The following is a 72,089-nucleotide window of genomic DNA, read 5'->3' as shown; positions in this document are numbered from 1 at the left end:
ATAATCCCCTCACAAGGATTGAATTTAATAAAGGAATTTTATTATATTTTTTCATCATTTGAGGCTAAGTGTAACATCTAACAACAAAGAGGTTGCATATTAGAATATAAAAAGTATTAAGTATTTATTGTTTGTGTTTCTATCTCACAGGGCAGGACTCCTCTTTGTGTTTTTGCCATGTGAATGTGGACCACCACCTGATGATCACAAAAGTGTGATTTACCCTGAAACTGAAGTTACCTACTGTAACCCCAGTTTCTATGAATAAATGGCGTAGCCCTCTATCCCCCAGTTTCCACCGGGTCCGTCTGCGCCGCGGCGGTCGTAAAGATCGCGGCCACTCTAGTCAATGGGTGCTATTCCACCACACGCGTCGCGTTACGGCTCAGACGCGTCCCAGAAGCGGCTCGGCGCAGCGGCTCGGCGCAGCGCTTCTCTAAAATTAGGATGAATCCTATTTTTGCCGCGGCGCAGCCGTAACGTAAGGTCGGGCAGGCAGCCCCCCCTCGCAGGAAGTGGAAAGGTGAGCATCCAGGCCAGGCCCATCCCCCACATATACTAATTTAGCAGACCCCCCTCCTTCATCACAACACCTCCACTATGATACGCACAATGGACGACAAGGTTTTCATCATGAAAGTGGAAAAACACACTATTTTATATGATGTAACCAATGGTTACTACAAGAACAATATCAGAAAGGACAAGGCCTGGTTTTAGTCGCTGCAGTTTGTGGAGTGGAAGGTAACAACTACATATTAGGACATTTATAACAACAATAAACACAATTTAAACAGACACAAAAATAAAACATTTAACTACGTAGCCTACTTACTTTCTTGTAGAAGTATAAATGTCCAGGATGCCCGAATCAATAACAAAACTGCGAGCCTGCACGCACCACGCTACGCTTCTGAAACGCTTCTGGGACGGGTCCGGTGGGTTATGGCGCTAGAGGAGGTCGGACCAAAACGACCCAGTGGAAACTGGGGGTAAGGCTATCACTATTAGGTAACCTCAGTTCTATTTCGTATATGGCTTCGCCCTCTAAGGCTATCGCTATTGGGTTAAGGGCGAAGCATGATGTAGTCTGCGCCCCACAGGGTCCGCCCGGCACTAGAAGCACAGACACACCTGCTCAATAACACCCCCTGCCTTATATCACCGTCCCTGGAACATAGAAAAACATGCCTATCTTCCCGACGGGGTGAAGGCTGGGAACAATACATACCGGCCGCTGTGAGAAAGTAGAGACGAAGGTCCCACCTTGCCCAGCGATCATAGAGGGGGAACAGCAGCTCTCTGCGTGTCAGACAGATAGGAGAGCGCCCAGCTGGATCCCTGACGTCACTCACTCTGACCAGGCACTCCGTACAAAGTGTGTCAGAGGAAAAAGGAACCTCCCTCCTATAAGAAGGGAAAAGGGCCGCTCTCTGCATGCCGAGAGGCAGGAGAGAGGCGCACAGCTGGCTCCCTGACGTCACTCACTCTGACAGGACACCCAGTACAGGGTGTGTCAGAGAGGAAAGGGAGACATCCCTCAAATACAATTGAATAAATGAACAGGGGGAAGACCAAGATGCAGCCGTGCAAATATCTTCCACTGACATTCCTCCGTGCAAAGCCGTGGAGGAGGACATTCCTCTGGTGGAGTGCATTGATATTCTCCGGGGGCTCCACCCCAGAGGAGACATATGCCTGTGACACAGCCTCACACAGCCAGTGTGACAGCCGTTGTGCAGACACAACCCTGTCTGCTAAAAATTACGTTCCCACAGAACTAAACTGCATTCTCAATTACGTATAGCTAGAAACGTATTTTCTCCCACGTTACGTTCGTTATGAACGTATCTCAAATACGTTTATTTTCTATTATCTTCTAGAAGCATATTTTCTCCCACGTTACGTTTCTTATGAACGTATCTTAAATACGTTTATTTTCTACATATCTTTGCCATTTATTGTCTTGCTTATAATAATGATAATAGTCATTTATAAATATCATTTTAGAGCACACCTTTGAAATCAGTAGGCGAGGCTGTAATTTCGCCAGCTGTTGCTCTCATGAGCGAGGCAGAAAATAATAGTTTTAACATGCCAAAAAGCTGCTGTGTCGTTTATTGCACCTCAAACATTAAAAAAAATCCAGAGTTACGTGTTTCTGTACTTCCTCTAAGAAGAGAGGACAGTAACAGAAGATCTCGGTGGCTTCAGGCTTGATCGCCGTTCAAATGTTTCCCCAAAAGTGGGCGGGGCTGTAAAGTGACGTAGATTTTACTCTCATCTATTATTCAAAACCATTCTATTTATTCTAACGTAAATTACATGCCAGTGTTTTATGTTTTTATTTTAAATCGTATAATGTTGGACTTTTTTGCCGTCTGTGAGGAAAAGAAATGGTCCTTAGAGCCTCAAAATATTGAAATCTGTATTTTTGAAAATCTTTTTTATTATTTATTATTCTTTTCTAAATAACACACTGTTATTTACTCACCAATAACACACAATTATCCTTGTTTTTATTTATTCGTTTAATTCTATAATCTTGGGCTTTTTAGCCGTAAATAAAGTCACCGGAAACAGACGTAGGCCTATAAGGGACATTTCGAGGATACACACCACAAACCCATTGAACAGATTACCCAAGATCCTCAGCTTGAAGCTCGTTGATTGGATATTTTAGCCACAATGCATGTTGGGATATGATGTTAATAATGCAATATCCGAAAACATTTTTTAAAAATAAAATAATACTTTATTCCGAGTGTTCTTGCTTTTCTCTTTGGAAGTCATCACATAACGGCATTGTAATACACGGTTCGGCTGCATTAAATATTACACATATGCTGTAGTTCTTTATTTATAGAGCCCTGATGAGAAGACTTCTAGACAAACTTGAAGAACTGCCGCCAAAACTGAATATGTGACGTGGATCATAAATATATCAACAATTAAACAACATCTTGCATTTCTTTTCACAAAATACGTCTCCTTGCAGTATCAATAGTAATTCGGCTGACTTTTATATTTGATCCAATTAGTAGATAGGCTATATTTACACCATAACGGTGCACAGCTGATAGAAAAGGACTGTAGTTTTTAAAGATATTACTGATTTTCTTTGAATATAAGAATGTAAATACTGAGTTGAGGGAATAGTCAGGGGATTTGGGTGATGGGAGACACATCTATGGAATCACAATTTCAATACCTTACCATTAAATTACGGATATGCCTTTCTGTCTGTGATGTTTTACAAATCAGATATTAATGTGTAGAAGTAAAACATGAGAAATAGTATAGCAATATCCTGTAAAATTATGAATAAAACTACACATCTTCAGATGTTATACACACATAAGTGTCCTACACTAATAATACAAAGTTATTATTAGTATGCTGTGTGTACCTTGTGTGCACCGCCTAGTGGTTAAAGCACGTTAATGAATTATTTTTGTTGAATAATGTTATTTTTGTTGAATAATGTTATTTGATGAAAAAAATATTAAGAGTACATACTTTCATAGGGGGAAAGTAGAAGGTCAAGAAGATACTGTAAGTGATCTCTACATAAAACAGTTTAGTGCTGGATGTACAAAGATATTAATATGAGGATGTGAAAAACAGACAAACTAATTAACCTTACACATTAAATAATACTTTAGGTTAAGATCTTCTTTCAAATAAGAAAAAAGCTATCTACAGATAAATATTAAGCCTGACAAAGTACTTAACGTCTAATGTATTAGACCATCGCTGCGAAGGGGACCCAAGTTCCCATCAGAAAAAACACGTGGGTTTGCTATCCTGGCTCCAAAATGGTGGAATGAGCTCCCCATTGACATCAGGACAGCAGATAGCTTACACACCTTCCGGCGCAGACTGAAAACTCATCTCTTCGAGCGATAGAACTATTAACAAAGCACTTATATACTAATAAAGGGCTGGCTTATCTAAAGCCAGTTGAGTAGCACTTGAAATGTTTTTACTCTATGAAGCCTGATGTATGATTCTGTTTTCTTCAAGTTTGTATTTTGTTGGTCGAACGCACTTATTGTAAGTCGCTTTGGATAAAAGCGTCACCTAATGCAATGTAATGTAATGTAATGTATTGCTTTCCTGCAATGTTAACTATGTTGAAGCACTTATTTTAACTGATATTATACACATTAATTATACTCTTATGTATGTAGATAGAATAAGAAATGTGCAGAATATGACAGTTTAATGGTGGAGGTACACACATATTGATAAATGTCTTGTAATGCACTGTTGAGGAACCTGTGACCCAAGTGTTTCATTCATTGCATAACTACACCGTAGTTGTGTATATGACATGTCAATAAACCTTAGAAAATCTTGAAATCTTGAAAGGGATGTGCAAAATAGCCATTATACAGTCTTTAATTAACTATTAGTAGAGAATAATGATTAATTAATATACTTTATAGAGATCTGCAGATAAATGTTTAGCCTTCTCAAGCAACCAACTATCAAATATCTCTCCTGATTGTTGGCACTTGACAATCACCTTCCCTGAATTTTACTCAGGTGTAACTAAAGTCTGATTTAAGGGTTGTTTATATTTCACATCATTAATCAGAATCTGAAAAGTAACTAAAATAAATATAGTGGAGAAAAAATACCAGGTTAACCTCTGAATTGTAGTGGAGTAGAATTACAAAGTAACAATGAGCTGTCATGTGGGTATATATTAATGCTGCGCATTATGGACACAAGCGATTTTCACCCATTTAGTATTTACATGTTTTAAATGTGTACACACCAATTTGTTTCCTATCCCTTAAACCTCCAGGGCTGTACACAGTTTAATACTGTCAACTTCAAATTTTTGGAAAAACGAAAACGTCTTGCCATAGAGAACATGTTGCGAAACACAATAGCCAGCATGTGTAGTTCTGGGGGGGCGTTCGAGTCCAGTTTTGAATGGTCTGCCGTGGTTTCGTTCCATTTCAAAGAGCTTGACGCTCGGCGTAACCTTGGCGTGCTCACTGCCACTACAACATCCAATCCCAGAGCTTGAAGATTAATCACGGGGTTTGTCAACAGGACTGTAGTCCCAAACGATAGCTGGGGATTATGGGTAATGTAGTCTTCGGCCATCCTAAACTGAATTTTTTTTCGGATATCATATTGCATTAACAACACCACATCTGTTGTCACAGAGATCTTCTGTTACTGTCCTCTCTTCTTAGAGGAAGTACAGAAACACGTAACTCTGGATTTGTTTTAATGTTTGAGGTGCAATAAACGACACAGCAGCTTTTTGGCATGTTAAAAACTATTATGTTCTGCCGCTCATGAGAGTAACAGCTGGCGAAATTACAGCCTTGCCTACTGATTTCAAATGTGTGCTCGAAAATGATATTTATGAATGACTATTATCATTATTATAAGCAAGACAATAAATGGCAAAGATATGTAGAAAATAAACGTATTTAAGATACGTTCATAAGAAACGTAACGTGGGAGAAAATATGCTTCTAGAAGATAATAGAAAATAAACGTATTTGAGATACGTTCATAACGAACGTAACGTGGGAGAAAATAAGTTTCTAGCTAAACGTAATTGAGAATGCAGTTTAGTTCTGTGGGAACGTAATTTTTAGGAGACAGGGTTGGCAGACAGAGGTTGCCCGATCGAGCGCTCTATATAATGCACAAACAGGCACTGAGAACGGCGCCAGGCCGCCGTGCACGCCACATAGCAAGACAGCACGCGCACCGGACAGAGGAGATGAGATGTGGCTTCTTCCTCCGATTTGTGAGGAGGCGGAAAAAACCCATCCAGGGTGATCACTCTTGACCTGAAGGAGCTTGTGATGACCTTTGGCATAAAGGCTGGGTTAGGGCGTAGCACAGCCAAACTGCCATCTCCTTGGATCTGGAGGCATGACGGAGCCACAGAGAGAGCAGACAAATCACTCAGCCTTTTCGCTGATGTTAGAGCCAAAAGCAGTACTACTTTGTACCTCCTGGTACCTCCTAATGGCGGGGAAGCGCGGCCAGACCGGCTCACTCCTGCCCGTCTGAACCCGGGACAAAACTCCGGCCATCTCATCCAGTGCCACCCTCTCCCGACCTAGGGGAACGGGGAAACCTCTGCAGGCTGCCGCCTTGCCGATGATCTTCGGCAGCTCCACCATTATGCCACCCAACGCCGGCAGCGCCATGGCAACGGAGAAGGGGACCGCGTGCTCGGCCGCCACACCCGCACCCCGCTCTGACTCCGTCTCCCCCGTCCGGGGGAGAGGGGGGAGGGGAGAGCCGCATGGTGAGCCATGGAGGGAGACGGGGTAGGAGTCGTCCGACTCCTGCCCAGTACTCGGCTCCAGGGACATGCTTCCGTCCCTGTGCTCCTGGACGGGCCAATCGTCCTCCTCGGCCACAGCAGCTAGAGCGTCCGCTCTTCGCTTCCTGACGGCTGATGGGAGACGGGCACAATGTGAGCAAGCGACCTGCTGGCTGAGAGCCGCGTCCGCGTGCTCTGGCCCCAGGCAGGATTCGCACATTGCGTGCTGGTCATAGCTCATGATATATCCCATGGGACAATCACGGACGCAGTTGTTGCTCATGATGATTCTCAATTGCTGTGCTTCAGTAACTGTGCTGGTTTGCTGAAGAAAAGAGGGAGCAGATTGTCGGGCCTCCTTCCTATTTATACCGGAAGGAAGCCCGAGGGTGGGGCCCACCTTGCGGGTGGGCGTGGACTACAAGTGTTTCAGTGCTGCGCGGGGGCGCAGGGGGATTACCCAATAGCGATAGCCTTAGAGGGCGAAGTCATATACGAAATAGAACCGTTTACGTGCCTGCTTCATTAAAGCCAAACCGCGCGGAAATCCCTCACATCGACAACAACAACAATGGCCGATTGTATTGAAGCGCTGTTCGCTTTGGTTATGCTCTTACGAAACTAAATGGAAGGCATGGGACGACTTTACAAGGAACGACTTTACAAACATCACATACGAAATTCAAGACTTCTTTGCAGTCTTCAGGAGGTTGATCCCGCCCATGCCCCTGCCCCCGCCTCGACGTAACCCCTAGATTCCATCGGGTCCGTCTGCGGCGCGCTACGGCCGCGTTGCAGCTGTGTTGCAGCTGTGTTGCAGCTGTGTTGCAGCTGTGTTGCGGCTGCGCTGCGGCTGCGTTGCGGCTGCGCCACGGCGTCCGCAAGGATCGCGGCCACTCTAGTCAATGGGTGCTATTCCACCAGACGCGCCGCGTTACGGCTCAGAAGCGTCCCAGAAATGTCTCGCCTCTGGGCTCCGCTCGAAATAGGATTGAAGTCTATTTTTCGACGCGACGCAGCCGTAAGGTAATGTCGGGCAGGCAGGAAGTGGACCGTTCAGAGCATATATATATTGCAGAGTATTATCATCTGATATTTAAGAAGTGTGTTACATTTGAAATGGCAGAAAGTCTTGTTGCAATTTCCAGATATTAAAAGAGGTCCCTTGAGTTTCTCTGGTAATTATCAATAGTAGCAATTAAGTGAATACTGTTCAAACAATACCTGTGTTTGTGTTTTATATTGATTTCTCTGTTTTATCCTTTCATAAATGTGAGGACTAAAATGGCTATAAACAAAGGGCTAGTTGCAGTAAACAGGGTTTTATTGCTCTATGGGGGAGGTGTAGGTATGCAGGACAGGGTGCTAAGTGGATGAGAGTATATTCTGCTTAAGATCTCTAGCATGTCATGTTTCAGGGAAGTCTACCTATCTTGAATAGTATATGTGTGGGTTTAATTACTTTGTATTAATAATAAGCAGTGTGTGTAACCATAAGTTGGAGATATGAGAGATGAAATCGTTGTGTTATCTTTGTGAGCAAGACCCCACTGTGGTCTCTGGAATGTGGGGGGATGTGTGTGTGTGGAGGCTGCAGAAATAGGAGACAGTGAATGCCAGAGGTGTTTGTTTGAGATGACTGGAAAAGACGACCAGTTAAACTCCACCCCTTCCTGTTTCTGTTGGTATTTGAGAGCCATGCATCCTTTGGTTCTGTCTCTCTTCTCGCGCGGCCCGGACCGGAGGGTCGGGGCAGCGCGTGAACAAGGCCAGGAGTAGGCGTATTCCTGACATTACGCATATGATATGATATGGCTTTGTTTGGTAATGTATTGATTGTATTGCATTGTCATATTACCATTAAAGTAGATTATTGTTTAACGGTTACTTGTATGCTCTGGATTCCTTCCTGTATGATAACCAGCTTGTTAGGGACGCGCGGAGATTTGGAAAGCGGACTAGTAATCCCTCAAAATCTCTATCAATATATACACACACACAAACTAATTTTGCAGACCCTATCCCTCCGTAGTCTTTCAAGTAGGAGGAGAAATGCCAGCGTTCTCCTCCGGTTTACAGGCACTGTGTAAATTATATATATAGAACAATTATGATGATGAATGCTTTTTTTTACCACTAAAATACAGCAACACATCTTTTATTCATGTCGTTTATAACTGTGATATTACAATTATTATTAACTTTGTCTGTACAAAGTAGCCTGTCCAGGAAATATGCCTGCTTTGTTATAGTTATATACAGAGATATGTTCTGTATATAACTGACAGTGGCTTTTTTATATGTACAAAAGTGGTGGGGCACAAAAAACTTAGATGTTTATATATAAGCTTCTGCAGTGACGTGCAGTGAGGTTCATGGCTGGTGAGGCACTGGCACTGACTCTTCAGCAGGGGCGTCGCCTGGACCTGAACACTTTCAGTGGCGCTACAGTGGAATGTTCTACTGCAACACTCCCCACACTCACACACACCCGCGACTGTTACAATGAAGGCTCGATAATCAGCTTACGGCATATAGGCAGGGCTAAAGTGCTATTTTGTATGAGTGGGGGGCGGACCTCACCTCCTCTAGGGGGGTCCGGGGGGATGCTTCCCCGGGAAGATTTTTTTTTTTAAATATTGAAGTTAAAAGCATCAATCTGGTGCACTTTGACAGCAACATGGAGAGATCTATGGATTAGGGATGTTAAGATTCACCGATTCACATCGGTGCACCGGCATAAACATTCAAGATGCAACTGCACCGGTTGAAAGAGTGCACATCGGCTACAGTTTGGGTTGAACTCGCGATGCAGTGATTGTAGCGTCCTTGCATCGGTAAAAAAACGATTCATTTATATAATATCCTGTCAGCACTCCGCAGAGACGATCTTTGATCTTTGCTTCGCACTACGGAGGCCGAGAGTCTCAGTTATCAACACACATGGAAGTCGAGGAGAAAGAGAAAGACAGCGCAAAATACCTACAAATCAAACGTTTGGCAACACTTTTTCAAGAAAGACGGTCAACTTGAAAAATCGCTCCCAAATTGTAAACGATGCCGTGCCGCTTTAAAGTACACAAGTAGTACGAGGAACTTAGCGACGCACATAAAGAGGCGACATGGGGTCTGCGGCTGAAAAGAGAAACCTGAAAGTTAGACATATGAGTTAAATCACTCAGTGAGGTGTTCTGTCAGAGAGAGTGGTGTTTAGTTTACAGCAGCCTGTGACTGCCAATAATAGTTTAAATGTCTTCCTTACTGTAAGCAGTTATGAAATACCTGTTTGTGAAAGGTTAATTGTATTCTTTATTGTTCCTATAGAAACCACTGCTTTCTGCTCACTGGTGAGTTAGCCTATGAATGAGTGTCAAGCACATCAGGCTGGCAGTTGTATAGGCATTGCACTATGGTAGTTGTTATTAATCATAGGCAATGCATCCTTACATTTTTTAACTGTGAGGTGTTATACAATTGTACTGTACTCTGGAGAGTTTTTTAAGGTAAAAAAGGTAAAAAAAGAAACAGCATGATGGGATGTGCAGTACTAGTAGAGAGAACCAAAACACTTTTTTGTTAATTTATGACTTGCTGCATTTAAGGAATAAAACAAAATCCTCTGTCGTACCATATTGAATTGTATCATTATTTTGCATTGTTGAATCGCATCGTATCGCCCCGTATCGCATAATGTTGAATCAAATCGTATCGAACTGTATCGCAACAGGGGTGAATCGTATCATAACGTATCACCTGGTGTTTCAAATGTATCGTTAATGTATTGTATTGTGGCAACGTATCGAGATGCGCATCGCATCGGCCTCAGTGATGGAGATGCACATCCCTACTATGGATACATCTCTCAACACATTACATTACATTTCATTTTAGCTGATGCTTTTATCCAAAGCGACTTACAATTACCAATTACAGGGACATTCTCCATGGAATAACTAAGGGCTAAGTGCCTTACTCAAGGGCACACTAGTGGTGGTGTTCCAGGCGGGAACACCCATATGAAACATAACTGTAAACAGATTTTATTTTTCTTTATGGATATTTTACAAATCACTCCCCTTTCAAACTCTATTCTTGTTTTACTGCCATATAGTAGATTTCATAACTGTTTTTCCTTTATTCTCTTATTTTTTTTATAACTATAATGATCATATGAAGGTGTGCCGCGGAGATAATCTTTTGAATAATTTGTGATCAAACCGTTTGAGACCCAATTAGATAACTTAGACTAAAACTAAACACGCAGAGAGTCCTTAGCTCACTTGAGTCTCTCAGTCTGAGAGGAGAGGACCCTCCTCCAGCTTGTTGTGGAACAAACATCTCCTTATGTCCGTTAGTGCAGCTAACCAGATGCTAACGACACGGTCCCTGCTGGCACCGGTCCCCCTCTCTCCCTCTCTCCCCCTCTCCCTCCCTCCCTCCCTCCCTCCCTCCCTCTCTCTCTCTCTCTCTCTCTCTATCACACTAAATGCGCTATCGCCACACACACACAGAGCCGAGCTTGAATGACACAAGCACACGTTTATTTCCATGCAACTCTCTGATTGGTCTGGTGTCTTGCCTCTGTTGCATTCACTGAACACGGGATATTACAGTTCTGCCGTCCTCTCTTGTGTCATGATGAGGTTCACGTAAAGCACGGTTAATGTGTTATATTATTGAGGGAAAATTGTCCGGGGCTACAGAAAAAACATTCGGGGCTCAGGCCAGGCGACACCACTGCTCTTCAGGTTTACAAATATTATATTTTGACCTAAATCCAAATATTCAATTATTTTCAAAAGCTTTTTTAGTCTGATACTTTGATTAATTTTAAATAGACAGTTATTTAAAACAACAACAACAAAAGGATACCCAAAAAATGTAATTTTATCATTTAAATATTGGATTGTTCTTTCTTAGTAAGTTCCCATTTTCAATCAAATTGTGGTCTTACCTTGACTTGAAGATGAAGTCCATTTGCCTATCCTTCTGGACAAAAATCTCTATTACTTTTTTGTAAAAGTCCTCCTTATCTTCCTAGTTTCAAAAGTCGAATCATAAATCTAATCGATAGATTTATGATTCGAAATTATAAAAGTAGTGTATGGATATTATCCGGCTGAACAAAACGTGCATTTATCTAACAGGTTCGTTTTCCACAGACCTTATTTCGAGCTATTTTCTAAAATCCTATGGAGAAATCTCATCGCTTTTTTGTCGAGGGAACCAAGCCCCCAGGAAGTGCGGCCAAACGGCGGTACTACACTTCCGTTTGGTTGCCAGGCCCGGAAACACTTTTTCCCATTGACTTACATGGGGAAAGAGTGGTCTGTAAATCGTTGGATAATTGTTTTTAAACTAAATAAACAACCCAGTATGAATACTTGTATAGCCCTTATCAAAAACATTCGTTCCTCAAGTTGTAAAAATGTGCTAATAACGTTATTCTGAGAGTTATTTCCCTCTGCATTATGAACGTGCATCCAACCCACGGGACCGCGCCGCCCGGCACGTTCATGTTACGTGTTCAGCACTACATGAGTTGTACCTTTACCCATGGATGCACAATAAGAACAGACCCACATCGCCTTACTGCCATCCCACCGAGCTGTAATAGGCAAGGCAAGGCAAGGCAAGGCAAGGCAAGGCAAGGCAAGGCAAGGCAAGAAAAACAAAAAATGAAAGACATTAAGAAAAAGGCATTTAAAATCAGTCATTAACCCTCTGGAGTCGGTGGACGCGCCGGCGTGTCCAGGTGCGCATCATTTTACGTAATTAATCATATATTTTCGATTATAAGGAGTAGAAACATGATTCAGATATCCGCAGAATCGCTGGAAGGGTAGCTTTCCAGCGGTATCTCCTGTGAGACTGTAATCAGGGCACAGCAGCCAATATGGCCGCTCAAAGCAGCTTGACTTTACACTGTGTGGGATTGGTGGATTCGTGCGTCTGTCAAGGAAATCTCGGCCGGCAGCCATCATGGTCTGAAATGACCAATGGACATCGAGAAATCACTAAGGACCTACCACCAAGTAAAAAAAACATAAACCACGTCTCTCCCATCAGTTTACGTCTGTGTGGAGAGAGAGAGAGAGACAAAGAAAATGGCTAAAAAAAACTTTACAGTTGCCGACTTCGCTAGAGATTTTTTTCGCAAGCAGCAGTGAAGATTGAGCCTCAGAACCTGAAGTCTTCGACTCTTCTGAAGAAAAAAGAACACAAAGACAACAACAAGGATCTATTTGGACATGGGTAAGTGTAAATATTACAGTAATAGTGTACTGGCAATGTGTGGGGAATACCGCGAAAATGAACAATAGGTTTATTGATATATATTTTTTATTTTTATGTGTAGATGATTAAATTAATCATTTATTCGTCCCACAACGGAGACATTTACAGTGACATGTTTTTGCCATCAATTATTTTATCATACTGTTCTGTACAGATGAGACTTTGTCATAGATTTATTTATGTGTGCCTGTTATTATTTTACCGTCCTGTACAGATGAGACTTTGTAATCAGATGTAGCCTATGTATATGTGTGTCTGTGATTGTATACTGAAGTAAAGTAACTGGAAGTGTGTGTGTGTGTGTGTGTGTGTGTGTGTGTGTGTGTGTGTGTGTGTGTGTGTGTGTGTGTGTGTGTGTGTGTGTGTGTGTGTGTGTGTGTGTGTGTGTGTGTGTGTGTGTGTGTGTGTGTGTGTGTGTGTGTGTGTGTGTGTGTGTGTGAGATTGAGAGAGACTCATTCTGCAACCTCCCAAACTTTATTTTTATGTGTGCATTGTTATTTGTGCTTGATCAACATTTTACTTGAACTTTATTTCAATGAAATTAGTTGTAATTATTGTTCTACATTTGTATTTGTTTTACAGAGATGTTTCACAGCTGTCTGGGCCTAGTGGCCCACAGGCGGCGTTTATCCAGCAGCCACAACATCCATCTGTGCCGGCCCCCAGGTCAAGATCTACTGTTGCTCAAGGGCCTTCACCAAAGCCATCACCACCAAGGACCAGCAGACCAGCATCACTACAGCAGCCTCCACCTCCATCTGCGGCTGCCACCAGGTCAAGATACACCTCAGCACAAAGGCTCCACCACAGCCATCACCTTCAACCCAGCCAGCAAGGAGGTCTCGTGGAGTTCTCGTATAGCACTTGTACACCCCACCTACACAGCAGCCCATGCACCATCACCCCCACCTACACAGCAGCCAGACCCACTGTCTTGGAAGACAGACAAAGACCTTGACACTGTCTTGACATTTATAATGAATAGTTGGTTGAAAGTTCTGATGTTCAATTTTGTAAATAGTGAGATTTTCCAGTTTCTTATATTTATATAAATAGTTGGTTGAAAAAAACATATTTATAATAAATTGTTGGTTGAAAAAAAAAGGTTGAATGCTCAATTTGTATTTGTACACATCACATGAACCTTGGTATGTAATATGAAGTCATTATTCAGTCCTAATGTATCGCAGTCCCTGCTGTGGTGAGAGTAGAGTGATAAACACCTGTTTTACTCAAAATTCAAATACATTTTTTTTCATTTTAGACATGAATTACACATTTATATACAGTGTAATTCAAATATTTCACTGCTTTTGTGATCCTAAGACTTTGGTAACCAAATCTAAAACACCAAAACAATTCGATCACATTCGATTTCGATTCGATTTTCCGAAAATCGGATGTAACATTTTAAGCTTTTGAGCTACTTATCTCATCAAACAGTGCTCTAAGGTGAGTAATTTGCATATATAGCAATACCAGAGATTGTCCTGAACATTTTTGATATTCAACACATGGGGTGCCATGTTAGAAGAAATACATTTAAAAGGGGATTTAAGAAAACATCAACAATTCGAGAAAATACCCTTAGACTCCAGAGGGTTAAAAAGACAATTTAAATGTTGGGGGGGGGGGTGACGGGCGGTGGAGACTCCTCCGTGTGTCTCATATGTCTCCCATAATCAGAACATTCCTCAGGCGGGTGCAGTGATAATTCTTCAGGGTTTTCTGAGCGATGTGTTGTGTCTTTCTCCTGTTTTGATTCCTCTTGCCGCTTGTCCTTGGCAGAGGGAACAGATTGATGACGCAGGCAGTTGAATATGTTAGAGATAAACAATTTCACTACTGACTTGTTCAGGCAAACTCCATTTGCCTTGAAAAGATGTCTGCGGTCCCAGAAAAAGTTAAAAAAAAAAATTGGTCAATAAAATGGACAGAATGGTCAGTACAGACAGTTGAAAGCCACGTGTTCAGTGCAAACAATCTTCTGAATCTCTCCACTCCTCTTCTGACTGGCGGTAGAGGGCCACTGATGAATACATCTGCATTTAGATAACTGGCAGTTTCCAACAAACATTGAAAGTCTTCTTTCAGCACTTCTGACTCTTGTTTCACAACATCATCTGTTCCAATGTGCAGTACCACATTCTTCACAGTCGGATGTTCAGCCCCAATATGCAGGATCTTCTCAGCCAAGTCAGAGACCACATCCTTGGGAAAACAGAGTACTTTGGTGTTGTTCTTATTACACAGACCTTTTACATCTCTTACAGCAGAGTCACCCACAATCAGAGTTTCAGGCCCAGCCGTTAGCTTTCCCTCTAGCCTTTTACTTTTGGTGTAGCTATTGGTCCTTACCCTGCTGTGTGAAGAGGACGGGTTATCCAGGTCATCAGAAAGAGATCTCCGGCTCTCGGTCAGCGGAGCGTATCTGTTCTGGATTGGCACACTTGGTGGTTTAGGAGGATTGTTTGTAATTCTCCCTTTAGCAGTTGTCCACGGCTGTTTAGGGGTTTAAGAGGCGCTCTTCCTGGGTGATAACAGTGCAGGCCAGCCGGTCGCATCACAGATTTCAGAGCGCTGGGCTCTGCCTGTTATCCGTCCTCCCAAATCCCATGAAAATGATTTACTCTTAGGCTTTGCACCCAGAGAGTTCCAGGGAGGACTACCACTTGTAGATGTATTACCCAGTACACAGCCCTCATGTTCCTTGGAATCCTTGTAGCTGCTAACTAGCTGTGAGTTAGCATACCCTTTTTCATTATTTTGCAACACTGGTAAAGTGGTGTCATTCCCACGACATAGTCCATTCACTTCCACGTGAACTTCCAACCGTTGCATTTTCATTTCCAACACAGCCATCTTCTGTAGAAGTTTGTGGATGTCATCTGTGGAGAACGGAGGCATTTTGCTACCAACTAGCTTAATAGCATGCAGTACCCTACCAGGCTTTAGCTGTTGCTAGGCCACGCTACTGTAAGACTGAGGTCGTCGTAAAAATGTTGAAATATGGCTGAAATCCTCCGTCTATTTACGAAGATGAACTGTCCCAGTGATAAGTTCATGTCCAGGAACCGCTGCTCGAAGTTTTCAGAGAATAAGAATAGGAAAATCAGCATAAAAAGTAAGCAGAGGGAAGAGCAAGCAGAAAAGCGTCTGCACTGTATCAGCAAGAGATAAAAGTAATAATGGATATATTGCACATATTTGCTGTAATTCATCATTTGTAAAATATTATACTACATGGGCTGAATGATTAAATCTTGTACCGTAAATGTTGTATTAAATAAAGTTAATATTACCGACGTTAGATTAACGTCCTTGTAGCTTATTATTGCACTAAGAAGCTTATTGCACTGTGTATATATATATATATATATATTAGGGCTGTCAAGTTAACGCGTTAATAACGCGTTAACGCAAAACAAAATTAACGCCACTAATTATTTTAACGAGATTAACGCATGTGTATTTTTTGTCCTCGGCCGCCCCGTAGTTTCAGAGCGCATCGAGTTTAAAATACCATCTACAAGGTGATGCTGATCCTGCCGTCTACTTGCGGCAGACCACCACACTTCCACGCTCACCGGCAGGCACCAACTGGCCATCGGGAGGACCGGGAGGGTGTGTGTGTGGCGCGAGCGAGAACGCGCACACGTGTTGTTGTTGTTGTTAGCATCTGTTGCTAGCTAGCTGCGCTAACGGATATAAGGAGCTGTTTAAATGAAAACAGAGGAGCGACATTTCGCCGACAACTGCGCCGAGCACTTGACTTTATGCAGGAAGCCAGACAGTGGGACATTGTACGAAATGTCAGCACACTCAGCACGGATAGTGCAACTGCAACATGATTGCAGGCAGCTCCTGTTCGAGCATATGCCTTGAGTTGCACATAGCTCCAACGATCCATCACACACACACGTGCACACACACACACACACACACACACACACACACACACACACACACACACACACGCACGCACGCACGCACGCACACACACAGTATGTACAGTATGAGAGGTTCCAGGTTGAATTGAGGCGAATATTTGTAATGTTCAGAGGTTGTTGTGTTTAATATTCATGAGAATATTTCTCATTGTTCAAATGATCATAAACATTTGCATAAAGCATATTTGTCCACTCATATGTTGATAAGAGTATTAAAAACTTGAAAAATATTCCTCTAAGGTACATTTAGAATAGATAAAAAATGTGCGATTAATTTGTGATTAATCGCGATTAACTATGGACAATCATGCGATTAATCGCGATTAAATATTGTAATCGACTGACAGCCCTAATTTGCACACTTTTAATATAGTGGCCTATGTCCATATGTTTCTGTTTTGGTGGTCGTGCCACAACCGTGCAAGTCATAGGTGCGCTATAAAATAGCACTACACCCCTGCAATGTGTGTGAAAGACAATAGACTTTACAGCATGTTTTGAAATTGAAGTTGCATTGGTGTTTGTGTGTTGGTTGTTGACGGCAGTGTGTGCCCCTCCCCCCCACCGTGGTAAATGATTTCCCCCCCATTCGATTTGTTCTAGAGCCGGCCCTGTCTACAGTGTGTGCTTGTTGCTTATTGAGCTGTGTTGAGCCATGTGGGCTCAAAACTACACTGCACATTCTATGCTCAGAGTCTTTTTCTATTCAATGGATGGCTTCTCAATTCTCTAATTTCCCCTCCTCGACTCCTATCCTCGTGTCTTAGTCCCGCCCACAGGAGATGCGAGCGGAGGAGCCGAGGAGGGGAAGCAGCAGGCGTTTATAGAAATGAGAAATCCTCTCCTCTGAGCGGTCATTTTAAAGAGACGTCCATTAATGATGACAGGAGGCACAGCAGCCTCTGTCTGATGGACAGATGTGTTCATGACCACTTATATATTTACTTTTAATTCATTGACAGTGCGGTATAATGAGACATTAACAGGCTACAGATGCGGACATATACACACATATATATTTATTATTTAGTATCCTATCCATGTGAACATGTTTTAGGTGGAGGGGGGGGCCTCGTTCTAGTGGAACGCGGTTCCAGGGCCGGTTCGGAGCTGGAGCTTGAAAAGCACCGGTTTTTCCTGTTCACACTGCAGCAGAGCCGCCTCTAAGCTCTGGAATCCGGTTAGTTTCAAGCACCAAAAAGTTGTTGGTCTAGAAAGCAAGCACTGCATACGTCACGCTTACGTCGGAGGCGGGGGCAGGGGCAGGGGCATCTGTTGTAATGTTATACCATAGTAATTAATGCTGCAAAGCTGGGTATTTTGAGCTTGGTGCATGCAGAGGCTAACAACAGCTAGCTCTAACCTCATCGAATAGGACGTATATTTACCTTCTTTCTCCTACGAAATCGTCGTTGAAGTTGATGATGATGATTGTAAAGAACTCTTGAATGTAGCATGTAACGACTGTAAAGTTGTTAGTAAAGTAGTCCCATGTCTTCCATTTCGTTTAGACAGAGCAAAACCAAAACGAGTAGCGCTTCAATACAATCGGTAATTGTAGTTGTTGTCGATGTGAGGGGTTTCCGCGCTGTTTGGTTTTATGAAGCAGGCGCGCAAACGGTTACGTCATGATGCAAACAATGACGCAATGACACAGCACCAGTCGGGCTCTGAGCGGTGTGAACAGAGCGGGAGCTGAACCGAATAACCGGTTCCGAACCAGAAAAGCTCTAGCACAGAGCTAAAATGGGAAAAGCCTTGGTGTGAAAGGGGCATTAGGGGGTCCGGGGGCATGCTCCTCTCCACCGTAGTCCCAATCCTGATTGTATTTGTGTAGTCTCTAACAATAACACATTTTATAAACTAGTGGTCTTTCTATAAGATTAGTCTCAACCACAGAAGAGAGATACAGGATATTTCATAAAGCAAGCAGCAGCCACACACACAGCACACACTTTGTGTCTGATGTCACATGTGTTATAGTTGTGGTGTCTAATACCAAAACCCCCTCCTCTTCCACAAGAACAGTCATTTTGTATCTTTATTTATAGTGTTGGAAAGTAACTAAGTACATACAGTATACTGTGGTGGAACATTACGGGACATAATTCACTGTGTTATACAGAGTGTGTTGCCCCACAGACCTATTAGGTAGCGCACCTGCATGTGGTTTGTTATCATTCTAGCTTGAGTAGCATGTAATGAAGTTGTTCTGAGTTGGTATACGGTCAGCCGCTGAGGGTTCCAGGGGATATCCCCTGGTCGGCGGCGGCGCAGCGGGCTTTCCTGCAGGACGCCGCTAAGGCCTTTGCTCCGATCCCCACTACTCAGCACGGAACTCAGGTGTCCCGGGTTCCCGTGGAGCTTCGCTCGGCAGAGCACGTGTTCATCCGGCACAACGCTCACAGAGGCCCCCTGCAGCCCCCTTACGATGGGCCTTTCCGGGTCTTGGAACACAGGGGCAAGCACTTGGTGGTCGACCTGGGTGGCAAGGCCGAGCAAGTCTCGGTGAACCGGGTTGAGGCCACTCACCTGGACTTGGACCAGCCAGTGGTGCTGGCACAGCCTCCGCGTCAGGGCCGCCCCCCAGCCTTGACCCCGATCACCGATTTGGGGCCTGCGGTTCCGGCCCCACCTCTTCCAGCGGCCGCCCCTGCAGGGGTCGCCTCCCCGGCTCCAGTTATCCGGAGTCATGGTGGTCGGCCTGTCGTTCCTCCCCACCACACGGACTTTGTGTATGGGTGAATTCTGGGGGGGCTTGTGTGGTGGAACATTACGGGACATAATTCACTGTGTTACAGAGAGTGTGTTGCGCCACTGACCTGTTAGGTAGCGCACCTGTGGTTTGTTATCATTCTAGCTTGAGTAGCATGTAATGAAGTTGTTCCTACCTTTCTGTAAACTAATGGAAAATAAAGTGTGGAGTTCCATGCTCAACACGGCGCCTCCGATTCCCATTCATCGGCTCTACAATACTCAAGTTTTTTTACTCAAGTACTTTTTGGGCATATTTGTACTTTACTTGATTATTTGCATATAATTCTACTTTATATGTCTACATTTCAGTGGCAAATATTGTCATTTTACTCAACTTCATTTATTTAACACACAGTTACAAGTTACTCTCTACATATGCTGATATGGCTAAATGCAGTACTGTACAGTAGCCTACTAATCCTCATAATATCTAAGTATTGCAATGTGTTCTACATGGAGAAACTACAATACTGAAATCCTCTTACTTGATGAAAAACAGGATAATAAAATAACTAAAATAAAACGAAAATATAATACTGTGAGAAGACTTTTGAGACTTGAACTACATTTAGCTGATAACGAGCCATTGTGCATGATGAGCAGTTTTACTTTTAAAGTCTATTTTGATGCTAATACTTTTGTACCTAAGTAAAGTTCAAATGTTGACTTTTGCTTTTACTGGAGTATGTTACGACCACAGTGTTTGTACTTTTACTCAAGAAAAGGATCTGAGTACTTCTTCCAACAATGGGTGTTTCTCCAATAGAGTCTGTCTGCAGACCGCAGCAAGGAGGCGTTTCCTATAGGGGCGTTTCCTATAGGGGCGTTTCCTATAGGGGCGGCGTTTCCTATAGGGGCGTTTCCTATAGTGAACGACGGGAGCCGGCTCTCGCCCGCGAACGAGACGTTTTTTGTTTTGTTTTTGCGGAGGGATCTAGATCGGCATGAAGGCACATTATGCAATGTGCAATGTGGACATTATCCCGCTTATTACACACGGCCACATTCTCAACAAAGTAACGACATGACTCCCAATAATAATTGAAATGCTTTTATGGATTTAGAAAAAGATTTTATTGATTTAAAAAATAGTTTTTTGTATTGATTTAAATTGACATGCATCCGCTAAGAAAAGTAGTCCGTTGTTACTGTTTGAACTAACGTAACAACGGCAGGAACTGCTTCTATAGTGTTTTTGAGGAGCTTTTTGATTACAGATTTGAAAACATCGTTGCTTGCTTTAAAAGTAGCACAATTCATTATGTCAAACCTTGAAAGATATCCCTGCCCTAATGCCAAAAGTAACTGGCAACTATGTCGCCGTAGCTATGATGTCTATAGAGGCTTCTCAATACAATTTCCCCTCCTCGATACTTAGACCCGCCCACAGGAGATGCGAGCGGAGGACCGAGGAGGGGAACCGAGGAGAGAGGAGGGGAAGCAGCAGACGTTTAAAGAAATGAGAACTCCTCTCCTCTGAGCGGTCATATTAAAGCGACGTCCGTTCATGATTACGTGGCAACAGCTGCATCAGCTGTCAGTGTTTTGTCATATTTTATAATCTCTGTTAGATCAGCTGAACATTGTTCAGAGACTGGATATACCCCCCCCCCCCCCCCCCTCTCTCTAGTCGCTGAAATGGGGAATTGAAATTACGGGCCAAAAGTTGTATTTGCAAGTATTAAAAGTAAGGACATCAAACCAACTGAGACCCGTCTGTCCGCCGCATCTACGCACTGTAAAACACACACCTACACACTGTACCACACACACACCTACAGCTCCTAAAGCATAATCAGGCTACAGCCGTTGTGTATTTTATTATGTGAAGCACTAAATGGTTTTAGAAAAATATCGACTCTTTGTTTGTAGATATCTACTAAACTAAAGCAAATAAAGAGAGTAGGCATGTTATACTGAGTGATATATATTTTACACACTGCTCTGCTTTCTGCACCTCACAGCTGTTATCACTGTAAACATCGCGTTGCGATGAGAGCAGGTTCTAAAATAATATCCAGGGGTTGCATGCAGAGCTGTCATTGGCTGAGATAAGTCCGGCCGTGCGTCACGCCTCACCGTTCCCGGAAATGCATCCGCGGAGGAGCCGTGGAGGAACCATCAGTGTATCCTCGGTTATAGCTCCTCCAGAGAGCCTCCTCGACGCTCGATCCTCGGTCCTCGGTGTGCATTTAGAGAAATGAGACGTCCTTCAAAATGGCGCGCTGAAATTCATTTCCGGGTCACTACCGGAGGACCGAGGAGTCGAGGAGTCGAGGAGGGGAAATTTGAGTATTGAGAAGCCTCTTATGTCTGGACCGCTGCGTAAAAAGGAGGGTTTCTGACCCATTACTTCTCTTCCTACTTTTTGTCCCCCTCTTCTCCCCGCTGCAGCCTAGCAGTTGATCTCAAAGCACGCTCCCCTCTCCTGCAGGGAGAAAAACTATATTTATATACTTTATATAGGTTGATACAGTAGCCCCTTTTTTTAAATAGTTTTTATAGGTGTTGCCATCTGTTTTGTGTAGCGTGGTTCTACAAGCAAGTCAATGCATTAATTGGGTGGTATCAGAGAGTTACACGGGTCTGTAAATGCAATGAAAACAATTGGCCACAGCAAATAATTTATATTAAACATGTAATTTTTACTTTTGAATACTTTAGTACAAAGGATGTCTTGAATAATTTAAGTGATATATGTGTACACATATAAATAATTAGTCAAAACAGCGCTACATTTGATTTAATTAAAAGGTATAATATGTGGTAAACTGAAGAGCCCTTTGGGAGCCGAAAGAGCCGGCTCTTCTTGGTGAGCCAAATGATCCGGCTCAGCAAGAAGAGCCGGAATTCCCATCACTAGAACAATGACTTCTTCTGCGAGGATTTATAAAAGCAGCTGGATAAAAAAAGTTAGGAAACGCCCTATAGGAAACGCCCCCATAGGAAACGCCTCCTTGCTGCGGTCTGCAGACAGACCCATCTCTGTTTTTATGAAGAATTGCGTTTCCACCAGTATTTGAGATGGGATGCTTTTATTGTGAAGAACACTCTGACCGGAAGTACCGTGCGCTGCTGCTGCTGCTGCTGCTGACAGTGGAACTCGGGTCTGTATGAGTTTAGCTCTCTGACAGTGTTTTTACACGGTCTTGCCCTGCCATATACCCTCTGCTGCACACAAAGGTAAGAACTTCTAAATCTGAACACATTTACATGCTGTCTCAAAAACTCTCTTTCTGTAGCGTGAGAGTCACGTACTACTACCCCTGTTCCTGAACATGCATGCAGAACATTTGAGCCAAGAGCTAGCTAACTGGAGCTGTCACATTTTAAACCTGTATTTGTTTATGCCATTTCGTGATATTGAAATCGGGAAATAACTACTAGTAATTATTTATACGACTGTCCCTTTTGTCTGGTGTTTTCAAGCTACACTTTGGAGGTCTGTTTTAAGATTGAGCAAGCTAACGCTAACTGACGTCAGAGGGCCAGGTTAGGTCAGTGCGCTGGAAATGGGAAGCTGAGGGAATATGAATGAACAGAGGACAGGAGGACTAACATAATTATGTTCAACAAAAGGGACGTATAACACCCAGAGGTGGAGAAGTACCAGACTGTAGGAATACTCTGTTACAAGTAAAAGTCCTGGATTCAAAATGTTCCTCAAGTAAAAGTAGAAAAGTATTATCATCAAAATATAGTAAAAGTAGTCGTTGTGCAGATTGGTCCATTTCAGAATAATATATGATATGTTTTATAATGATTGATCATGAAAGTGTTCTCAAAGCTGGTGAAGGTGCAGCTAGTCTGAAGTACTTTGTAGACTGCTGGGTAGCTGGTGGATTTACTCCAGGTGGAACTAAAGTCTGATTTAACACTTGATTAGATTTCACATCATTCATCCACATCTGTGAAGTAACTAAATGGATTACATACATGTAGTGGAGTAACAGTACACCATTTACCTCTGAATTGTAGTGGAGTAAAAGTACAAAGTACAAAAGTTCATGTCCCTCAAAATTGTACTTAAAAGTACTTGAGTATATTTACTTAGTTACTTTACACCACTGATAAGCCCCAGTAGTGTAATATAGTGAAGTACATTTACTCAAATACTGTACTTACAGTATGTTTTCACTGTCAAGCATTGGTGCTGGTTGTTCAGGGGGGTTATACCACACACTAATGTCACTGTCATAATATGACGTTGAACTTTGCAGCAGACCCTGCCCCTAAACTAACCTCTCAAATATGTGGAAATTCAGGATGTGAGGGCCCCGTAAAGAGCTTCTTTTATCAGTTCACCTTTCACACAGATAATGTCTTTCAAAGAAATGACTTGCCGTTAAACCTGATGTTCTGATCTCTTATTCTTGTTTTCAACAAGCAGGCAAAAGCTTGTCCAACATTCAGATACACATTTCCATTCTAGATTTTTAAAGATTGTTTGGTTTAAAGTTTAATCAGATTACCAAAGGACATTTTCAGTTATGAAAGGTTTGTGAAATACGGGCCAAGAGTTCCCTAACCCTCAGGGTAATCCATTTCCACACACGCAAAGACCCCAGAATGTAGGCTAGGCCTCTTTATGCCTTGTTTCATATGATCCCTTCTTCTGTGTGTCAGTGTAAGGCATTAAACACATGCTTCTGTTGCTTCCATTTTTTTTATTTAGATTTGTACTGACAAACAGAGGAGGATGTCTGCGACTGTGAATAATCCTTTCCAACATATAGTTGAGCCCCTGGACTCCAAGGACCCAACGCAGCAGTTTTACAATCTTTCCAAACTTGGAGATCCCAGATATGGTAACGGGAATTCTTTACTATATGCAGATATGAAACTTCTTTACAGGGTCATTTGTATTTTACTGATATCAATTCCAGCAAGGTTCCATGTGAATGTGTTCTTCAGAGCGTCTCCCGTTCTCCATCCGGGTCCTCCTGGAGTCTGCTGTCAGGAACTGTGATGAGTTCCTGGTGAAGAGCTCAGATGTGGAGAGCATCCTGAACTGGAAGCATACCCAGACTCAAACTGTGGAGGTCCCGTTCAGACCGGCTCGAGTCATCCTGCAGGACTTCACGTGAGTGGACCCCCCTCTTATAATCAGTGTCAGTGATTTGAGCAAAGGAAAAACATCAAACAAAGCTCTATTGTGTAGTAACGCATAGAGCATTTATATGTCTGGTAAGGGAAACTTGTGTGTAGCAGCAATGCAGTGGAGTCACCGACTCAGGAAGGAGACACGGTAGAGCGGGAGCTTCGATGTCAAACACTGCAGGTTTATTTGGAGTCACGGCCGGAGTTTCACAGAGTAATCAACATGTTTTGATAAAATAGCTTAGACAGTTGGGCACACTGAGTCACTTGCGTCCGTGGCCTCGAATATGTCATACCTTGGAGTCCACAGACAACAAAGAAGGAAGTGTCCCAGTGCACCCACAACAAAGACCATCTGTGACCTAGTGTTGACCGGTCACAGAATGGGAACAATAACATTATGGCTGAAGCAGCCTATGTCCTTGAAGGAGATAACAGACGTCAGGGTTGGTCCTGTACGTCCTATCTAGGAGTCTAGGTCAATTATTTCCCTAACATGTCTCAGAGTCACATGGAGTGTAACTTGTTCTGTGAAAACAGATTCTTACATTATGTCTTATGATCTTCTGGAGGAACGATAACCCTGATGATGTCATAGTCATGTGATCAGGGTAATCTCAGTTTGGGCTCGGAGACTTAACATTTCTAATAGAAAGCCTGTTTGGATTATAAGAGACATGGTCCTTTGTCAGTCAGAGAGGGTCTACCAGAAAGAGAACTATTGAGTTGCATTATGGGAAATGTTATATCCAGTGTTTTTGCTCGTTGACCCGACCAGGGTCTTAAAGTCAGGTCACACTCGGCTGCTTCCATTTTGACCATTTTGGGGACATATCTTTATTGTATAATGATACACAACTTAAAGGATAAGTCGGGTCATATTCTATATTTGCATTGTTTGCAGCCAAACCAGCCTCAATGAATGGACTTACTAACAACAATAGTGTGTATCGTAACCTGATGTGTTATAATATGTGCTATAGCGCTCTGTTCAACACCTCAATGAGCCACTCTGTAGTGCATACTTGTTCATTGAGTCAAGTAAACACACACTGTGGTTTTAACCCAAATACAGCGTCCTGTTGCCCCAAACACTCAAATATGTATTCTTCCGCCACTGAAAATAGTCTTCAATAAATGCACAAATTCCATCTATTTGAAGTGACTTCTGATCAAAACTACAGTGAGATAAGAAATGCCTTTTAACAGCTTTAAAATGATCATATTAAAGAGCAACATAAGGGTATGGAATACAGAAAGCATTTAGAGAAATGAAAAATTGCGTCATTCTTATCCTTTACAATATCTATCATTTTAGCATTTTATGATACTGTGCAAATATAAGAACATGCTGTCAAACAAAAAGCTCAATGGTTAATGAACTACTGAATAAGAAGACCAGTGCAGACCATGGTGAAAGAATATGATGCGTTCAGGCCCATCCCTGATTTGACCGCTATGTTTCCTTAGTTAAGTCATGACCAAGTCTAAGTGACGACGCCTTTCTCTTCATCCCTCCTTGCAGTGGAGTTCCTGCTGTGGTGGACTTTGCTGCCATGCGTGACGCCGTGATGAAACTCGGCGGAGACCCAGAGAAGATTAATCCTGTCTGCCCTGCTGACCTGGTCATCGATCACTCCATCCAAGTGGACTTTAACAGGAAGTAAGACCAGGTTCATTATGCTCTTTTCACCACGCACCACCTGCTCATCGTTCCTGTGTTATCATCCAAATAGCTACGATATCATAACTGCTGTGTCTTTCTTTACAGTTTCAATATACTGGGGTAGCGTTCAAACTGTTTCCTTAACACTATTCCTTAACCTCAATGAAGGAGATGTGAAGGAGAATTACCAGGACTTATGCAAAGACAACCACTTCCTAACAGAATCCGACTGCACTTATACTGCTCTACGTTCTTATGATGCGGAGGCAGATGTTATCATTTAGCATCTGCTGTGAGAAAACTACTATTTTCCGTAGATCGATTACCGTACTTTTCGGACTATAAGCCGCGACTCTTTTCCCATTTTTGTTGTACAGCTAGCGGCCACTAGGGAACCTCCTAAATCTATGGATTTTACAGGTAAAATTAACCACCTTAACGCTATGGGCTCTAGGACCGGTCCGCGCCCGCCACCTTTAAGCGGCGGGCTCCAGCAGGAAAAGCTGGAGACAGGTAGCGCGCCAAAGTGAAAGTGGAACCGAGAGACAGAACGAGAGCAAGACAGACGGACAATTTAGCTGCTGCGGCTTATATGCAGGTGCGCTTTATAGTCCGAAAAGTACGGTACTAAGAACCCATCTAGATACTCTGCCTCGTAAGGACTTCATTACCAAGGTTTGAATTAAAATAAGAAATAGTTGCTCACGCTCTCTCTGTCCACTTGGGATAATCAACATAAAACCCAATTATTATGATTGAATTCAACCATTTTAATAAATAGTCTTATTATATACTACTGAACTAATTAGGAACAGTCAAAAGCAAAAACAAGTATTCGACTGCAACCAAGATTCATCAAGCTCCTTCCACCATCGTTCCATAGGTTTAGATACTATATATATACAGTATGTATATTCCGTTTCTTTAGGCTTTAACACACTATCTTTTTCCATTAGGTCTGATAGCCTCCAGAAAAACCAGGACTTGGAGTTTGACCGCAACAGAGAGAGATTTCAGTTCTTAAAGGTATGTCAAGAGAACCGTGGGGGTTCTACTTGTCTGATTATATAGTTGACTATGAACAGATGTTCTAACTTCTCTGCCTCTCCTCCCCAGTGGGGCTCTAAAGCCTTCAGGAACATGCGGATCATCCCTCCCGGTTCAGGGATTGTTCACCAGGTCAACCTGGAGTACTTGGCCAGGGTGGTGTTTAACTTTGATGGGTACTTCTACCCCGACAGCCTGGTGGGCACGGACTCCCACACCACCATGATAGATGGACTGGGAGTCCTGGGCTGGGGTAAGAAAAAGTATAACGCATAAGATAAGTTATGATAGGATAAACCGCTATTGATGTCCTTTGGCAAATTCAAGTGTGAAGCCATCAAAACAAAGGCAAGCATACGTTGGGATCTACTGTACCGAGGAATTGACTTGCAGTAGGGCTCCCATAGCCTACTGCAATTCTCTAATTGCAGGAAGTGCATTATTTGTCCAGGCAAAATATGTATACATATTATTCTTAATTAAGGATTGTGGTGCCACATAGATTTCCTACCCTTCAAATTGTATTTTATGGACTTATTAAAAAAAGATCCTCTTTAAAAAATCCCAACATACACATTGTAAATAAAGTTTTCAATGATAATAAGAGATTATGCAAAAATTATAAATCGCTTCAATATCATGAATCAAATTTCAATTGCAATATCAGTCATAACTATGGCAATGAGTTCTGTTTTTGAATCGTCCAGCTGTTTTGAATAGCAGTCCTTGCAACAGCCAATAGATAAGCTCCTATCTGACGATAACAGCACAATAACCCAAACATCTTCCCTTGAGCGGATCAGTAATGATGAGTTCCTAAATAATTCCTCATGAAATCCTCAGGTGTGGGTGGAATAGAGGCAGAGGCTGTAATGCTGGGTCAGCCAATCAGCATGGTACTTCCTGAGGTGGTGGGATACAAACTGTCCGGGACCCCAAACCAGTTCATAACCTCCACTGACATCGTCCTCACTGTCACTAAGGTAATTGCAATCCGTTTATAAAGACATGTTTGATTCTTTTCACAATCTGATATTTCCCTCCCCCTTGTGCTTTTAGCATCTCCGTCAGGTGGGTGTCGTTGGAAAGTTTGTGGAGTTTTTTGGCCCGGGTGTCTCTCAGCTGTCCATCGCTGACAGAGCCACCATCGCCAACATGTGCCCAGAGTACGGAGCCACGGCAGCCTTCTTCCCCGTGGACGAGGTCAGCGTTCAGTATCTGGAGCAGACCGGTGGGTGCTGAGCTGTTTAGTAAACACATGTGTACAAATAATGTAGCACGGTGACATTAAGTGAATGTTCTGAGGCACAAGTTTACTGACTGACATTGACCTTTATATGTTTCCTTCAGCATATTACAGCATATACAAAAGATTAGATTTTTCACCCAAAGAAGCAGCTTTCACATTACAAATGACCGGTGTACCAACAAAGACAGTCTATAAGGAATGGGAATGTGACGTCCTGACTCGGGACTTGACTTGGACTTGAGCCTTCTGACTTGAGGTGACTTGATCATTTAATTCAGAGGTCTCCAACACGCCAATCGCCAGCTGCCGCCAGAAGAGCAGCCTCCCGTCGGGGGGAGCGAATCTTCAGCCGCTTCTACTCTTGCTGTGAATCCTTGCAGGCAGGGGTGGCACTTTATTTTGCTGAGCCACCATGCGGCCAATCATATGTGAGGACACACTAGGATCATACCATTATGTGAAAGAAGGGTGGGGGGCACACGCTCCAAAGACAGCAAGTGTAGTGGTACAGGCCAGCTACACAGAGCGACGGGGAGACGGATTTAAATGCAAGCGCGTCGGAAAAAGTCAAGACATGAGCGAAAACCGAAAAAAGAAGCAGCGTCTGCTGCTTTTCAATGATATTAGAGAAAGCAAAGCTGAGTGCAGGATTTGTAAAATGAAAATAACCTTCAGAGCAGGGTTTTTGTTTGGTAACCACTCAGGATGTACTGCCAGAGGTGGGAGAAGTTCAGATCTTGTACTTGAGTAAAACTACCAGAGTGTAGGAATACTCGGTTACAATAAAAAGTCCTGCATTCAAAATGTTACAAGTAAAAGTACAAAAGTATTATCATCAAAATATACTTAAAGGAGACCTATCATGCTATATTTGAATAATATATTGTAGGGCCATACCTATATAAGGTATATTATACATTTTCTTTTTCAAAATACCAAACAGATCATGCATTTTAGCCATGCCTCATTTTGCTCTATTTTGCTCTCCTCCACCCTGTCTTTGCATGCGCTGCAGCTGACCACGGGGCCGAGTTACAAGCGTCATGTTACCATGGTGTTACCATGCTGTTGCCATGCTGTTACCATGCTGTTACCATGCCACGGCAACCTCTCATTCCCCTGATTGGTGGAGAGTTGGCCATATAGGCAGAGCTCCTCGTCACTGACGTCAGACTATTTTCAAATCTGGATCAGTCTGTATCAGATCCGTTGCAGCCCCGTTTTTAGAGACGTGGGTACGGAGGAAAAGAGAGAGGGTTGTGTTTTCTGACACACCGGGGACACATGTTCATGTATAAAAGACGTACAAAGGTGCATTTTGCATGATAGGTCCCCTTTAAAGTACCACCTGCAGAGGGATCTAGATGCAGGTGTTCTCTTCCCCATAGAGACGCCTCGCTGCACATATCCCTGGCATAAAGATAGATTGTGGGTCCCTCACAACATGTTGTACACAGTGATAAACATTCTGGTCACCTCAACATCAGGGATCTTATCCATTAAACTCCTTCTGAATCAAACCGTCACGGTAGCCTTACCTTACTGATCCCTCTTCAAATAGAAAAAAGCACGTTACTTTACCAGCAGAGAGAAAATGGATTATTATTAATGTGACTAATAAAGAGCAGTTTGATTATGAAGTATCGGTGTCATTACATTTGTTGAAAAGAACATAAGAACTTGTTTAAGACTCGTTTTGTCAAAGTTTAGGACTTGGACTTGAACTTGCCCATCCTGACTTGAGTCTTGACTCGGACTTGAGCGCAAAGACTTGAGACTTGACTCGGACTTGCAAAACAATGACTTGGTCCCACCTCTGGTAACAGGGATTGGTCCGTTCTTCTCTCAATGGACAGAACGGTTGCTGCTGTTCCCAGAATGCACAGCAGTTCACATTCCTCCAGTCAGAGCATTGTTCAATTACTGACTTGAGATTTTGATTTAAAGGGATCTCTCACTTTTCAGATTTTTCAGCAGAATATTATTTTCAAAATGTTTTTTTCCATTTGTGTTGTATTCAGGGCGAGACGCAGAGAAGCTGGCCTACATTACAAAGTACCTGAAGGCAGTGTCCATGTTCAGAGACTACAACAATGTCTCCCAGGATCCAGACTTCACCAGGGTCAGTCTCCTCATCAGTCTGTCTGTTTCTGTTATACAATGTTGAGCCCATAAAAGAAGGGTTGATTAAGACTTGCCTTCAAAAGGTAGACTTTGCCCCAATGGCATAACAGAACACCTCCAGACACTTTCTTATGTCATAGTAGGAAAATATACCAGGGTGTCAAGATTTCCTTCTGTAGGCGACAAGTTGTAACATGATACTAATAGCAAAAGACATACAAAGTTTCTGCAGACCCTTCCATTTCTTCATGAACCTTAAAATAGGAAGTAATTGCTACTAAAATGTCGTAAATCCATTTCCCAAAAGTCTTAAAAAAGCTGATGCATGGGCAGTACAATTAATTGTAAATGTACAAAAAAAAAAGTCATGTTTTACATTACAATTCACAAAGTGATGTATGTTGTTTGTTTTGTCAAATGTGTGTATTGTAAAGGTCCGGAATCTAAGATCGGAGTGGCATTGGAAATCTTAAAAAGTCTTAAATGTCACTTGCCTTTAACTGTAGGAAACCTCAAATAATATTGAGAATAAATTATACATTTAACAAAATACTGCAGACAGTTTTAAATGTAAAATGTATAAGCATAATGTATTAACTACCATGCCTAATATATTCTGATATCTCTCCTGCTCTCAGATTGTGGAGTTGGACCTCACCACAGTGGTTCCATGCTGCAGCGGCCCCAAAAGACCTCAGGACAGAATTGCTGTGTCTGATATGAAATCAGACTTTGAATCCTGCCTGGGAGCCAAGGTCAGCAACACTACGCTCTCATGCTGCACATTAGAAAGCAGGCTGGCACCCTATCAAGGTGTTTTGATATACCAAGGTATTGAGAATTAGTCAAAAATACTATCTATTAAACTGATCCAGAGAGGCTTTTCTGAGGGGACGTGTTGTAGTGCACGGCTTCAGCCACCAGAGGTCAGGCTCTACTTGTAGAACAACAGACTGCAAGCCCTAAAGCAGGGGTGTCAAACTCAAGGCCCCGGGGGCCAAGTCCGGCCCGCCACTTCATTTGATGTGGCCCACAAGAGCTTGCAAAGAATATAATCAGTTTATTATAAGGTTACATGCCGCTTTACAGGAGCACGTTGCCCATAAACTACATGTCCCACAATGCATCTGAAATTTTTCTCTGCATTTTTTATTTTAATATGCCTTTTTTCTTAGAATTTGCCTTTTTCTCAGAATTACAAAATGTTACTTATTTAAAAAAATGTTACTTATTTTTTAAAAATGTCACGTTTTCCCCCAAAATCTCACTTAATTTTTTTTTCCTCCAGAATTTGGCTTTTCTTTTCAAATCATTTTGTGACATTCTCACTGAAGAGACTTGCAATTATTTGCCCTAGACTTCTGCTTTCAGACGTAGTTAATTATGAAGCTTTTAGCTTATCCGATAATAATCCAAAGCAGAGGCAATAATGTCATATAATACATTATTTTATATTAATATTTATATATGTATTTTTATATAGTCTTAAAGTTACAACCGGCCCTTTGAGTGCAACCATAATGCTGATGTGGCCCGCGATGAAATTGAGTTTGACCCCCCTGCCCTAAAGATAACGTGACAGCAGCGGTGGAAGAAGTATTCAGATTCATTTCAAGTTAAAGTCCTGTATTCAAGATCTTACTACGACTAAAGTATTATCAGCAAAATGTACTTAAAGTATAAAAAGTCAAAGTAATCGTTGTGCAGAAAAATGGCCTTTATGTGTGTATATAATTCTATCTATAGCCTATATGTGGCATTTCCAGATAGTAGTGTTCTATCAAGTAGCATTTGACTGTTACTGTCAGTTCTGATTGACATTTTGTAAAATATTCAAATCATTTGACTTTTGTGACTCAAAGAGTTCGATTTTTAGAGATGCTTTTTGTTCAAAGTAGCTATAGCTGTTCAATAAATGTAGTACAGTACAATTACATTATTTCCCTTTGAAATGTAGTGGAGTAGAAGTATAAATTAGCATAACATGGAAATACTCAAGTAAAGTACAAGAACCTCAAAATGTTGAGTCTTCTTTCATCCACAGAGGCAGCTTATTAGCTCCATGATTCCCAAAGTGTGTGCCGCTATCCTCTCTGTGCAGCAGGTTTCCTGTTGAGGACCATGAGCTGTTCAACGTTTGCTTTTGTTGTTTTTCTTATAAAACCCGTTTTACCTTATTCCTAGTGAGATGTCAGGAACTTATCAAGGGATGAAAGATGAAATATAGTCCAAGCCTTTAATGAAGAATGAAGGATTCAGTTGTTGATTTCTTACGTATTTATTTAAAAAGGACCATGCATACATTCGTCTCAGAAAAGAGAAGGGATATATACTCAACTGCTGTTACTCTCAGTGCATTGGTAACTCATTTCCTGGTGTGTGTCATTTACAGCAAGGCTTCAAGGGTTTCCAGATTCCTCCGGAGCGCCACAGCACTGCTGTCCCCTTCCGGTTTAATGACAAAGATTATACATTAAACCACGGCTCTGTGGTCATCGCTGCGATCACCAGCTGCACCAACACCAGCAACCCCTCCGTCATGCTGGGGGCAGGTGGGTCCATATTGGATTATAGTGGGCTTCAAAGATGGTCAGGGTGAAGACTGTCATTGGACAAACGTATACAATATAAATCCTCTTCTTTCAGGGCTCCTTGCAAAGAAAGCAATAGAGTGTGGCTTGAGTGTGAAGCCGTACATAAAGACCAGCCTGTCCCCCGGCAGCGGGGTGGTCACCTACTACCTGAAGGAGAGCGGAGTGATGGCCTACCTCTTTCAGCTGGGGTAAGATCCACATGTCTCACTCATGTCTTATTTTTCATTTCCGCGCTCCTCGGGCTCGGTATCACCAGAAGTTGATTTGTCTGCGCCATCTTGAGTAGCGTCCCAGTGGCCTTATTTTTTCGAGGAGCGATAACGGAGGATCGATAATCGAGGAGCTACCAGACCATCCTCCGGTGAAATCCTCAGACACTCGCCCCGCCCCCTTACTGTGTATCGCTCACCGATTGGACGGTGCAGCGCATGCACTGATCTGGCTGCTGTCAGGCGATCAGCTGTGCGGCGTCATCACAAACAGACGTCGCTTCACGTGGCGCTCCGGAGGAAACGACGTCCCATTGCTCTTAAAACTCATGTCCCTGCTTCTCGTGGTTTCCTTGCGTCTCTCCATGCTTCCCTGGAGGGAGGGACTAGACGCAGGGAAACGACGCAAGTGAGGGACGCAAGGATTTAATTGAACCGAAGTGAGAAGGACCCATAGAAACATGTTGTGTCCATTATGTTAGTTGATTATTTACATTAGAGAACAGTAGTTTGACACTAATCAACACAACTCTTCTTACTAGCTTCTTTCTTTACCTTGTCATGGATATAGCTCATAAACACATAGATGACATCTGCATGTACTTTAGACAATCATACGTATATACTCACACGTATATCATTTCCCAAATGATCCTTGCTGTCACTATCTGAGACTTAAACCTTTGGAAATATGTGAGCCAATTGGTAAAAGGAAGGAACAAATGCTTGCTATGATTTAAATACTTTTCCAACAGTAAAATGCTCCAATCAGCATTTAAAAAAGCAAATGTACGGTAAGGGATCAGACGTGTCAACATGTAAACTGGTGTCGGCTTCACAAATCACTTGCTGGTTTATTTGAACTAAACGGTGTATTATGTAGTGTATAAACATCTTCAGTCACTGTATAAGTAATATTACACCACCTTTTTAAATACATTTCCTGTTGTATCATGTACATTATTGTTGAGACACTGTTTACAGATACTGGCTGTCTAGTAAAGAGAGTTAAATATCTAGAGAAAGTAGGTTCTTATTGATATTTACGGAAATGTTGGATTTGCAGGAATTTAGCATAAAGCTGTCCTGCTCACTGACATGCAGCACGGCCTGCTGAGTGGACACAGAGATATTAAAGAGTTGCCACAATAAAAGTGCTAAAAGTGTGTGAGTCAGCTTCCTGTAGGCACTAAATCACCATTCAAATATAGTTCTATTATTGTTAAGGCTGCTTGATGCAGTTAAATAGTGATACTTGATGGATTATCTTTTGTTTTGCATTTGTATTTATTCAAACACCATGATGGAACCAGGTCTCACAGCTGTCATTATTAATATACTCAGTAAATATCACCTCCATAAAACTACAGTTGACAGGTGGTCATGTCATGTTTGGCACTTGAAGTTATTTAAAGATACTTTTCTAACCTTTGAAACCCTCACTTTGTGTCTCCTGATAGCTTTGAGGTTGTTGGCTATGGTTGCATGACCTGTATAGGCAACAGTGGGCCGCTCCCAGAGCCGGTGGTGGAGGCCATTACCCAGGTACCCCGGGCTGCTTCAACATCGCCGCTGTGTCGTTGCATAAGTCAAAGCTCTCATTAGCTCCTTTCCCCCTCACTGTTTCTCTTCCCACCATTCCTCACCCACCTCATTTTATTTTTGTTTTCCTTTTTCCTGATCTGCCTGATCTTCTCTTCCTCATTTTACAAGCTATGTACATAAAAACTAATACATAAACAAAATGATATCCTCCCAACATTTAAGGTTTGTTTTTGTTTCAGGGTGATCTGGTGGCTTCAGGCATCCTATCAGGAAACAGAAACTTTGAAGGCAGAGTCCACCCCAACACCAGAGCCAACTACCTGGCTTCCCCCCCGCTCGTCATCGCCTATGCTATCGCCGGCACTGTGAGGATAGACTTTGATAAAGAGCCGATTGGTGAGAAGTTAGATTTGGAAAGTAACTGCAAAAAGAGAAACAATTAAGTTAAGAAATTCCCTTCATTACTCCTAACACATTGAAAGTCATCAGTTCAATGGATAAGCATATTGGATAAGCAAACTGTCAGGTGGCATTGTGGGTAATGTGGTGCCAGGATTTGACAAGGGAAAGAAGGAATGTGTGGAAGAGAATATTTCTGATACTGCTGCTTTGTTTATTTCCTTCTTTATATTCATCCAAAACATGTATTGTGTGTCTGACAATGTTAAAAGACTAATGGCAAATCAGCGCAGGGCGATTTTGATAACTTTTATTTTCCATTCCTTCTTTATCAATTTGAATAACTCAGCGTAGCTAGTCTTTACAGTGGCCGTAAGACACGAGCTATAGATCAATCTCTTATCTGTAGTCCTACACAACCTATTTTTAGACATCCATGGATAATTAACGGTAACTTTGGGAATTTAAACCGATTGGGAATGACGTTCTGGAACTGGAGACCTTGGACTTTAATATGACACTGACTCATAAGGATGAAACATGTTCAAGCACAAAGGACTAGATGTTTCAATCCTTTCAGTTTTTCCTCAGGTCCTTACAGGGAAATGTTGATTTACTTTCTCTGCCTTCATTGCATCTCAGAAGACAGCTCATTCAAAAATAATTACGGTGGAAACAGAATGAACGGAGGTTGTTGTGTGGATTTGCTGTTGGTGTTTGGCCGTGTGTGCGATGTGCGCCTGGGAGCTTTGGACAGGTTGGCAGACCTGCTGGATCAACAGTATTGTTCTAATGACCTTTTGTTATTATTCTAATACTGTCAGCAGCTGTGGTCTGGGTTGAGGAGAGAAATAAGGTTGCCTTCCCTTTGCCACAGAAATGTGTCTGAAGGGTCAAAATTAACACATTCCAACCACCAGGGACACGAGGGAGCCATGCCTCCAATCTAAATCTACTATAACTAAAGAGGAGGCATTTCCACCAGGCTGTCAGAGTTGTTGCTATAAGAGGATATATCCTGCTGATGTTCAGGTGTATATCAGTATGTAGTGTCTCTACTTTCAAGAGTCCTCTCCTGCTGATCTTCAGGTGTATATCAGTATGTAGTGTCTCCACTTTAAAGAGTCCTCTCCTGCTGATGTTCAGGTGTATATCAGTATGTAGTGTCTCTACTTTAAAGAGTCCTCTCCTGCTGATGTTCAGGTGTATGTCAGTATGTAGTGTCTCTACTTTAAAGAGTCCTCTCCTGCTGATGTTCAGGTGTATATCAGTATGTAGTGTCTCTACTTTAAAGAGTCCTCTCCTGCTGATGTTCAGGTGTATATCAGTAAGTAGTGTCTCTACTTTAAAGAGTCCTCTCCTGCTGATGTTCAGGTGTATATCAGTATGTAGTGTCTCTACTTTAAAGAGTCCTCTCCTGCTGATGTTCAGGTGTATATCAGTAAGTAGTGTCTCTACTTTAAAGAGTCCTCTCCTGATGATGTTCAGGTGTATATCAGTATGTAGTGTCTCTACTTTAAAGAGTCCTCTCCTGCTGACGTTCAGGTGTATATCAGTATGTAGTGTCTCTACTTTAAAGAGTCCTCTCCTGCTGACGTTCAGGTGTATATCAGTATGTAGTGTCTCTACTTTAAAGAGTCCTCTCCTGCTGACGTTCAGGTGTATATCAGTATGTAGTGTCTCTACTTTAAAGAGTCCTCTCCTGCTGACGTTCAGGTGTATATCAGTATGTAGTGTCTCTACTTTAAAGAGTCCTCTCCTGCTGATGTTCAGGTGTATATCAGTATGTAGTGTCTCTACTTTAAAGAGTCCTCTCCTGTTGATGTTCAGGTGTATATCAGTATGTAGTGTCTCTACTTTAAAGAGTCCTCTCCTGCTGATGTTCAGGTGTATATCAGTATGTAGTGTCTCTACTTTAAAGAGTCCTCTCCTGTTGATGTTCAGGTGTATATCAGTATGTAGTGTCTCTACTTTAAAGAGTCCTCTCCTGCTGATGTTCAGGTGTATATCAGTATATAGTGTCTCTACTTTAAAGAGTCCTCTCCTGATGATGTTCAGGTGTATATCAGTATGTAGTGTCTCTACTTTAAAGAGTCCTCTCCTGCTGATGTTCAGGTGTATATCAGTATGTAGTGTCTCTACTTTAAAGAGTCCTCTCCTGCTGATGTTCAGGTGTATATCAGTATGTAGTGTCTCTACTTTCAAGAGTCCTCTCCTGCTGATCTTCAGGTGTATATCAGTATGTAGTGTCTCCACTTTAAAGAGTCCTCTCCTGCTGATGTTCAGGTGTATATCAGTATGTAGTGTCTCTACTTTAAAGAGTCCTCTCCTGCTGATGTTCAGGTGTATGTCAGTATGTAGTGTCTCTACTTTAAAGAGTCCTCTCCTGCTGATGTTCAGGTGTATATCAGTAAGTAGTGTCTCTACTTTAAAGAGTCCTCTCCTGCTGATGTTCAGGTGTATATCAGTATGTAGTGTCTCTACTTTAAAGAGTCCTCTCCTGCTGATGTTCAGGTGTATATCAGTAAGTAGTGTCTCTACTTTAAAGAGTCCTCTCCTGATGATGTTCAGGTGTATATCAGTATGTAGTGTCTCTACTTTAAAGAGTCCTCTCCTGCTGACGTTCAGGTGTATATCAGTATGTAGTGTCTCTACTTTAAAGAGTCCTCTCCTGCTGACGTTCAGGTGTATATCAGTATGTAGTGTCTCTACTTTAAAGAGTCCTCTCCTGCTGACGTTCAGGTGTATATCAGTATGTAGTGTCTCTACTTTAAAGAGTCCTCTCCTGCTGACGTTCAGGTGTATATCAGTATGTAGTGTCTCTACTTTAAAGAGTCCTCTCCTGCTGACGTTCAGGTGTATATCAGTATGTAGTGTCTCTACTTTAAAGAGTCCTCTCCTGCTGACGTTCAGGTGTATATCAGTATGTAGTGTCTCTACTTTAAAGAGTCCTCTCCTGCTGACGTTCAGGTGTATATCAGTATGTAGTGTCTCTACTTTAAAGAGTCCTCTCCTGCTGATGTTCAGGTGTATATCAGTATGTAGTGTCTCTACTTTAAAGAGTCCTCTCCTGCTGATGTTCAGGTGTATATCAGTATGTAGTGTCTCTACTTTAAAGAGTCCTCTCCTGCTGATGTTCAGGTGTATATCAGTATGTAGTGTCTCTACCTACTTTAAAGAGTACTCTCCTGCTGACGTTCAGGTGTATATCAGTATGTAGTGTCTCTACTTTAAAGAGTCCTCTCCTGCTGACGTTCAGGTGTATATCAGTATGTAGTGTCTCTACTTTAAAGAGTCCTCTCCTGCTGATGTTCAGGTGTATATCAGTATGTAGTGTCTCTACTTTAAAGAGTCCTCTCCTGCTGACGTTCAGGTGTATATCAGTATGTAGTGTCTCTACTTTAAAGAGTCCTCTCCTGCTGATGTCCAGGTGTATATCAGTATGTAGTGTCTCTACTTTAAAGAGTCCTCTCCTGCTGATGTTCAGGTGTATATCAGTATGTAGTGTCTCTACTTTAAAGAGTCCTCTCCTGTTGATGTTCAGGTGTATATCAGTATGTAGTGTCTCTACTTTAAAGAGTCCTCTCCTGCTGATGTTCAGGTGTATATCAGTATGTAGTGTCTCTACTTTAAAGAGTCATCTCCTGCTGATGTTCAGGTGTATATCAGTATGTAGTGTCTCTACTTTAAAGAGTCCTCTCCTGATGATGTTCAGGTGTATATCAGTATGTAGTGTCTCTACTTCAAAGAGTCCTCTCCTGCTGATGTTCAGGTGTATATCAGTATGTAGTGTCTCTACTTGAAAGAGTCCTCTCCTGCTGATGTTCAGGTGTATATCAGTATGTAGTGTCTCTACTTTAAAGAGTCCTCTCCTGCTGACGTTCCGCCCAGTGGTGAAACTAGGTCTTCACAGAGCAAGGTTTGGGTAATTAGGAGTTTGGGAGCTCAACATAGACACAAACGATACAATCCTTTATTGTTTCTCCACCAACACATTCTCGCCTTTGTTCTGGTCGCTTGACAGAAGACGACCGTCTCTAAAGAGCCTGCTGTCCCTATTGCAGCTCTTTATTGTTCTCATACTGCCTGTGCTGCAGCACCTCTTTTCACCCTCTGTCTGAAACCAGAGCCCAGTCTGCTCTGATTGGTCAGCTGGCCGGCTCTGTTGTGATTGGTCAATTTCTTATGCTGCGTTCACACCGGACGCGATGCGAATATTGGCTTCGCTCTTATCGCATCGCCCTAAACGCTCGAGTTTCCCCGCGGCTGTCAGCTGTGTTTACTCTCATCGTTCAATGAATGTGTGGGTAAGAGACTCCCTCTGGAGGGAACACGGGGATTTTAGCCTCTGCAGACCATTTACATGCACACATACCTGAGGAGAGGGACAAAAACACAGGTAGTTTTCACGTATTTAATTATTTTCACCGTGTCTTTTGCAGGCACTGATTCCGAGGGCAAAGACGTTTTCCTCAGGGATATCTGGCCCACGCGGGAGGAGATCCAGGCCGTGGAGAGGGAGTTTGTGATCCCAACCATGTTCAAAGAAGTCTACGAGAAGATTGAGGTAGTGCGCCGGGAGTCTGATGGCCCAGCGATGTACATGTGTGTGTGATTGACCTGATCGTCTGATACGTGTTGTGTCGTAGAGTGTGAACGAGCGCTGGAACTCTCTGGTTGCTCCCTCCGACAAGCTGTATCCCTGGGACACCAACTCAACATACATCAAGTCTCCACCTTTCTTCGATGGTTTGGTAAATATACAAATTAAACATCCTCCCAAACTGTTGCTACGACTAGAATTACTCAGCTTGAAGGCTGCCATTTTTACAAGACAACAAGTAAATGAATTAAAATGGTATGTTTCCAGTTTTTCTGTAAATGGCTATGGGACATTTTTCAATCGGCAGCAGTAGTGTAAAAGCTCTATTGTTATCATACTATACTTTGACTTTCTCCAAATACTGTAGTATATTGTTTTTCCGATGTGTTTAACATACTACACTACATACGACGATATTTAGATTTACTCATTCCCATTCACAATGTTGACATCTCACTGATACCACTGCTACATTTCAACTACTATTATTAATCCCATTATGAACTACTACTGCTAGTAACGACACAATTATTCAGACAATATAGTCTATAGACTAATATTAGCACTGTACGTGTCTCACGTTGTCGTTATTCAGACCATGAAGCTGCAGCCCCCCCAGTCCATCCATGAGGCCTACGTGCTGCTGAACCTCGGGGACTCGGTGACCACGGACCACATCTCTCCTGCAGGGAACATCGCCAGGAACAGCTCTGCAGCGCGCTACCTGACCAGCAGGGGGTGGGTCACCTCACCACTTTAGAAAGAAGAGAAATCTCTAAGGTTTCCTCTTTGGGTTCAATGTGTGAGTCATGTGAGCTTCACATATAGTCGCATTGAAGGCCAACCATTCTTGAAACTATGAAAACAACCGAGGAGCACAATCTGCAGCATCGGTCTGACTTTCACGTCATGTCATGCGATCACGGCACAATGACTTCAGTGCGTTTCACTATTATCCACTGAACAGGAGTTTGAGTATGTTTCAAGGTGTTTACCGATTACAGTTATTATGTTGTTTGTCGACTAAAGCAGGAAAAAACAAACATAAGTCAAACTTTTACATCGAATCCTCCTCAAAACCACAGGAACAAATATAAATGTAACTAAGATGAGAATTGTGTTTCCAAACTGTCAATGAAAGCTTTTCCTTTCACTCTTCCCTTCACAGTCTGAGCGCCCGTGACTACAACTCGTACGGGTCCCGTCGAGGGAACGATGCCGTCATGGCCAGAGGGACGTTCGCCAACATCCGCCTCTTCAACAAGTTCCTTAATAAGCAGGCGCCGAAGACCATTCACCTGCCCACAGAGGAAACGGTGAGCAAGCCTCTCTTTGACTCTGTAACGACTATCAGGGAATGTGTTAGCGAGTAACTTAACACCATCTCGCCTACTGAGGCGGTGACAGGGACTAACTCCTGCCTGTTGTCCAGATGGATGTGTTTGATGCTGCAGAGAGATACATCCAGTCCGGTGTGCCTCTGGTGATTCTGGCAGGGAAGGAGTACGGCTCCGGGAGCTCCAGAGACTGGGCCGCTAAGGGCCCCTTCCTGCAGGTGACGAGGATCACTTCTTTGACCATTTGAAGAGAATAATGAATGTGTTCTTTCAAGAGAAAGAAGTGTTTAAAGGTTTGATTATGAACCATTTGTTTTTGTTGCAGGGTATTAAGGCGGTGGTGGCGGAGAGCTATGAGCGGATCCACCGCAGTAACCTGGTGGGGATGGGGGTGATTCCTCTGGAGTATCTGGCAGGAGACAGCGCCGAGAGCCTGGGTCTCACCGGCAGGGAGCGCTACACCATCCTCATCCCCGAGCCCCTCGCTCCCAGGATGCTTGTGGACGTGAAGGTAAACGCGCTCTCTAGGACTGGAACACATCTGCAATGTTGAGGTAATACTGAATGTGGCCTGTCTCTGTCCCTCAGCTGGACACAGGGAAGACGTTCCAAGTGAGGATGAGGTTCGACACGGACGTGGAGCTGACCTACTTCCACCACGGAGGCATCCTCAACTACATGATCCGCAAGATGTCTGAAAACTAACCTGCCAAGTGCCGTACAGCGCGCAGCGAGAGCAACACGTGCTGTTTCTCTGACTCCTAACCACCGTCCAACACGGCATCGCTGGTGTGAGTTCATCCAGTCATTGGCCGAGAACTAATGTACAGCCAGAAAACAGCATCACAATGTTCTCATTTAGGAGGAAATGTATATTTTAGATGTGTATATTAACTAAAGATATGCTATAGAAGATGATCTAAAGACTTATCTTTATGGTTGTGTCAAAAGATTATTCCAGATGATTCCAACATTAGTCTTGTTTGTGTACGTTTGGTCTTTATTTATGAAAGCATGAAGTTGCTACTCAGTAGAGCGAGGTAACACTAATGATGGTCCTACGTGCTGTACGACAGCAGCATGCAGCGAGCAGTACAGTCAGTACTCAAACTGACAGTTGAAAGGTTACCGTCAGCCAGGAGAGATTGATTATATCCCCATAGTACTGTGTTTACCTTTTTTGGACTAGCTTCTTTTCGTTAGCCAATATTTTATTATGTATACAAAGTTGAATGAACTGTGATGATGCCTGGGGGGTGCGGTGAGCAGTGGAGATGTATTTGTCTGTTACTGCAAAGCAAACCCAAACAGCCAATCACAGTGGCCTCAGCGTGTCGTAGCACAGCTTCCATCCCATGGAGCCAGTGAGGTCGTGCTTCACCTTCACGCAGCAGCAGCAGCAGCAGCCTAAATCCTTCAAGGGAAACAGCGCCAGCACTTTATCAAACTGCCATGTCTGGTCGGTCCGGTTGGTGTGCGTGACATGTCCCAGCTGAGGCTCTGCGCTGTTCAGCAGGTGGCAGGACAGTGTGAGCAGGGTTCAAACTGTCCCTGAGAGGAAACAGAAACCTTAGACCCCATAACTCTTCTTCAGCTGTTCCCTCTCTGAACAGATGACAGTCACTACAGACCATGTTTTAGTCTCTTTTAAAAACCAGGACCATTATAGTTAAGTTAAAGTTAAGTTAAAGTTATGAGATTCAGTAATATATGTTCTTGACTGTAATGAAGAAGATGTTGTGATGCAGGAAAGGCCGCTGCATGGAGGAAGTGGTGATGTTGTTTGTATGTTGATGATAATATCATATTATTGACTATCATTATTTCACGTATACAATCCTAAAGGAAGTGTGACTTGAATGAGTTGAATATCGTCATGGTTACTCCTCCAGGTAAACACGCTGAAGTCTGAAGCTAACCATTATTCCTGTTTATTGATTAATGTGCAGATGATTTCCGTTAATTAAATGTTATAAAATGTGAACAATGCAAACCTAAATATGTTCTAAACCAACAGTGCAGGACCCGAGAGGCTGGAAACAGCAATGGCTGCCATTCTTGTGTGAAAAATGTTTTACACATTGTGTTTTGCTTCATTCTACCCTCTTGATGTTTTCGGATTATTCACAACTATGTTCATGGTTTCTCTTTCCGTCTGTCTCGGATAAGTGTACAGAAGTCATGCCTGTTTGTCCTTCAGACATTCCAAAGGTCATTGTGAATCTGCCTTAATAACGTCATGCCATCGCCTTCATTTCATATGTTGGTCTTCTTACAACACTGATCATTTGATAAGGAGACTGAACCATGCTGCTGTTGATTCAACCTAAACTGATTGCATTACGCCACAGATTACTGACATGCTGAATAAAATTAGATTTTTCATTTGTGGTTATTTTCAAGTCATTAATAAGCTTGTATTTAAATTGTGTTTATTTGTAGAAGGGACCAATATAATGTGTGGAGCTGGCCCTCTGCAGTCGCTCGGCCCTGCTCTGCACTCCAAGCACTATCACAGGACTATAAGGGGTTCTTCCTTTCCTGTCTTTAACACACTGGAGAATATGAGCCTTCAATGGTCCCCAAAGCTCGCTCTGACATGTCGTGAATATTCTGCAGCCTGTTGGTTCTCTGCTGTCTCTTCGGGTTATAGAGTTTATCGACAGCACAAAGTGACACACATTAAAGAAACAAAGCTTTGTGGAAAAGTTACCTTCACACTTTGTCTGGTCCAGCTGCTCATTTTACTAGCCATAATAATAATAACACATTTAATTGATATAGTGCTTTTCTAGATTTTCAAAGTCGCTTTGCGAACAACAAACAAAGATGTACTGAGCGTGTTGACACCTACAGATTATAAGTGAGGGATTGGAAGATCCCTTGAAGCCTGTTTTTGCTGCTTACATTCCCATGAAGTTAAAAGGAATCTAGTCTGAATGCTATTCTAATGTTTCCAACACAGCATGGCTTTCATTCATTGTTCGAGCCATGACTCTCACACTAGTCCATTCTCTTCAGTGATGGGTTCTGTTAATGGTCCTAATTACAATACACTGTTTGAACTATACATATTCATATTGTGAGAGTTTAAATGATACAATATCCGTATTCTTAACTACCTTCAACATATCTTTGGCAAATCCTTTCAGCTTAGTCTTGGTTCCTATTGTCAACGTATATGCAAATATAAGCAAATACAGGCAAATCAAATGGGGCTGACTGTGGAAACACTACTTCCTGTTAGCAGCCCCCAAGTGATGGCTACACAAACTGCACCAGTCACATGACTTCACTGCACCACCATCAGCTGAGGGGGCTGGAGGACTTTAATGTCCACACTTTTGGTGACATCTCTTGAGCTCGTGTTCACCACAGATCTATTTCAGGCATCTAACCAAAACCCATTGCTTAAAGATGAGGAAACAGGAAGTGCAAAAACGCTGACTCATGTTAGAACTTAATCAAAAGATGTTATCTGACACTTTCATCTTGCTCCTCCGGGACACTTCTCTTTCATTTGTAATCACTGGCCACTCAGGCTGAATTACATGTACTCTTGTTGGATTACCAGAAGACACTGAGAGGACGGCCATTGATCAGGGTCTCCTCTCTGGTTCCTGTTCCAGCCGTTTGTCTCAAACAGACGGGATGGAAAAAAGCTGGTGGGGGAGGAGTGGATTTATACATAAAAGCAGCTGCACGTGTTTCCCACACGCATGACTCAGCACACGCACAGCATGAGCACATGCTCCAGGAGAAATGAACATAGCTGAGGTTGTGTTGCACTCATTGAAGAAACACATTTGAATGATTCAAACCTTTGTAAACCTTCAGTTCACTTAACCCTTTAAGTGCTGAGAGCCGAGCGCTTAGATAGAATATCCTGTGTAGTCTATTTTTAGCCAGGTTGCGGTTAGCCTAGTTTAGCATAAAGCCTAGAAATGGGAATCGTGGTTTTTTTTGTCAATCCCACAAATAGTCAGATTAGTACTCAGATTATTTACTTAGGTAAAAGTACAAATATTAAAGTGTGAAAATACTCATTTACAAGTAAAAGTGTTTAAAAGTTCTACTTAAGTAAAAGTATTAGCATCAAAATATACTTTATGTGTTCATCATCTTAAATGGTTTTATTTGACCTGACGTCAAAATATTTGAAATTATTCACTTTTTACCATAGACTGTATATATAAAGCTTTTTACATGTGACTCATTACTCATTAATTTGGAGTTTTTTTATTTTGATTGATTACTTTAAAAAAATATTTAATAACACAATACATTACATATATAAATACTTCCATTTACAAATCAACATTTTGATACAAATGACCTATGAAAGGTCAAAGGATCGTGTAGAGCCATATGAAGTGTCATATAAACAGTAAATGAATACATTAGCACAATGATTGCAACTTTTTCGCATAATTTATTCAATAAAACCATCCAAATTAGAGCTATTTGATACATCGAGGTCCATACTGTCAGCATTAGCAGATTCTATAAATATCCTCCCTCCCTACTTGATCATTAAATGTGTAGATATGGTTAGTGGTCCCTCAGTCCCCCTGAGGACAGGACCGGGTGAGAGACAGCAGTACAACAGATGCAGGTCTGATGACGGACGATGGTTCTTCAACACATGCTCTATTGAGGTAGAAACATCGGATGATTCTCTGACTACTCTTTGAAAGAGTCTAAACCTGAAATGTAATGAATAATACAGTGGTCCACCCTTAACGGAACATCTTGCTAGATTTAAAGTGCTATATTATCACATGTACTCATTCCAGTGCCGTACATAATAAACATAATCATCTCTAAACATTGTTCACGGGAACACAGCAGTATCATGAGAACAACTTACAGTGTTAATCATATTTCTGAAATTAGACGGTGATCAACACGAGTTCTTATCAACATGTAACCGTAACATGCAAGTCTACCTTAGATGGACTTCCCTCCCTAACCGCAGAGGACAGAACAGCATGAAAACACACAGAGACCACACGTCTTCATCCCACTAATGCTCGTGTCACATGTTCAGTGCAAAATAAACTCTGAACAAAGAAATGACCTTTTGGTAATTCTGCATTCAAGTCCAATGTCCTCTTCCTTCACCGTCAGGCTCAGGTAAACACAGAGCTTTTTCATGGACCCTCAACCATGTATTTTGTTAAAGACAAAACGCATTTACGGAATGCAATCGAACATGCCGCAAAGCGACCCAGCAGAAATGAAAACGCCCAAAAAGATGAGCCAGAAAACACACTTTAGTCTGTCAGACCAAATCCAACGGCCATCATTGACGAAGGTTCGGACATTTTTCTTTTTGGCGGAGACATTAGAAACTGCACAGGCCTTAAGGCTGTACTTTTGATCTGTTACTGACCAGTAATTCACCTTCTCCCGAACCCTGTGCCGTCAAAGATATTTCAAAAAATATTTGAAACAACCAAACCCAGCAGGACTCTATAAAGACAGAAGCAGTCTACAGGGGGTTCAGCCAGGTTGTATCTAACGCGAGCAGGCAGGAGATCATCCTACAGCAGACGGCTCACATGCTTCATGCAGCTGAAGCTGATAAAGAGAGAGATGTGTCCCATAACAATTTTGTCAATCAGGATCATTAATATAGCAACCAAACTAAAAATGTATATATTTTTGTCTGAAACAATAAAAACACAACATTGATTTAACCTAGGGCTGCTCAATTATGGCAAACATGATAATCTCGATTATTTGGGTCATTAATTGATGTCACGATTATTAAAAACGATTATCCATTTACTTTGAAAACATCCATTTATTGAAAAAAATAAATAATTGAACAGCATGTTTTTAACAGTTGATTACCGTGAACTTTAAGCATAATTCAACTGAAAAACCAATAAAATTAAATAAATAATCGTTTTATTTCGATTATGTTGTTTTCATAATTGTTGCGAGCCAAAATCGTAATTGCGATTAAAATACGATTAATTGAGCATCCCTAACCTGTGAATTAACTTTCAATTTTGGTTATCGAATTGAGCAAGGACATTTTTACTTTTTAATTGGGTGTATAACTAAAAAGAAGAGTCACTCAAATATATTCAGAAAATACAAAAAAAGACCCTCTGGTTTTTTTTAAAGATTGCCTGGTGTATACAATATGTGTAGGAAAACAGCTGTTTGACTCGAAGGTTTTGGTAATAAATGAAATGTGCAAACTGTTATTTACCTGAACTAACTGTCGAGTGCAGATCTAACCAGGAAGTTAACCAGGACTGTCACTGTTCCAGTATGGCTTTTGCTCAGAAAGGCTGCGGTCATCAGACGACATAAAAAGAAATCTCTGCTTACGTTGTCCAAAAATATCTCAAAGCAGGCGTTTGAAATGGAGCTACTGCTTTTTGAATGTTAGACATGTGAATGTTCAGATTGAGTACCAGGTCCAGAACGCTTTTATACTGACGATTCAGATTGACATGTCATTTAATCTGAACAAGAGCACACGTTTAACATCATCTATGGGGAACTAGTCATCGCATTATATATACACTACACATTTAAATAAGCAAAACACATCAGCAGGACATCATTTCCTGCTTCAGTAATGATACACGTTCTTTAAAGTTAAAAGCGAGCATGGCTTCTTAATGACAAAGCGGGTTTGAAAGTGCTTTACTGTAAGACTGATATAAGCTCTCAGTTATTTCTGTTGCGTCATCAAGGCCACCGCGCTTCCTGCTGCAAGGGTCACTTGAAAGGAGAGGAAATGAGAGTGCGTGCGAGAGTTCATGGAAGGAAGAGAAGGTGTGGTCACCAGAAGCCAACTGAGCCTAATACAATGTATAACAGCGGGTTCAACTGCAACCATAGCGCAGGCCTTCTTGAAATATGCCGTTCAAGGTTAGGGGAAGTGGAACAGGAGGAACTACTGCACATAAGCAACTTCTGTAAATGACATTTAAACCACATTACCAAGTGTTATGTGGAAAATGTTCTGCTGGGTATACACCTTTCCTGTGTCCTCAAGTGTACAGTGCACTCCCTAGAGGTAGTCATTATCGCCACTGCTCACGCATCCTGTTGGAACATGCAGGAGCAGCTCAGGGGAAAGAACTGGCAACGTCCATGAATATCCACTCAACCAGACAGCCACCATGTGGTGAGCTCAGAATATAATCCTCTCATCTCTCGTTGTCCCTGATGTCTGCCTATGAAAGCCTGAACATCACTCTTAAAGGGGTTGGAACATATATGAGGGATTAAATTCAGGACAGGAAATGTTCAGTGGCATTTGAGATGATCCCTGGGGTGTTCCTTTGCTAGCTTGTCTCTCTCGGGTCCGAAAATGCAGTTGGCATGCCAGGAGAACCACACGATGACGGAGATGATGGTGGTCTGGAGGAGGAGCATCACCCCATAGGTTGAAGTAATGGTAGGTCCAGGTAGGGGGGCGAGGGTGGCGGGGGGCAGCAGCAGAGTCGGGCTGAGCAGGATGGCCTTCACCTCGGCCTTGATCAGGTGGAGCTCGTCCAGGATGGACAGAAAGGTGCAGCAGTGGAACCACTGGTGGCTGTGGCCCCAGATGTCGAAGCAGCCCGGGGCCAGCCGCTCGGGGATCTTACTGATGTTGAACACCGCTGAGACCAGCAGCCAGAAGCAGTGGCGACAGAAGAAGCCGGCTGTAGAGGTGGAAGCCGCAAAGGACGAGGAGGTGGTGGAGTAAGGTGATCTGGTGAGGAGGCGGTAGAAAATGGGCGTGGAAGAGACGAGGAACGGCAGGAGGAAAACGAAGGTTCGGATGAGGTATCGATGCCGCCTCCACCTCTGTCGAGTATTGCAGCAAGACAAGACGCAAATGATCGCGACAAGACATGCGGAAGGGATGTAGAAGTTCTCAAAAAACACACAGAAGTCTGGGATTGCATAGGATGGAGAGCCTGCAGGTTCCTCTTTCAAGTCCGTTTGGGAGCCATTGTTGCCTCCTGTCTCCACTATACCTGCTCGAGGGTGGATGTAGTAGTAGTACGCCAAAGATGAGCCAACTGTGTAGGAACTGATGGTGCCGTAATCCACAAAGAAGCAGACTTCCCTCACCACCAGAGACATTGAGTTGAGCAGGTGGGCCATGCTGCTCGCCATTAACAGACAGAAGACCCCAATAAAGTAGTTCCACAGTGGATAGAAGAACGGGGAGTCGGCATGTGGTGCACCTTCCCAACCAAATACCTCCACGAAATAATATGCAAAGATAAAAACTGGCAGGAAGTGTGTCCAGAAGTTGCCTGTCTCATTGGTAGGCCTGAATGCTGACAGTAAGCAATCCTTCACGCTGTAGTTTGGGAAGCGGTAGCCGGTCAAGATGAAGTTTTCTTTGACCCGAGATGGCACATCCGTGTGCCTCAGAAGAGGCATCGACTGGCCACAGTTTAGAAGCATACTGGCAACAGTTAATGTCTGACAGCAGAAAGTGTTTAATTGAATCTGTGCTTTCCTGCACAGCACTGAAGGTTTTATTGCTTGACTGTCGGCTGATTACAGCAGTTAATGATCACCATTCAATCTCTTGCTTACATGTGGATAAGGCATCTGCCGGCTGCTCCGCTTTGAAACACATTTCAGCCCTGCTCTTCTGTCGACCTTTGACCCCAGCTCCACTGTGGGCCCCATGAGCTGTAGGCTTATCCAAATAGAAGATATGGTGTATATTCTAGCGGTATCCCGTGAGAAAACGGCAGGGCAGAGTTCAGCAAAGAGAATTCTCAGGCCAACTGCTTTGATATGTTTTGCTTCCTCTTGACCCTAGAGCCCTACAAAAACGTCAGCATGAAATGATATTCATGCTGTTTATGTTCCCTTCTTAGCATACGGCATGGTTTGCATCTCCTTCTTCAGTCACATCCACATTCACATGTCTTGCTTTGGACAGATCTGCAGCAGCAAATAAAAATGAAGGTCACTTATTACTGTGTTACAAGGTTACACAGGACGTCAGTCAGTAAGATGCTTCCACGCAGCAGAGAGGTCCTGAAGGAGCGTCCATTCAGCTTTGCGGTATGTAGGTCATTCAACCCCCAAATACAGGCTTCTCTTCTCCTGTTGTTCCGTCCTTCAGCCTGGATCCACGTTCGACTTTCATTTCATCCAGCTCCGGTCCGTTGCAATGAAGTCCGCTGCGGAGGGGAATAAATCCCCCGGGGTTAAAAACAAACGCTCTGTGTGACCTCGGTCCTTTACCGTGAGGTCCCGTTTAAATATTTCCCGGGTCACGGGTGATAGCTGGGACAACGACTGCCGTGAGTCCCTGTGAGGCTGAAGCCGACCGGCGTTTCGGCAACGCACCGGGGAGAACTGGAGACTGTTTGACAGGTACTCGCATCAAGTTACATAAGCGTTAATACCGGGGTTCCGCTTGTGAGTTTCAAAATAAAACTAAGAGGTAGTTATCACTTCTCAAGGTCATAATGGTTGTTTCCAGTTACATCTAAACCAGGGGTGGAATGCCATTTAAGCCAAAATTAAATAAATAAATTCATAAATAATTAAATATAAATATATATATATAAATATGCCTATGAAATAAATAAATGAGGCAATAAATATGTATACATGTACATTTAAATACACATTTATTTATTTCATGGGACTTTTATTTCATAATGACACATTTATTTATTTCAAAAGACTTTTAATTCATAATGACACGTTTATTTATTTCAGGGGACTTTTATTTCATAATGACACGTTTATTTATTTCAGGGGACTTTTATTTCATAATGACACATTTATTTATTTCAGGGGACTTCACAGGCCGTATATGCAGGTCCGGCCTTAGACATTTTGGTACCCTAGGCGAGATTATGATTTGGTGTCCCCCCCCCCTTCCAAACAATACACAATAGAATATATAAAGAATAAATGAAAAATATCTACAAAAGACCAATACACTACAACAGCCTTTCCCAAACTCAGGGTCGAAACCCAAAATGGGTCGCGGACCTGTTTTAATTGGTCGCCAGTTAAATGCATTGCTACACACACACACAGCGTCAGAGCTGATGGCTGCGTTGCAAATACAATTTGTTTATAATTTTTTATTTTGAAAATGAAATTATGCAATATAGCATTGTATATTGAATGATTTAATTTTCTAAATCCAAATAAACTAAAAATAAAAGATTGTATTTGTATCAGCTCTGACGCGTCCCCCGCGAAAGTTTTCGCGCCGTCTGTTAATTGTCTGTTGATTAATCCCGATCGTACACGATGGCAAAAAGACGATACAAAGAGCAGTTTTTAAACGTTGGCTTCATAAAAGCTGTTAGAAATGGAGAGGAGCGGCCTCAGTGTGTTTTATGTGGAGAGGTGCTCATTAACGAAAGCTTGAAAATGAATAAATTGGACCGACATCTCCAAACAAAACATCCTCTGCATCGGGACAAATCGACGGATTTTTTCATCTGCAAAGAAGAGTCTTTCAAGAAGCAGTGTTTTGACGGCGGAAAAGTAAGTCATTCATTTTAATCATTTGTTTTGTGTGTTTGTGAGAGATGCATCCATAGATCTCTTAATTTTGCTCTCAAACTGCACCAGATTGATGCTTTTAACTTCAACATAAATAAATACAAATCTCCCCGGGGTCATGGTGAGATATCTGGATTAAGAGGTTGCTTTTTATTTGCACAGCATGAAAGAAAGGCGAAATGAATGGGCTGTGATTTTAGTTTTTTAAGCAGAGGTTGAGTTCAATAATTTGTACGGCCCTCGGAGGATGTTGTACAAATTGAAATGGCCCTTGAGAGGAAAAATGTCCCCTACCCCTGATACAAACGGATCTGATTCATAAATGTTACTTTCACTAGACCTTTGATCATTCAAATATTGTACAGGCAAGCGCATTTAATTCCCTTTAGTATTGCCAAAGTAGAATGGGAAGCAAGATGTGTGAAATGAATAAAACACAGACAACATAAGACATAAAATAGGAAAAGCTGGGATGAAATATTGAATATAATAGCAAAGGAGCGGACCCCCCCCCCTTTCCGCCCCCCAACAACAATTTTTTCGAGGTTTATATTTAAAACATTTTATATAATATATTAATATTTATTAATAATTTAGTTTGACCCATATGAGTCATGGAAATAATAAAATGAAAATAATACCATACTTTTACACAAACAATTATTTAGCATGGTATTGCCATGTCTCCAGTTGTTTGTATATGTTTAACCTTGATTTTGTTCACAGTCTTATCATTACAATTACATCTTATTTTTGGATGTTTGATTGTTTTTTTAGTCGGGGCAGTAAAGCAATTAATCTGAATTAAAACAGAGAGAAAACCTGAGCCTTATTTTGGAGGCAGATTCACTCCATTTCCGGTCCCATTCTGAATAACTGCGTGCCTGCCCTTGAGGCAGTCGGGGAGAGCCGAACTGTTTTAAAGCTTTGAGTTTCTCTTTTTCAGTCTGTTTGCTGTTCAGTCCTCCATACAAATATCCTGTAGACGAACATTAGAGACAGACTGAACTGAGCCGAGCCGTGCTGGCTCTCCTGGGCTCGGTTTGAAATGCACAGTCCGTCCTGTAGAGTAATCCTTTTTCTGAGTATCTGAACCACAAAGAGCCTTCAGCTGCCCCCCCTCCTCTGTTTGTGTTGTGAGGCTTTCAATGGACACACAGAGCCTCCTCATGCTAAAGCAACGGTCCTGTGTCACATATCTCCTTCATCAGTGTTCTCAATCCCTTTACATGTTAGCTGTTAGCACCTTCGTTTGAGTGCAGTCTCTGGTCCATTTGTATTTCAGTTTAGCTTATGCCCTCTATGAAAATGGGTTAATGTGGAGAGGTGGAAGAAGTACTCAGATCCTTTACTTAAGTAGAATTAGAAAACTATGGTCCTAAAATACTACATCACAAGTAAACAAAGATCCTGTATCCCCACAGAATATTTATCAGCTAAATGTAAAATAAGAAGTACCCAGTATGCAAATGGTTCTGTCACCAAATTGGATTATCATAGAATATTATATATATATATATTTTTACATTTAAGTGTAGTTTGTCAGTTTTAGAGGTTTGTGATATACTGGGTTTAATAGTAATGTACTGCATCATATCAAATTAGTACATCGTGTGTTTGTATATAGAAATGTAACTAAGTGTTAAGAGTGTTCAATAAAAAGTACAATATTGCCTCCTAAATGTAGTGGAGTAGAAGTGTAAAGTAGTATACAATGGATATACCTAAGTTAAAGGGGACATCATGCAAAATGCACTTTTGTACGTCTTTTATACATGAATATGTGTCCCCGGTGTGTCAGGGAACTCGCCAAGTGTCAGAAAACACAACCCTCTCTCTTTTCCTCCGTACCCAAATCTCTAAAAACTGGGCTGCAACGGATCTGATACAGACTGATACAGATTTGAAAATTCTCTGACGTCACACTCTAAGAAATGATATGTTAGATTTACTTAATCTAGTTATGTCAACCGGTTGCACGTAACAAGGTTAAGTAAATAGGAAACAGACTAGTAAACTAATATTTACTTCTTGCATTTAAGTAAATCTTACCAAAGCATCTTAATTAAATGCTACATCATACAGTTATGTTGTATTTGCTTAACACAGTTATGTTGAATTTACTTAAATTGTTGTTTTTACTTAACACAATGATGTTGTATTTACTTAAAAGTTTGCACTGATTATCTAACACAGTTAGGTTGTAATTATTTAACACAAATTAGTTCCATTTATGTTGTAGGATTGTGTTATTTGCACTTAACATAATTTAATCCAAATTGCTCTATCAATATAAGTAATTCAAATGACTACAACTCAGTAATTTGTATTCCCCTCATTTTATTTAAAATGTTCATTTTAGACAAAGTTCAGTAGTATACACTTATAACATTGCATTTAGCAAACAACCATCTGAATTGCCACAACAAAAAAACACTTAACTCCAACAGCCAACAGTGGTAGGGGCAAATATTAGAATTTTAAAGCGCTTTGCGTAAAAAACCCACAGCTGCTGAATTTGACAGTGATGAGAAACAGAGTGATCTCAAGAAGTTAACATGTGGGCTGAAAAGCTACAACAATGACTTATTATATGAACATTTTTTTAAATGCAACTTTACTATGAAGTATGGTGTTTTTTTACGTCTTTCCAAACATAATATTGCTCAAGCACATAATGTGTTACAGTACATCTTTGCCTCTTTTATACACATGAACATATGCCTTGAACTTTCAAAAGCAGAAACACAATTGTGTATGTCTCTCTGTCTGTGTGTGTGTGTGTGCGCCCGGTGTGTGAGAGAATGTACCGAGATGGAAATTAACTGTCACAGTATGTTGTCCTTGGGATTACTCTTGTAATCTGTTTTTCAGAACCTGCACCTTGGTTGACAGTCTGTTGCCATCCAACCCCATCAATACTTTTTGAATGAATTCAAGTGTATGTTTGAGCTCCTTGGGGTAGCTCAGATTGAGGCTTTAAATCAGTCCAAGCAGTACTGCCCATCCATTTGCCAAGTATTTCAGCTCTCGCAGCACTCCAACACCCTCGATGATGACGCCAACATCCGCAAGTGGTTCCCCCGGGCTCTGCGCCTTCGTGTTTCACAAGATAGAGTCCCATCCCAATACCATTGGCTCCATTTGTGTTGTTGCAAGTTCAACATCCTAAAGTGGGATTAGAACATAGTATACATGATTATCAGTATGAGAACTAGCCCTGACACACATCATTTTATAATATGAAACAAATGAGCAAATCCTTTTATTGGATCCATTGTAAATAAAATACATGTAGTTGTAAATGTACATGAACAATATTTTGCTTTTAATTTAAAGAGGACATATTATGCAAATGTTCAGGTTCAAATTAGTATGTAATGTCTCTACTTTAAAGAGTCCTCTCCTGCTGATGTTCAGGTGTATATCAGTATGTAGTGTCTCTACTTTAAAGAGTCCTCTCCTGCTGATGTTCAGGTGTATATCAGTATGTAGTGTCTCTACTTTAAAGAGTCCTCTCCTGCTGATGTTCAGGTGTATATCAGTATGTAGTGTCTCTACTTTAAAGAGTCCTCTCCTGCTGATGTTCAGGTGTATATCAGTATGTAGTGTCTCTACTTTAAAGAGTCCTCTCCTGCTGATGTTCAGGTGTATATCAGTACGTAGTGTCTCTACTTTAAAGAGTCCTCTCCTGCTGATGTTCAGGTGTATATCAGTATGTAGTGTCTCTACTTTAAAGAGTCCTCTCATGCTGATGTTCAGGTGTATATATATATATATATATATATATATATATTAGGGCTGTCAGTCGATTAAAATATTTAATCGCAAATTAATCGCACATTTTTGATCTGTTCTAAATGTACCTTAGAGGAATATTTTTCAAGTTTTTAATACTGTTATCAACATATGAGTGGACAAATATGCTTTATGCTAATGTTTATTATCATTTGAACAATGACAAATATTCTCATGAATATTAAACACAACAACCTGGAACCTCTCTCATACAATACAAATGGTGTGTGTGTGTGTGTGTGTGTGTGTGTGTGTGTGTGTGTGTGTGTGTGTGTGTGTGTGTGTGTGTGTGTGTGTGTGTGTGTGTGTGTGTGTGTGTGTGTGTGTGTGTGTGTGTGTGTGTGTGTGTGTGTGTGTGTGTGTGTGTGTGTGTGTGTTGGATCGTTGTGCAACTCAAGGCATATGCTCGAACGGGAGCTGCCTGGACGCTGCAATCATGTTGCTGCAATCATGAGTGTGCTGACTTCTCCTCCAATGTCCCGCTGTCTGCTTCCTGCATCAAGTCAAGTGCTCGGTGCAGTTGTGGCGAAATGTCGCTGCTCTGTTTTCATTTAAACAGCTCCTTATATCCGTTAGCGCAGCTAGCTAGCACCAGATGCTAACAACAACAATGCACGTAAGGTCTCTCTCTCGATCGGGCCACACATACACACACCCTCCCGGTCCTCCCAATAGCCAGTCGGTGCCTGCCGGTGAGCGTGGAAGTGTGGTCTGCTGCAAGCGGGCGGCAGGAGCGGGGCTGTCAGCATCAGCTTGTAGATGGTATTTTAAACTCGATGCGCTCTGAAACTACGGGGCGGCCGAGGAAACAAAATACACATGCGTTAATCGCGTTAAAATAATCAGTGGCGTTAATTTTTTTTATTATTAATTTTTTATATATTAACGCGTTGGGAGGACCGGGAGGGTGTGTGTATGTGTGGCCCGAGCGAGCGAGAGAGACCTTACGTGCATTGTTGTTGTTAGCATCTGGTGCTAGCTAGCTGCGCTAACGGATATAAGGAGCTGTTTAAACACACACACACACACACACACACACACACACACACACACACACACACACACACACACCAGGGTTTCCGCTAGGATTTTTTCTCGTCGGTCAAATGTCCGGGCAGAATTTATTTTACCGGACTAATTTGAAACTTACCGGTCATATTTCAATAATAATAATAGTTGTGTAGCAGAGTTTCCGTTAGCAGGTAATTACCGGACTATGAGCAGATATGCTTCAGTTTAAAACTCAGTTCACGGGCTCATTTTTATATTGCTTCAGTTTATAATCGTAACAGATCGAAAAATTCAGATTCATTTTTCAATAAATGATTCCACAAACAACAAACAACATAATTATTACATTCAAACAAACTACTTGTAGTAGATAACGTACATTATTCAGAAGTTTACATCAACTTTGAATAATAACACGGGAGAAACGGATCCTCTCCCTCCCTCTCTCTCCTGACAGCACGTCAGTTTCTCATGCAGCGCCTGCAGCTCGCTAAACAGAGGGCGGGGCTTCAGGTGATCCTGCAGAGCTGCGTGTCTCGGTCAGACTCAGCAGCTGATCTGATCTCTCTCTCGCTCCGGTTACACTTCACTCGCGTTTATGTCCATATCGATCAGATCCAGCTCTCCTGATCGGCCTTTACAGAGAGCACCGATCAAACTATTAAGAGTGAATATCGGCCGATAATGACCGGCGGCCGATCGATCGCAGCCTCCCTAATTATTACCAAACATTTTGACCGTCAGGTTTTGAATTTACCGGTTTTTTATAAATTTTACCAGCTAAAAACCGGTAATTACCGGCTAACGGAAACCCTGACACACACCATTTGTCTTGTATTATTGAATGAGAGAGGTTCCAGGTTGATTTGAGGCGAATATTTGTAATGTTCAGAGGTTGTTGTTTAATATTCATGAGAATATTTGTCCTTGTTCAAACGATAATAAACATTAGCATAACGCATATCTGTCCACTCATATGTTGATAAGAGTATTACAAACTTGAAAAATATTCCTCTAAGGTACATTTAAAACAGATAAAAAATGTGCGATTAATTTGCGATTAATAGCGATTTACTATGGACAATCATGCGATTTGTCACAATTCACATGTTATGTCACGTTTGTAGTTTTGTCTGTGTTTTGTCTGTGTTTTTCTTGTCTTTGGGTTTCCTGTCTTATTGTGTTAAGTGTTCACCCCCGTTTCCTGCCTGTCTGCTTTCTGTCTGTTTCCCTCCCTGATTACCCGATTGTGTTCACCTGTTGTCCTTGTGTTTCTCCTCCCCTGCCCGGCTGTTTCTCGTTGTCATGATTACCCCTTCTTGTATTTAGTCTTGTCTCTGTCTGTGTTCAGTGTTGGGTCGTTGTTTGTTGGTGACGGAGTTCACCGGAGAGTGTTCTGTTCTGTATGTATCATTTATCCTTGAAATAAAGGGTTTCTCAAAGGTTATCTGCATTTGGGTCCTGCTTCCTTCACTCATCCGTGACAGAATGACCCAACCAGGAATGGACCCAGCAGACAGTTTGTACGCTGTGAAGTACAAGTTAACATGCTTGAGGAATGACTTTCGATATGCCTCCAGTACTGAAGAGAGGCAGGCAGTTATTTCTGCGGCACGCCAGGAGGTAACCTCAAGGCCCTGGTTGAGGGAGTTGCTCCCCGAGTGGGTGGAGGACTTTTTGGGCAGCGTTGAGGTCAAACCTTTTTCCCGGCCTGCTAGCTCCAGGCATGCTAGTCCCCTACCTCCCAATTCCCAACCTGACACCATACGTCTCGGCGTGTTCCGTCTGGAGTCAACCTCTGCTTCTTCCCCAGTTCCTGCTCCTGTCCAGGAGCCGTTCTCTGGAACTGAGGCTTTTGGAGGCCCACGGAGCCTCCAAAAGGCTCCTAAGAGAGGGAGTCGCAAGTCCAGACTAGCAGCCACGGTTCCAGTCCCGGCTCCAGCAGCCACGGTTTCGGCCCCAGCAGCCACGGTTTCGGCTCCAGCAGCCACGGTTCCAGTCCCGGCCCCAGCAGCCATGGTTCCTGCCCCAGTGCAGGCTCCCGCAGCCATGTTTCCGGCTCCGAGTCCGCCCCACACAGTCATGATCCGGGCTCCAGAGCTGGATCATACAGCCATGTTTCCGGCTCCAGGGCCGGCCCCAGCGGCTATGGTCCCGGCTCCGGGAGCGCCCTATACGGCCGTGTTTCCGGCGTCGAAGCTGGAGCTTATAGACAGGATTCTGGCTTCAGCAGCCATGTTTCTGGCTGCTATTCCGGTCCCTGCAGCCAGGGTTTCGGCCCCAGTTCTGGTCCCCGCAGCCATGGTCCCGACCCCAGCTGCCTTGGTTCCAGACCCGGATCTGGTCCCGGCTGCCACGGTCCCATCTCGGGTTCCCTCCTCTGGTTCCTCCTCGAGTCCCCTCTCTAGTTTCCCTCTCGAGTTCCCTTCTCTAGTTACTCCTCTAGTCCCTCCTCTAGTCTCTCCTCTAGTCCCCTCTTTAGTCTCTGTTCGAGTCCCCTCTCTGTTTCCATCTCAAGTTCCCTCTCCAGTTCCCCCTCGAGTCCCCTCTCGAGTTCCCTCCTTTAGTCCCTCCTTTAGGCCCTCCTCTAGTCCCTCCTCTAGTTCCCCTCTCGAGTTCCCTTCTCTAGTTACTCCTCTAGTCCCTCCTCTAGTTTCTCCTCTAGTCCCCTCTGTAGTCCCTTCTCGAGTCCCCTCTCTGTTTCCATCTCCAGTTCCCTCTCGAGTTCCCTCCTCTAGTCCCTCCTCGAGTCCCCTCTCTAGTTTCCCTCTCGAGTTCCCTTCTCTAGTTACTCATCTAGTCCCTCCTCTAGTCTCTCCTCTAGTCCCCTCTTTAGTCTCTGTTCGAGTCCCCTCTCTGTTTCCATCTCAAGTTCCCTCTCCAGTTCCCCCTCGAGTCCACTCTGTAGTCCCTTCTCGAGTTCCCTCTCTGTTTCCATCTCGAGTCCCCTCTCCAGTTCCCCCTCGAGTCCCCTCTCGAGTTCCCTCCTTTAGTCCCTCCTTTAGGCCCTCTAGTCCCTCCTCGGGTCCCCTCTCTAGTTCCCCTCTCGAGTTCCCTTCCCTAGTTACTTCTCTAGTCCCCTCTGTAGTCCCTTCTCGAGTTCCCTCTCTGTTTCCATCTCGAGTCCCCTCTCCAGTTCCCCCTCGAGTCCCCTCTCGAGTTCCCTCTCGAGTTCCCTCCTCTGGTCCCTCCTCTGGTCCCTCCTCGAGTCCCCTCTTTAGTTCCCCTCTCAAATCCCCTCTCGTGTTCCCTTCTCTAGTCCCCTCTGGAGTCCCCTCTCCAGTCTCCTCTCGAGTCCCCTCTCAAGTCTCCGCTCGAGGTGCCTCTCCATTCCCTATTCAAGCCCCTACGCAAGTGTCGTTGGAGGTCCCGCCGTCTACTCCCCTGCCGGGGGTCCTGCCAACCCTGTGTCCTGTGCCGTTGGAGGTCCCGCCGTCTACTCCCCTGCCGGGGGTCCTGCCAACTCTGTGTCCTGTGTCGTTGGAGGTCCCGCCGTCTACTCCCCTGCCGGGGGTCCTGCCAACCCTTTCTCCTGTCCCGTTGGAGGTCCCGCAGAATACTCTTCTGCCGGGGGTCCTGCCAATCCTTTCTCCTGTCCCGTTGGAGGTCCCGCCGTCTACTCCCCTGCCGGGGGTCCTGCCAACCCTGTGTCCTGTGCCGTTGGAGGTCCCGCAGAATACTCCCCTGCCGGGGGTCCTGCCAGCTCTGTGTCCTGTGCCGTTGGAGGTCCCGCCGTCTACTCCCCTGCCGGGGGTCCTGCCAACCCTGTGTCCTGTCCCGTTGGAGGTCCCGCAGAATACTCCCCTGCCGGGGGTCCTGCCAGCTCTGTGTCCTGTGCCGTTGGAGGTCCCGCCGTCTACTCCCCTGCCGGGGGTCCTGCCAACCCTTTCTCCTGTCCCGTTGGAGGTCCGCCGTCTACTCCCCTGCCGGGGGTCCTGCCAGCTCTGTGTCCTGTGCCGTTGGAGGTCCCGCCGTCTACTCCCCTGCCGGGGGTCCTGCCAACCCTGTGTCCTGTCCCGTTGGAGGTCCCGCCGTCTACTCCCCTGCCGGGGGTCCTGCCAGCTCTGTGTCCTGTGCCGTTGGAGGTCCCGCCGTCTACTCCCCTGCCGGGGGTCCTGCCAACCCTGTGTCCTGTGCCGTTGGAGGTCCCGCAGAATACTCCCCTGCTGGGGGTCCTGCCAACCCTGTGTCCTGTCCCGTTGGAGGTCCCGCAGAATACTCTTCTGCCGGGGGTCCTGCCAACCCTTTCTCCTGTCCCGTTGGAGGTCCCGCCGTCTACTCCCCTGCCGGGGGTCCTGCCAGCTCTGTGTCCTGTGCCGTTGGAGGTCCCGCCGTCTACTCCCCTGCCGGGGGTCCTGCCAGCTCGGTGTCCTGTGCCGTTGGAGGTCCCGCCGTCTACTCCCCTGCCGGGGGTCCTGCCAACCCTGTGTCCTGTGTCGTTGGAGGTCCCGCCGTCTACTCCCCTGCCGGGGGTCCTGCCAACCCTTTCTCCTGTCCCGTTGGAGGTCCCGCAGAATACTTTTCTGCCGGGGGTCCTGCCAACCCTTTCTCCTGTCCCGTGGGAGGTCCCGCAGAAGACTCTTCTGCCGGGGGTCCTGCCAACCCTATATCCCGTGCCGTTGGAGGTTCTACCGGGGTCCCTGCCAGCCCCATGTCCATCACCTGTCTCGCCGGGGTTCCTGCCAACTCCTGGTCCTTTTCCGTGGGGGATCCTGCCGAAGCCTGTCCGACCGGCTCCGGTTTCTGTCCGGCCGACACCGGGTCCTGCCCGATCTCCGGAACTGGCCCATCAGCGCTTTCCTGCCCGGCCTCCTGATCCTGTCCGGTCGACACCGGCTCGAGCCCGGCCCCCTGAGAGCCGCGGTCTTCGCCCTCGAGCCCGGCCCCCTGAGAGCCGCGGTCTTCGCCCTCGAGCCCGGTCCCCTGAGAGCCGCGGTCTTCGCCCTCGAGCCCGACCCCCTGAAAGCCGCGGTCTTTGCCCTCGAGCCCGGCCCCCTGAGAGCCCGGCCCCCTGAGAGCCGCGGTCTTCGCCCTCGTACCCGGCCCCCTGAGTGCTGCGGTCTTCGCCCTCGGGCCCGACCCCCTGACTCTTCCTGCCGTTGCCTTCGCCCTCGGACCCGGGTCCCTGACTCTTCCTGCCGCTGCCTTCGGTCCTCCATGGTCCCCACCTTGGACTCTGTTTTGACCCCGGGCCGTCCGCCCGAGACCCCTTCCTGGTCCTCCGCTGTGTTCCTGGGCTGTCAGCCCAAGACCCGTCCTCCGGACCCCCTCCGCCCACCCTGCTTGGGGTTTTGGACTTTTTTTTTTTTAGGGACGTCTGGAATCCGTCCCTTGAGGGGGGGGGTCCTGTCACAATTCACATGTTATGTCACGTTTGTAGTTTTGTCTGTGTTGGTGTTTTTCTTGTCTTTGGGTTTCCTGTCTTATTGTGTTAAGTGTTCACCCCCGTTTCCTGCCTGTCTGCTTTCTGTCTGTTTCCCTCCCTGATTACCCGATTGTGTTCACCTGTTGTCCTTGTGTTTCTCCTCCCCTGCCCGGCTGTTTCTCGTTTTCATGATTACCCCTTCTTGTATTTAGTCTTGTCTCTGTCTGTGTTCAGTGTTGGGTCATTGTTTGTTGGTGACGGAGTTCACCGGAGAGTGTTCTGTTCTGTATGTATCATTTATCCTTGAAATAAAGGGTTTCTCAAAGGTTATCTGCATTTGGGTCCTGCTTCCTTCACTCATCCGTGACACGATTAAATATTTGAATCGACTGACAGCCCTAATATATATATATATATATATATCTCTGTGTTTGGCTATGTTTCAACTTACCAAATATTCCTTGATGAAGCTCTCGGAACTTTCATTCATGTAGACGCAGAGCGTCGTGTTTCAACTGTGGGATCCTGAGGGACAAACACATTTTCAAAATCGTCACACGAGAATACTGATTATGCTTGTGTGCTGATTTTTGGCAAGTCAAAGAAAGGGGGTCAGAGAGGTTAACATATATGTATATGAGGGACAACAAGAGAGATAAAGAGAATATGGTGTTGCAGTGCCCAAACTACACAATTTTATACAACTACATACCTTGTCCATGGCTGTCATGATCAGGCCCAAATTGCGTCCTGCTGTTCCCCTTCTTTTTGAAAACTTTCATCAGCTGAGACGAATGGCGATCCAGTTGAGACATGAATGTAGGCAGCAGCGGAATGGCAGTGATGCGGGTGAATTCTGCGTTTACCTGCAACACATTGTGATACAGGTTAAAATGTTTTGTTTAAAGCTGTTGCATCTATAATAATATCCATCAAGTGTGATAGCAGAAAGGACAGGAGTTCATCTACTGGTGTAAACCAGATACTTCATAAAGGAAATGGCGGTCAATATTAACAACATAGAAGCTACAATGCTTAATAATAATAACCTTCATTACGTGTATGAAAGTTTGACAAAGATGAGGCTGTTAAACGGGCAGCGGAGCCGCTGTGTGTAGAAAGAGAGAGAGAGAGGGACGCTGAGCTCAGCTGCACCGTGCAGCTGATACGGAGCATAGAGAGAGAGAGAGAGCTGCAGTCCGCGGGGCTCGGCCTCGCCTCCTGTCCTCACAACTCTTATTAATCCGTTTACCAGAAAATTGTTATTTGTTCCTACTCGGAACCGAGTTTTGCTTCCCAACCCTGCCACTGTGCTCCACTTCCCGCCCCGCCCCTGTCTAACGGCCCGTCCACACTACAGCTTTAAAAAAAGCTTGGCGCTGGGCGAGTCCTTTTGTAAACTGAATTTATCTATAATTTGTCAATAAATAAATGAGAGCGAAAAACGTCACTTGTCCTCTGGACAAGTCAATTAATAGATCTACTTGTCTGATATTGTAAATAATATGTCCCGGACGGTGGGACTGTGCTTTTTCGCACATATTAAATTGTGCGATTGTTTCGATATTAAATTAATATCTTAAGCAGTGGTGGAAAAAGTACTCAGATCCTGTACTTAAGTAAAAGTATAAATACTCCATTACTTGTTATAGTCCCAAGTTCAAAATAATACTTAAGTGTCCACTTACAGTGGACACGTTTTTTCCCTCCTTTTAAAAAAAGTTAAGCTAACATTACTAATTATAACCACATCAAGCTAAAATCATGAAATACATAACGATTGAGACTTCTACAGACAAAGCTTGAAATGTCACCTCTTTTGTGACATATTCTAACACTTTTAAGTGCAAGGGAACATCATAAAAGTGACCGTTAAGCTAGCTGTTAGCTAGGCTGCACCCGCTTTTCAAATCTATCATCAAAGTATACAGTTGGTAGCAGGGAAATCAAAAATACACATCAACTTTTGTATTTCAGAGACCGTTTGTGTTTAATATATGTTAATATTTAAGAAACTTACCATAAAATCGCAGGATGGCACAGGAAAGGGAAAAAATGCGGTTCAGTATCCACATCTCAGTCACAGGATCCAAATGACGCATGTCCCCGGTCTTACAGCGCATGTGCTGAGAAAGTACGGCAAGCACTTTGGGACAATCAGTGCGTTTTAAATAACTTTACCATTTAAATACAACACAACATGGTAATGTAATCCCAAAACTTTGAACTTTTACATAAATGCAATTGAAGTCTCTTGATTTAATTGTAAAAAGTGCATTTACTTAGTAGTTTCAATATAAAAAAAGCAATTAATGCAAACAACATCCATATTTCATTTCTTAGAGTGCAGGAACGAGGAGCTCCGCCTATATGGCCAACTCTCCACCTATCAGGGGAATGTGGGGTTGGGCCACGGCTGGCCATTGCCGCTCGAAAACGCTGTAGTACATATGCCAGGCCTGTAAGTGGCGCTGTAGTCTGCCACAAAAGCAGCGAAGAAGACTTCCCACACATGGTTGCCCTTCTGTTTATTCTCCGCTGTGGCTCTTTTTCTCCCTCCCCGAGGCAAGCGTTTGCTCCCGCTGCTGTAATTCAATGCAATCCCTCCCCGTCGAGGCAAGCGCTGTAATTCTCTCCGGTAGTCCACCAGCAGATGACAAACACCCTCCTCTTCCAAGGAACGAGGGAACCGTGCGGCAGAGTTTCAGTTAGATTTTTCTTCGCCGGTCAACATGTCCGTTAAAGTTTAAATCGTCTGGACAAAATTAGAAAAGTGCCGTTATTTATTGTTATTTATTGAACTTTAAAACAAATGAATAATGACTATATAATCATATAAGAATAAAACACGGAGGACGGAGATCTCTTTTTCTCCCCCTCTTCTGACAGCCCAGCAGCTGATCTCAGAGCACGCTCCCCTCTCCTGCAGGGGGGCGTGGTCAGCTGCAGCTCACAGAATCAGTCCCCTGCAAAAACAGGGCTGGAAAGAGCAAATAGAGCGAAATGAGGCATGGCTACAATGCAGGATCTGTTTGGTATTTTGAAAAAAAAACTATATTTATATACTTTATATAGGTATGGCCCTATTCAAATATCGCATGAAACGTCCCCTTTAAGTAAAATACTTGAGTAAATAGTTACATTCCACCTCTTAAGAATGTGTTTCTTTCCCACAACATTTGCTTATGATCTGATGGCTTCTGTAACTGCAATTTCCCATTTCATATCTATATCTATAGCAAGATGCTCATTCCATTAAAGAAATAAAATTAGTCCATATTAAAAAGGGTATTTCATATTTAAAGTCAATTATATTCAAACACATGTATGTGGCCCTTTACACGCATGGGTTTACCCTTCTTTATATCTATCCTAAAGTCTTATCAGTTTATACAGCAGGCTTATGCTGGACCCCCAAACAAGAACAATTAATCAATTATTAAAGACGTATATGGCTTCTTTTTTGCAACGTATCACACTGAATAAACCATAGTGGTGCTCATATATCATTTCCTTTAGGGTATATGAGACAACCAGGACCAAGTCAAGGAGCCCCGCTCATCCTTCTTCCCTCTCTGTGGTGGCCAGATGTCAGCAAGTCTTAGAACCAGCCATTTTGGCAGAATGCGGTGAAGGTGGCCACTTTCCAAATTACCCTGAAGAATAAAAAGCAGTGCACGGCAACCTGGGAGAAAAAAGTGTAAAATGAATGATTGTCAATTATTAAACTAATTGTTTCAACTTAAGCATTAATATATTGTTTTTACGCAGTTTTTTCATCATGCCTTTTCAAATAGTGCTGCATCTCACTTCTTTAAATGGTATTTCATGTGTCTTTTTTCCCCTCTCTGCCCCAGTGCTGCTCGGCCTTCCTCTCTCTGAAGGTGCGCTGCGGGGACAGGGAGGCTGAGGTCAGGTCACTGAGGGGTGTGTCCATCACAGGCGGCTGCCGATTGGCTGAAGGCTTGTACATGAGGTGGAAGATAAAGCCGTTGAAATATCTAGGAAGCAAAGTAAAATAACAAGGAGTACAGAATAACGAGATTAAAATGTTACAACTTGGTGATGAATGGTAAAGATTGTCCAATGCGTTGTAGAAGTGAGAGCTGACATGGAGTCAGAGTTACAGTGATGCAGCAAAACATGTTGGAATCTATCGCAACATACTATGTTTCATTGAAGCTGTGACACAACATTTAGCAACATAAAAGAGATGTGTTTACTCTAAAGCAGAGGCTCCATGACCTTCTGCTGGACTATCTTTTATGTTTTTAAAGCATTTCTGACATACATTTGAACAAGAACTGTTTCAATCCACACAGATTCAGACATGTATTCCTTCCTGCATTTTTGTGAGTCACTTTCTTTATATCAAAGAGATTCAAATTAAATGAAATAATTGTCTCTTAGGTGCAGGTGCCTGTCATGACCTGTTTGGTGGAGTGATAGAAATGTGCAGCTGCCATGAAGCCCTTGGTCTTACAAATCGCGTTTATAAGAGCCTTTTACAACAAAAACATTTGGTGGATTAGGTAGAATTTAGATTGAATCCAGTCCAGTAACAAATGCATCTTTAAAATGTATGTTTATATCATGTTGAATCATTTTTTTAATTTGGCTCAAATTTGACTAAAGTAAAAAAAGAACGATCAACCAATCAGTTTTGTCAGTGGAACAGACAGACAGGATCCATGTTCAGAACCTGCAGCTGCAGAGGCAGCACTCCACTCACAAGGAGTGAAATATTCATGTGATTACACATTTGAGAATAGCTTTTCTGCTATGAATTGAGTCATTCCTCAGCTCCAGGTTGCCGGGGCCTACAGGTGGTGTAAGACAGTTTTAAACTCCCTCACCGTGGCAGCCGGTTGTCTCCTCCGTTCCTGCGCAGTGGGCAGTGGAAAGAGTTGATGGTGGGTCGGGACCTCGGGACACGGTCCCCCCGGTGGCCTCCCTCATCCCCTGATCACTGCGCTCACATCGCAGCTCGCTCACCTCACAGAAGAAGGTGGGAACCCTCAGAGACTGATGGACACAGAGCTGTCAGTCAGGCTGGGACTTGTGCAGTGGAACGGTGATGTCATTAAAAAGGCCCGTTTGAGTTACACCTCGAATTAATTGTCAGTTACAGGATGGTTCCCATATCGGCTCTACAATTATCAAAGTTATTTTTGATTCTGCAACCTATTTACGTTCCTACCATCCCCACTTTGGCAGGCTTAACCCTTAAATGGTTTCCTGTGGATAGTGGCATTTGACCGGCTTTGTCCATGTGTAAAACGGGCTTAATCAATATAGGAGACCAAACAGTGTACAGTGTAACATGGGCATATTATGGGTGTAATAATGGTGAAACATGGTGTAATAGCGGTTTTCTAATGTGTAATGTGGGTGTAATAATGGTGTAATAAAAGTGTAATCACGGTATACTATGGGTATAATACTGGTGTAACATAACTGTAATATATGTCTATTAACAGAGTTATATGTGTAATACGGGTGTAAAAACTGTGTAGGGATATATTTGTGTGTAGTAAAAGTACAATATGGGTATCATTTAGAAAATAGCAATACATACATTTTCGAAAAATATGTGATTGCCCATTTAAGGGTTAACACTACCCATATTTGCAATGGTTGGTAGGACTGAGATCAATGTGGTCCCGGCCCAGTCCATTGTCTTAAAATCGCAAACTGTATTTTTGACATTTCTGCTATTGCTGAGGAAAAGATCCAGGCTGAAAAAGACCAGAATTTCCAATGACTTTTTTCTACTGACAGTGTGATTTGTTGTGTGAGCCGCCCAATAACCAGTGTTGTGTGTTACTTGTATTTGTAACCTGGAGTTTTGGAAGAGTGCTCAACCAAGAGGCATTTTGCAGGAAGGCAAGCTGGAAACCTGTGGACGAACAAACACAGATCGTAGAACAGAAGCTCACAGACAAAGGCTTGAGAAGTGAGCTTCCTTCCCACCATTCAACAACGACAATACATTTATCCTTCCAATAAATACATGAATAAAACTAACACACACACACACACACACACACACACACACACACACACACACACACACACACACACACACACACACACACACACACACACACACACACACACACACACACACACACACACACACACACACACACACACCGATGACCAGGTCGGGCGGGGGCTCCTGCAGCGCGCTGTAGGTGCTGCGGTGCAGACTCACTCTGGCGGCCCCTCCATGGGGCGGGCTGCAGTCAGTGAGGACCACCCTGCCATTCTGACAAAACACATCAACGTCAGTCAGTGCACTGATTATGAAATATTCATAGAAGATAAGATACTTTGCTGATCCCAATCACAGCAGCATTGATAAGACATTGGGCATGAATTAACACATGGAATAAGACAATAAAGATATTCACATCAGCAGTAGAAGATAAACAAAATATGAAAGATGTATATCTAGAGAGTATATATACTGAATACACAATATAAATATACAAATATACACAATAGAGGCAGTGCTTGACCAGCCTATCAAACTCCCAAAATGTGAACATTGAATACAATATACTTCACATTTACATTTGAGTTAGCACATATATGTAGTTCTCAGTGTTGGAAGAAGTACTCCATTACTTAAGTAAACGTAGTAGTATTGTAGTCAATGTGGACCAAATGTAGATACTAGAAACACTGTAGTAAAGTACTGCATTATACCACATCAGCATATCATGTGTTTTTATATGTACAAAGTAACTGTGAGCGTAAAAAAAAAATGTAGTCGAGTAAAAGTACAATATTTGCCTCTGAAGTGTAAAGGATTAGAAGCATAAAGTATTACATGTAAATACTCAAGTAAAGTATAAATATGTCAAAAAAGTACTTAACCTGATAAGCCCTGAGCCTGTTTTTCAGGTCTCAGGCTCGAAAATGACATTCCCAGAACAAATGACCATATCTTCCCTTCTAAAAGGGTTACATTAATAATCTTTTTTCTTAAAGTAATGATAAACCTGTGAGTTGGATGTAGAAGAGTCAGAACAATATAGATGTTTTTTATTTTAAAGAAAATTCAGATTGAACATAGTAAAAAACTGTAAATTATAGTGTCCGTCCAAAAATCCTTTTGTACTTATAGTGAAAACTAACCTTGGATGATGGGATGGTAGACTAAAAGCTTTAGGAATCCAAAGTAGCCTACAACATATAATAAGTACCCTGTATCAAGATTGATGCAAAACAAGTGACATTTGACCTTTTTAGTGAGGTTTAGCAAAAACACTTCTGGGGTGATTTGGGTGGATTTTCCATATCTCTGGCCGTTGCAACCTGATCTCACCAGAATGCGTGACTCCACCACGACTCCTTAACACCGCATTGCGTGGTGGAGTCATGAACTCTGCTACATTTATGTGTCTGCGCCACGCAAACAACGCCAATGTAAAGTGAATGAGGCTCCTTTGTCGTGGTGCACACACACATTTCTACAACGTCCAGCAGTGAGCTTTTATTCTATTAAAATCGACTTTATAGCTTGTAGTAACTCACGGGAGGCTTCTTTTATTTTATTTGTATTCATAATAATTTGTATTTTTCGTCAGAATGTATTATGGCAACCCTGTCTCCTAAAAATTACGTTCCCACAGAACTAAACTGCATTCTCAATTACGTTTAGTCAGAAACGTATTTTCTCCCAAGTTACGTTCGTTATGAACGTATCTTAAATACGTTTATTTTCTACATATCTTCTAGAAGCATATTTTCTCCCACGTTACGTTTCTTATGAACGTATCTTAAATACGTTTATTTTCTACATATCTTTGCCATTTATTGTCTTGCTTATAATAATGATAATAGTCATTTATAAATATCATTTTAGAGCACACCTTTGACATCAGTAGGCGAGGCTGTAATTTCTCCAGCTCTTACTCTCATGAGCGAGGCAGAAAATAATAGTTTTTAACATGCCAAAAAGCTGCTGTGTCGTTTATTGCACCTCAAACATTAAAACAAATCCAGAGTTACGTGTTTCTGTACTTCCTCTAAGAAGAGAGGACAGTAACAGAAGATCTCTGTGACGCCAGATGTGGTGTTGTTAATGCGAAATGATACCCGAAAAAAATTCAGTTTAGGATGGCCGAAGACACTACACTATCGTTTGGGACTACAGTCCCGTTGACAAACCCCGTGATTAATCTTCAAGCTCTGGGATTGGATGTTGGAGTGGCAGTGTGTGCGCCAAGGTTACGCCGAGCGTCAAGCCGAGCGTCAAGCCGAGCATCAAGCCGAGCGTCAAGCTCTTTGAAATGGAACGAACTATTCAAACTGGACTCGAACGCCCCCCCAGAACTACACATGCTGGCTATTGTGTTTCGCAACATGTTCTCTATGGCACATCTACTGGGAATTGTAGTTTTAAAAGACGTTTTCCCCCAAATTAGAAGTTGACACTGACAGTATTACACTGTGTACAGCCCTGGAGGTTTAGGCGATAGGAAACACATTGGTGTGTACAAATGTAAAACATGTAATTACTAAATGGGTGAAAATCGCTTGTGTCCATAATACGCAGCATTAATATATACCCACATGACAGCTCATTGCTACTTTGTAATTCTACTCCACGACAATTCAGAGGTTAACTTGGTATTTGTACTCCACTACATTTATTTGAGTTACTTTGCAGATTCTGATTAATGATGTGAAATATAAACAACCCTTAAATCAGACTTTAGTTACACCTGAGTAAAATTCAGGGAAGGTGATCGTCAAGTGCCAACAATCAGGAGAGATATTTGATAGTTGGTTGCTTGAGAAGACTAAATATTTATCTGCAGATCTCTATAAAGTATATTAATTACTCGTTATTCTCTACTAATAGTTACACTGAACAAAAATATAAATGCAACACTTTTGTTTTTGCTCCCATTTTTCATGAGATGAACTCAAAGATCTAAAACATTTTCTAAATACAGAAAATAACCATTTCTCTCAAATATTGTTCACAAATCTGAAAAAATCTGTGATAGTGAGCACTTCTCCTGTGCCGAGATAATCCGTCCCACCTCACAGGTGTGGCATATCAAGATGCTGATTAGACAGCATGATTATTGCACAGGTGTGCCTTAGGCTGGCCACAATAAAAGGCCACTCTAAAATGTTCACTTTTATCACACAGCACAATGCCACAGATGTCGCAAGTTTTGAGGGAGCGTGCAATTGGCATCTGACAGCAGGAATGTCCACTAGAGCTGTTGCCCGTGAATTGAATGTTCATTTCTCTACCATAAGCCGTCTCCAAAGGCGTTTCAGAGAATTTGGCAGTACATCCAACCGGCCTCACAACCGCAGACCACGTGTAACCACACCAGCCCAGGACCTCCACGTCAAGCATGTTCTTCCTGTTTGTCCAGAAGTCTTCTCATCAGGGCTCTATAAATAAAGAACTACGGCAGATCTGTAATATTTAATGCAGCCGAACCGTGTATTACAATGCCGTTATGTGATGACTTCCAAAGAGAAAAGAAAGCACACTCGGAATAAAGTATTATTTTTTTTTTTTTAAATGTTTCCGGATATCATATCACATTAACATCATATCCCAACCAGCGCCATATAGACTGAGAGTTACGTCATCTCCGTTCACTCCAATGGACCACTTTTTTACAGCAATGGCGGATCGTGGAGCCTCTCAATCATTCCCCGGAAGTTAGCGCCAAGGCTAGCAGAGCTGTGGAGTTGCAGCACAATAGACCATTCGTGACGGACTTTTAAAGGTAAGAAGAAGTTTAAAGATTTATATTGCGGATATTATCAGTACATCTGATTCAAATTAACATGTGTATTAAAGGATGTCAGTGGATTATCCCTAAATTAGTAGATTTAGGGAACGTTTACAGATAACAGATTAAGCTAGCATACCGAAGCAAGTTAGCAACACACGTTGAACAGCCTTTTAATTGTAAATTCCGTTCTCTTAATGTCATTTCGTCCAACATGTTGAATTAGAGAAGAGGGGCTTCTAAACGGGATTGTATGCGGGGGTGGAGGGAGTTAAATATAACTTTGGTGCGTGTAAGAGTGAGTGTTTTTAGCAGAGCCATATTTGTGTCCTTGTGATTCTGTTGATTATTACCTGTCTGTATAATGTTGCAGCTCAGCTGATTTTGGATTGATGGCAAAGGGAGAGGGACTTAAAGAGCCTGTGAC

The 72,089-nt window shown here is 43.0% G+C and overlaps 2 protein-coding genes and 1 long non-coding RNA gene across 3 annotated transcripts; 1 reads left to right on the top strand and 2 right to left on the bottom strand.

Moving 5' to 3' along the window:
- Positions 1-22,354: 22,354 nt before the first annotated feature.
- On the top strand, positions 22,355-43,576 carry aco1 (aconitase 1, soluble). The gene is made up of 21 exons (XM_034106058.2): positions 22,355-22,501; positions 23,994-24,126; positions 24,233-24,401; positions 25,944-26,081; positions 27,041-27,110; positions 27,201-27,384; positions 27,975-28,114; positions 28,191-28,362; positions 30,402-30,502; positions 31,143-31,259; positions 32,897-33,056; positions 33,151-33,286; positions 34,768-34,852; positions 35,092-35,248; positions 39,694-39,818; positions 39,901-40,005; positions 40,450-40,592; positions 41,023-41,170; positions 41,287-41,409; positions 41,517-41,702; positions 41,780-43,576. Exons 2-21 carry the CDS (start codon positions 24,018-24,020, stop codon positions 41,894-41,896), a joined length of 2,685 nt encoding a protein of 894 aa, XP_033961949.1. The 5' UTR covers positions 22,355-22,501; positions 23,994-24,017; the 3' UTR covers positions 41,897-43,576.
- Positions 43,577-45,414: 1,838 nt separating this feature from the next.
- Positions 45,415-50,546, bottom strand: paqr9 (progestin and adipoQ receptor family member 9). Its single transcript, XM_034106614.2, has one exon. It carries the CDS (start codon positions 49,622-49,624, stop codon positions 48,470-48,472), a length of 1,155 nt encoding a protein of 384 aa, XP_033962505.1. The 5' UTR covers positions 49,625-50,546; the 3' UTR covers positions 45,415-48,469.
- A 3,980-nt stretch (positions 50,547-54,526) lies between these two features.
- LOC117463375 (uncharacterized) lies at positions 54,527-63,990 on the bottom strand. The gene is made up of 4 exons (XR_004553906.2): positions 63,904-63,990; positions 62,596-62,749; positions 62,335-62,408; positions 54,527-54,877 (listed from the first exon to the last, which is right to left on the bottom strand). It is a non-coding gene; the product is annotated as an uncharacterized lncRNA (long non-coding RNA).
- Positions 63,991-72,089: the final 8,099 nt, after the last annotated feature.

The sequence above is a fragment of the Pseudochaenichthys georgianus genome, chromosome 18 (assembly GCF_902827115.2).
Source record: "Pseudochaenichthys georgianus chromosome 18, fPseGeo1.2, whole genome shotgun sequence".
Lineage (NCBI taxonomy): Eukaryota > Metazoa > Chordata > Actinopteri > Perciformes > Channichthyidae > Pseudochaenichthys > Pseudochaenichthys georgianus.
The sequence above is the reverse complement of the archived record's forward strand: the minus strand, read 5'-3'. Positions and strand labels throughout refer to the sequence as shown.

Bases quoted from the DNA above. Each gene is read 5' to 3' on its own strand.
- aco1 (XM_034106058.2), top strand. From the start codon at position 24,018: ATGTCTGCGACTGTGAATAATCCTTTCCAACATATAGTTGAGCCCCTG. The intron at 24,402-25,943 runs GTGAGTGGACCC...CCCTCCTTGCAG, and splicing joins GTCATCCTGCAGGACTTCAC to TGGAGTTCCTGCTGTGGTGG. The intron at 31,260-32,896 runs GTCAGCAACACT...TGTCATTTACAG, and splicing joins AATCCTGCCTGGGAGCCAAG to CAAGGCTTCAAGGGTTTCCA.
- paqr9 (XM_034106614.2), bottom strand. From the start codon at position 49,624: ATGCTTCTAAACTGTGGCCAGTCGATGCCTCTTCTGAGGCACACGGAT.